General features: G+C 40.0%; 1 protein-coding gene and 1 long non-coding RNA gene across 2 annotated transcripts; both read left to right on the plus strand.

Moving 5' to 3' along the window:
• The first annotated feature begins 8,715 nt into the window (after positions 1–8,715).
• On the plus strand, positions 8,716–20,903 carry LOC123749511 (uncharacterized). The gene is made up of 4 exons (XM_069320338.1): positions 8,716–8,840; positions 9,103–9,196; positions 19,375–19,492; positions 20,798–20,903. Exons 1-4 carry the CDS (start codon positions 8,716–8,718, stop codon positions 20,845–20,847), a joined length of 387 nt encoding a protein of 128 aa, XP_069176439.1. The 3' UTR covers positions 20,848–20,903.
• A 210-nt stretch (positions 20,904–21,113) lies between these two features.
• LOC138360789 (uncharacterized) lies at positions 21,114–22,419 on the plus strand. The gene is made up of 3 exons (XR_011226655.1): positions 21,114–21,236; positions 21,527–21,615; positions 22,323–22,419. It is a non-coding gene; the product is annotated as an uncharacterized lncRNA (long non-coding RNA).
• Positions 22,420–72,089: the final 49,670 nt, after the last annotated feature.

The raw sequence follows: 72,089 nt of genomic DNA on the forward strand, positions 1-72,089 counted from the left end.
TTTCTTAAGGTGGCGTTTGTGGGGCGTATACTCACGACGCACCCCTAGGAGGCCCCGACAAGATCGGCGATAGCTTCTTGTTGGGTGTCCTGCCTCTAATTGTGGCTCCATGGTGGGTGTGGGGGCACATTCGTGAGTGAATTTTTCTTTTCGTCACGATGAAAACCCCTGTTTCGGCTGCTTCTGGCTTCCCTTCTCAGGCTTGTGGGGTGGGCGACCAAGCCCCCGAGTCGGTCCGTATTGGAAGACCGGGCTCTGTAGCCTCCACTGCATTGGGCCCCGACCTTGCTCCTCCTTTGGCCTCTCTGACTCCTTCCCCTGGCTCTCTTCCCTCCTCTGTGGTTGGGTCGAGCCCCAAGCCCCCAGTGGTGACTACCTCGTCCCCTGGCGCGGCACCTTCTCTAGTTGTAACTACTGCGCCTTTTAACCCCTCTCTCTCTGGGGGTTCTCACCGCCGTCCTCGTCACGGCCGCCCTCGCTCGATTCCTTCCAGTTCTGCTACCTATCAAGCCTTGTTTGGTCCCGCTTCGTGGGCCAAATATTTTGATCTCCTCCCTCTTGATTCTGCGCCTCCTGACGATTTCTCCCTTCATCGACATCTCATTGATTCCGTGGATGCCTCCATTACTTTCAACCCCACTCGTCTCGGTACACGTGTCGTTGCTGCTCCTTCTCAGGATGCTGCTTCCCGCTTGGCTGCCTTGTCCTGCCTTGGCGAGACCCCCGTTCGGGTCTCGAAAAACGCTCAGTTGAATGCCAGTGTTGGCACTATTTTGCTCCCGCCCCATGTTGCAACCGGTGTTCGGGACCTGCGCGACTGCCACGACGATATTCGACATATCCTCGCTGCCCAGGGCCATTCTATTCTCCAGGTGGAAACGTTTACTCGTCCCCCTCGTGGTAGTCGCCGTCAACCCCTCCGGGTTGTGAAGATTACCTTTGATGGTAGGACCCTTCCACCCTCTGTCATTCTTGCTGGTGCCAGGTGCTCTGTCCAGGAGTACATTCCTTCTCCTCGGCTCTGCAACAAGTGCTGGAGGTTTGGGCACGGTGCCCTCCGCTGCTCCGGGACTGTCTCTCTCTGTCCTTTGTGTGGTGGCGAAGGTCACTCTAAGTCGGAGTGCACTTCTCCTCAGGCTCGTTGCCTCAACTGCGGTGAGGCCCATCCTACCTTCTCCCGTGCGTGTGTCCATTACAAGCTTGAGGCAGCCGTCCTCAACCTGAAGCACCGGGAGCGTTTATCTTTTCCTGAGGCGAGGCGCCAGGTTCGCCGGCTCCCGCCTTATGCTAATATCTCTTATGCTCGCGTGTTGCGCTCTTCCTCTCCTCGTCCTTCCCGCCTTCCTCAGACTCACAACCGTTTCCGGGCCTTGGACCCTGATGCGCCCACTGCCCCCTCCTCTGTTCCTTCGGGTTCTCTCCCGAAGGATCCTCCTCCTGGTCCTCTGTCTGGGGTTCCCCTTCCTTCTACCCGGTCTGTCGTGTCTTCTGTGTCTTCTTCCTCGTCCCCCTCCGGTCCTCCTTCCCATCTTCTTCCTCCATCTATCAGCTCTCCCCACCGCCTGTTGGTGCGGGCAGATGTCCATCGCTCTCCTACCGGCCGTCGTGTGTGCTCTCGTTCGGCTTCTCCGGTTGAGACACTGGAATCCGTTGCCCGGTACGTAGTTGCTGGGACACCGGTCTCTTTAAGTCAGAAGCGTAAGCCTGGCTCCTCTCCTTCCTCTTCCCCGGCGGGTAAGAAGGCTTCGCTTTCTTCCTCAGCTCCTCCTTCTGGCTCTGTTGCTCCTTCCCCTCCCGTTTCAGTGCTTGCGCCCCCTGTTCCTGCTATGGAGGTTTCTTTGGTCCCTGCTTCCTTTTCGGTTGCTGCTCTTGCTGGGGTGCGCTCCCCTCTTTCTACTCCCCCTCCTCCTGCTGCTGTCCTTGACGGATCCTCTCCGTTGTCTCCTCCTCCTCCTCCTCCTCCGGACCCTGCCCGCCCACCTCTGATCTGTTCTCCCGTTTCCTTCCCTCCGTCTTTGCTCAGTTTACCCATGCCCCCTAACCCTGACTTTGCTGACCCTGATCCCGACCCTGATATTCTTTAACGTGCTCTGTTGGTCTTTCGCCTTTGTTTCTTCCTTGTTCTCTGTTTTTGTCCTTTCTCTTCTCGTCGTTGTCCATTCTTCAATGGAACGTTCGAGGTTATTACGCCAATTTCCTCGAACTCCAACTTCTGGTTTCGCGGTTTTCGCCCCTTTGTGTCTGTCTCCAGGAGCCAATGCTTGGTGCTCGTCCTGGTCGTTTTCGTGGCTATTCCTTTCTCTCCCCCCCCCCCAGCCATTGCTGGGGCTTCTAATTCTTCTGCTCTCTTGATTCGGGCTGATGTTCCCTTTGTTCCTTTACTTTTTCCTTCGCCTCTCCATTGTTCTGCTGCTCGTATCTTTGTGGGGAAATGGTACACAGTTTGTTCCATTTATCTCCCCCCGAGTGTCCCGCTCTCTCTTCCTGATTTGAAACACCTCCTAGACTCCTTGCCGGAGCCTGTGCTCCTGCTGGGTGACTTCAATTGTCGTCATTCTCTTTGGGGTGACGTTCTGACGAATACCCGGGGTCGCCTCCTTGAGCCGTTTCTCCTCTCTTCTTCCCTGTCTCTTCTGAATTCTGGTGAGCCCACTCATTTGGACTCTCGAACTCGCACCCTTTCTTGTCTTGATCTTTCTCTCTGCTCTTCTTCTGTTTACTTAGATTTCACGTGGCAGGTTCTTGATGACCTCCATGGAAGTGATCATTTCCCCATCCTTGTTTCCTTTTTCTCTTTTCGCCCTTCCCTCTCTTTCCCTAGGTGGCAGTTTGTTAAGGCGGACTGGACCCTATTTTCCCTCAGTGCTACTCTCTCTGACCTCTCCCTTCTGCCCCTCTCTCGCGCTCTCCTCCTTTTTCATGACACTGTCTTCGACGGTGCCCTCCGCTCTATTCCTCGCTCTTCCTCTCGGGGTCCACGGAAGTGCGTTCCCTGGTGGAATGCGGACTGTGCTCGGGCTGTCCGCTGTAAGCGTGCAGCCTGGAAGAAGCACCGCCGTAGGCAGACGACCGATTCTTTTCTTTTCTTTCGGAAAGCGAGTGCGGTGGCCCGTAGGGCCATCCGTACGGCTAAACGTGAATGTTGGGCATCTTATGTCTCGACAATTACGTCCGAAACCCCTCTGGCCCAGATCTGGAAGCGTATCCGCAAGATAGCGGGTAAGTTCGTTCCCGATGTTTCACCGGTCCTTCACCTCCATGATACTCTTGTGGCGGACCCGTTGCAGGTCGCTTCAGAACTGGGTTCCCACTTTTCTTCTGTTAGCTCTGGTCTTCATCTTCCCCAATCTTTTCTTCTTCGTAAACCTGTCCTTGAGTCTCGTCCTTTAGATTTCTGCACTCATCTTCAGCTTCCCTATAATGATCCCTTCTCTCTCTCTGAACTTCGTTCTGCCCTGGCCCTCTGCGGTTCTACGGCGGCGGGCTCCGATGGTATTCATTATGAGATGCTTCGCCATCTCCCTCCGAGCACGTCTCAGTATTTACTGAGTCTGTATAATCGGATCTGGGAGTCGTCGTCAGTCCCTGAGGACTGGCTCGATGCCGTTGTCCTCCCTGTTCGCAAACCGGGGTCTCTGGGTACTTCCCCTAAGGACTTTCGCCCTATTGCTCTCACAAGTTGTGTCTGCAAACTCTTTGAACGTATGGTTAACGTTCGTCTGATGTGGTTCCTGGAACACCATCACCTCCTCTCCCCTTCTCAATTTGGTTTCCGCAAGTGCCGCAGCACGACAGATGTCCTGGTGAACTTGGAGGTCTATATTCGTACTGCTTTTGCTGCGAAGACCTCCGTTGTTGCCGTCCTTTTTGACCTAGAAAAGGCTTACGACACCACTTGGCGTTATCATATCCTATCTCAACTTCATTCTTTTGGCCTTCGTGGTCATCTCCCTCTCTTTCTCCGCAGCTTCCTCTCTCGTCGTTCCTTTCGGGTGCGCCTTGGTACCGCTCTCTCTCCCTCTTTTCAGCAATACGAAGGTGTGCCCCAGGGTAGTGTTCTGAGCACTACTCTTTTTCTGGTTGCCCTCAATGGTCTTCTTTCCTCTCTTCCTTCTGGTGTCTACTCCGCTCTCTATGTCGATGATCTTACCCTTTGTTGTCAGGGTGATGATTCGCCTCTCCTTCAACGCCGGCTTCAACTTGCAATTGATGCCGTGTCGTCTTGGGCCACAGGTCATGGGTTCAAGTTCTCTACTTCTAAGACTTGTGCCATGACTTTTACGCGGAAACGGGTTGTTCTTCGTCCCTCTTTGTCACTTTATGGTCATCCCCTTGAATACAAAGATTCCGCGAAGCTTTTGGGGTTATTCCTTGACACTCGTTTGTCTTGGTCTCCCCATATCTCTTACCTCCGTGTTGAGTGCTCTAAGGCCCTTACCCTCCTTCGGGTCTTGTCCCATACTTCTTGGGGGGCAGATAGGCGCACTCTCCTTGCTTTACATTCCTCTCTCGTCCTGTCTAAGCTCGATTATGGTTGCCCTGCTTACTCGTCTGCTTCTCCTTCTACTCTTCGCCGTCTTGATGCTTTGCACCATACTGGGTTGCGCCTCAGTTCTGGTGCCTTTCGTTCGACTCCCGTCCTTAGCTTGTATGTTGACACTGGCTTCCTGTCTCTCCAGGACCGCCGTGATCGCTACTGTCTTCGCTATCTTGCGCGGTCCTTGCAACATCCTTCCTCTCGCCTCTGTCGTGCTTTAACTTTTACCCCTCCTGCGGTTCCTGTTCCTCTTCACCACCTCCCTCTTTCTGTCCGGTTATCTCGCCTACAGGATTCTCTTTCCGTTCGTATTTCTGATGTTTCTCCTCGTGTTGTTCCTTCTTTGCCCCCGTGGAGGGTCCCTCTTCCGCGGTTTTGTACATCCTTGATTCGTATCACTAAAGCTTTTACCCCTCCTACGGTTCTAAAACGCCTTTTCCTCGAGCACTTTTCTTCTCACTCCCGCTCAGTTTCTGTCTTCACCGATGGGTCTAAGTCAGCGGACGGTGTTGGCTACTCTGTTGTTTTTCCTGATCGCACTTATATGTGTCGCTTGCCTCCGGAGACTAGCATCTTTACAGCGGAACTTTATGCTATTCTCTATGCTCTTCGTCTCCTGCTTTCTCGTTGTCAGTCTTCCTTTGTGGTTGTTGTTGACTCTCGTAGTGCCCTCATGGCTCTCGGGTGCTTTAATCCAGTTCATCCAGTAGTTGTCGAGATCCAGCATTGGCTGTTTCTCGTTCACAGTAAATTTAAGTCGGTTGAGTTTTGTTGGGTTCCCGCCCATATTGGCGTGTCTTTAAATGAGCGTGCGGATGCTGCCGCTAAGGAAGCTGTCCGCTCTTGTCCCATCTCTCGTAAAGGCATTCCGTATTCCGACTTTTACCCGGTTATCCATTCCTCAGTCCTTACCCGTTGGCAGGCTTCTTGGTTGTCTGTTACTGGTAACAAGCTACGTACTCTTAAATGTTGTGTTTCCTCGTGGCCGTCCTCCTTCCACCGTAACCGGCGGTGGGAAACGGCTCTGGCGAGGTTGCGTATTGGCCATACTCGCTTAACCCATGGTCACTTGATGGAGCGCCGCCCTGCTCCTTATTGTCCTAGTTGCATTGTCCCTCTTACGGTCGTGCATGTCCTTCTTGAATGTCCTGACTTCCAGGACAAGCGTGTGTCTTGCTTTCCGACCGCCCCTCGCGGTCACCTGTCCCTCGATAGAATTCTTGGTGACTCGGATACTTTTGATATCGTTCGCCTTATGCGTTTTTGTTCTCGTATTGGCATCCTTGGTGATATTTAGCGCCCTCTGATTATTTTGCGTATTTGATGGTGCTACATAGCCTTCCCGGTTTGGTGCCTTCTTTTGATAATTACTTACTTACTTTATAGGTTAGGTTAGGTTAGGTAGCCGAAAAAGTTAGGTTAGGTTAGGTTAGGTAGGTTAGGTAGTCGAAAAACAATTATTTCATGAAAACTTGGCTTATTAGGCAAATCGGGCCTTACATAGTAGGCAAAGAAGGCTAGGTACGACATATATAAATATATATATATATATATATATATATATATATATATATATATATATATATATATATATATATATATATATAATATATATATATATAAATATATATATATATAATATATATATATATATGTATATATATATATATATATATAATATCATATATGGCTATCCTCTCTGAAATTGCAGGGGAAAGGACTTGAGTCCTTGATGTATGTAGGGTGGATCATAGTAGGCTTCAGTTAAATGCCTTATAAAGACCCTTAGGCCATTTTCATAGTCATTCCTGATGCAAATGTCCTGTCAAGGGTGTTTAGATAGATGAATAAATATGGTTGTAGATAAATGGATAAAGGGGTAATATTATAAACACATTTGTAAAAATATTATTATAAATTATAAATACTGTATATATATATAAAATTATTTAAATTTATATATAAAAATATTTTTTGGTCAAAATATTGACTTATAGTTTGAGTAAAATTTAAAATAGCTAAAGAAGATAGTCTAAAAATCAGTGTAAGATTATAATTAAAGTATAATTATTTCAGCCGCTGCCGAACTTGCTGCAGAAATAAAAAAAAATCCAAGAATCGCAAGTGAAGATTTCTCAATGGCAGCAAAGAAGAATGAAGGCTGAAATTTCTTGGGAAGAAAGTCGGTCAGTTCTATTTGAGTGGGATGTGTGTAGGCACGCTGTTCCAGTTGAAGGTACATACACAATACTTATAAGCATATTGTCTATTTACATCAGCATATCAGTTTACATTACAACTTATTATATTTGCATTTTTTTTAGTTATATTTTTTGAATAGAGAGTGGATACTTCGTTTTAAATATACCTGAAGCATTTTATCACTAATGAAAAATGTTTATGTATACTTATAGACCATATTTTTTTCCTAATTCTGCATGATCTGAAACTGAACAAAAGTCTTTTTTGACAAAGATGCGATATTTTTGAACATATGTTTTCAAATATTTTCATTTGACAGACACAAAATGCTTCAAATATATGATTGAAGCCAGCATCAAATGTGAAGATTGTCATCGCCTATTCTACTACCATTGTGATATGAAAAAACTTTTTTTAAACCCATTCCATGATAGGTTTTCCTGGGCCAGTGGATATTATGAAGCATTGCCACCAACTGTGACTGTTGACCTTAATGGGACATTTACTGACTGGCGTATGTAAACCAAAAAATTCTTTACATATGAAAACTTTTCTTTTTACCAAGCCTTTACAATATAAGTACCAAAATATTGAAAGAAAAAAATAAATAAATTTTTTACTCAATAAGCAATTCAATTTTTATGGCATTTGACTTACTGAATATTATTTAAATATGCAATCTTTGCTAAGTTTATTATTATTTTCTTATTCAGAACCTGTTGTGCCAGTTCCTGTGCCAAAAATTTCCTGTAACTGTAAAGACTGTAACCTTAACATAAAGAGTTCTGACATCATGTGTACTTTCATAATGCTCTCAGGTATATTTTATTTAATATTAAGTTTGAACACATAAGTCTATGAGTATTTGCATCACTGAATATAGTAGCATCACTGAAGTTCTAGTGACGATACCCATACCCAAGCATGTGGACTTCAATCTTTGAGACACACAAACATATCCATTCAGTGATGGAGATGAGTTTTACAAAAGATTCAAAATAAGCTGCTTTATTTTAGGAATAAATACTAAAACTAAGCTTTCTAGGCAGGTATGACCTTTATCTGCCCATATTTGAGTGTCAAGAGTGTGGATACAGCCTTCCTGCAGATGCTAAGATGTTGTATGATGGTGGATACTTCTGCTCATCAGCCAGGAAAAGTAACACATTCTTCAGCACCAAACTCCTGAACAACTGGCATTTCCTTAAAAGGAACAGTCCAGGTTTATCAATGAAATCCTTGTTAATAGCGCTCCAAGCGCTTGGCTCTCATAATGGAAGAGTAATTATTTATTAATTTTATATATGTAATGTAAGTACCTGTATACATTAAACTGTATATATAATAATACATAAAAATATAAACCCACTCCACACATTCTCTTGTGCCACTTACATGTACAAAACCTTGTTCCTAAATGCACATCCTGATCTGAAACTCTTCCTTGATAGATATAAAGGATCCCATAATCACCACACCAGAAATCAATCTCTCTCTGATATCCCCCGAGTCAAACTAAATCTGTGCAAACTCTCTATGCAAATAAAGTAATTGGTTATTGCTCCTAATTGGTAAACTCTTTATTGAATTAAAAGCTGTCCAGCTGTTCAAAACATTATTCAAAAGTAAAACTAAAAAGCATTAATTTCATCCTTATAGTTTCCTACATAGTTCTTCAAACTTGCACTGTTACTTGTGCTACCCACTCCCCCAATATATATGGCTAACTCATGCTACTTGCATGGCTTAGCCACATCTGGGCCTAGTGCTGGGAACTAGGTTCCCAGCACTAGGCTGGGAACAAGGTTCCCAGTATTAGGCTGGGAACGTAGTTGTAAAATCTTGCACTATAACTTGTGCTACCCACTCCCCCAATATATGGGGCTAATCCATGCAAATTCTATATTCAGTATATATTTCAGGACGGTTGCATCAACTTTGAAGCTGCTAAAAGAACATTCCAGGAGTGGAGATTTATGCAGTATGAACTTACAAATGTCCAAAGCTACAATAAGACCGTGTGCCCTGCTTGTCATACTAACCCATTTGCCATACATATTGATGGCAACAAAAAGTTATTCCGATATGAAAAAGTTGGAAGGTACAATTCTTAAATAATTTTCCTTTTTTTGTAAGATAAATTTTTATTTTTCAACAATTAATACATTTCTATTAGGGCAACTTATATATCACAATACATTATTCGTTATGTAAATATATCAATATCTGAAAAATTCTTACATGCAATACATAATAGCGTTATTCATGTATTACAACATTAGTTAATATATATTTACACAATCATCAAAATTGAAAACAAATCAATGTAAATTATGTAAATACTGTCATTTTGTTTCTTTCAGAGGATTGAGGGAATCATATTATTCAGAGAGTGTCTTTGCTGCTGACAATGATGTGACTAATCACCTTAACCATATAGAGAGCTTAAAAACAAAGGTAAATATTATGTGTACAGACTTTGAAAACTGTACATAGATTTTATATTTTTATTTATATATACAAGACTTTTTACATTCTTGTACAGCCACTAGCACGCATAGTGTTTCAAGCAAGTCGTTAATCCTATGTTCCCCAGAATATGACCCCACCAAATCCATTAACAACCAGGTACCCATTTTACTGTTGGGTAAACAGGGGGGGGGGGGCCATAGTTAAGGGTTGATGCCCAGTAAATCTTCCAAGGCCAGGATACAAACCCAGGACAAAGCGCTCGCGAAACGCCAGGCGAGTGTCTTAACCCACTACACCATTGGGAAAAGACAGTCATGATGTCTTACAGTTTACAGAGTAAATATATATATTATAACAAGTAGTTAGGTTTTTTTAACCCACAGGCAAGTCAACAAGTAAAACATAGAGTACTCAACGTTTGTCAAGAGCTACATGCACCATATAAATGGTGATTTTTGGGGTCTGAAGCCATATTGAGTAAGATGCTATATTTCTGTTGGTCTATATCACTTTTATATAACCCATCAGGTTAGGTTCTTTTCATTATTTATTATATATTTTACATATACTGTATTTATATAATATATATATATATATATATATATATATATGTCGTACCTAGTAGCCAGAACTCACCTTTTGGCCTACTATTCAAGGCCCGATTTGCCTAATAAGCCAAGTTTTCCTGAATTAATATATTTTTTCTATTTTTTTCTTATGAAATGATAATGCTACCCATTTCATTATGTATGAGGTCAATTTTTTTTTATTGGAGTTAAAATTAACGTAGATATATGACCGAACCTAACCAACCCTACCTAACCTAACCTAACCTATCTTTATAGGTTAGGTTAGGTTAGGTAGCCGAAAAAGTTAGGTTAGGTTAGGTTAGGTAGGTTAGGTAGTCGAAAAACAATTAATTCATGAAAACTTGGCTTATTAGGCAAATCGGGCCTTGCATAGTAGGCTGAGAAGTGCGTTCTGGCTACTAGGTACGACATATATATATATATATATATATATATATATATATATATATATATATATATATATATATGCGAACAAGCCTGAATGGTCCCCAGGACTATATGCGAATGAAAACTCACACCCCAGAAGTGACTCGAACCCATACTCCCAGGAGCAACGCAACTGGTAACTACAGGGCGCCTTAATCCACTTGACCATCACGGCCGTCAAAAGGAAGTGATAGCCAAGGCTATTTGAGCCACTTCCCCGACGGCAACTCGGATGGTAATCTTGGGCATAGCATTTCACCAAATCACCTCATTCTTTGGGGCACACGTGAGGAACACAAATGCGAACAAGCCTGAATGGTCCCCAGGACTATATGTGAATGAAAACTCACACCCCAGAAGTGACTCGAACCCATACTCCCAGGAGCAACGCAACTGGTAACTACAGGGCGCCTTAATCCACTTGACCATCACGGCCGTCAAAAGGAAGTGATAGCCAAGGCTATTTGAGCCACTTCCCCGACGGCAACTCGGATGGTAATCTTGGGCATAGCATTTCACCAAATCACCTCATTCTTTGGGGCACACGTGAGGAACACAAATGCGAACAAGCCTGAATGGTCCCCAGGACTATATGCGAATGAAAACTCACACCCCAGAAGTGACTCGAACCCATACTCCCAGGAGCAACGCAACTGGTAACTACAGGGCGCCTTAATCCACTTGACCATCACGGCCGTCAAAAGGAGGTGATAGCCAAGGCTATTTGAGCCACTTCCCCGACGGCAACTCGGATGGTAATCTTGGGCATAGCATTTCACCAAATCGCCTCATTCTTTGGGGCACACGTGAGGAACACAAATGCGAACAAGCCTGAATGGTCCCCAGGACTATATGCGAATGAAAACTCACACCCCAGAAGTGACTCGAACCCATACTCCTAGGAGCAACGCAACTGGTAACTACAGGGCGCCTTAATCCACTTGACCATCACGGCCGTCAAAAGGAAGTGATAGCCAAGGCTATTTGAGCAACTTCCCCGATGGCAACTCGGATGGTAATCTTGGGCATAGCATTGTTCAGGCTTGTGCGCATTTGTGTTCCTCACGTGTGCCCCAAAGAATGAGGTGATTTGGTGAATGCTATGCCCAAGATTACCATCCGAGTTGCCGTCGGGGAAGTGGCTGAAATAGCCTTGGCTATCACTTCCTTTTGACGGCCGTGATGGTCAAGTGGATTAAGGCGCCCTGTAGTTACCAGTTGCGTTGCTCCTGGGAGTATGGGTTCGAGTCACTTCTGGGGTGTGAGTTTTCATTCGCATATAGTACTGGGGACCATTCAGGCTTGTTTGCATTTGTGTTCCTCACGTGTGCCCCAAAGAATGAGGTGATTTGGTGAAATGCTATGCCCAAGATTACCATCCAAGTTGCCGTCGGGGAAGTGGCTCAAATAGCCTTGGCTATCACTTCCTTTTGACGGCCGTGATGGTCAAGTGGATTAAGGCGCCCTGTAGTTACCAGTTGCGTTGCTCCTGGGAGTATGGGTTCGAGTCACTTCTGGGGTGTGAGTTTTCATTCATATATATATATATGTATATATATATATATATATATATATATATATATATATATATATATATATATATATATATATATATATATATATATATATATATATATATATTGTGACGGTAACGCATTGGTGTTCGGCTGTTTAAGGCTAGGGGTATGGCCTCGTCACATAGTTATAAAAAAAATAGAAAAACTGGAACTTCGTCTGTGGTAAGGTAAGGAGAAGACACACAAAACACATGTAAACTTTAACAATGAAATTTTAATTACGTTAAATAAATCAAAACATGAAAAAATGGACAAACAAATTCTTATAATAAAATCAATCAATCAAAATAATAAGAATAATTAAATGACACAATGAAAAGTTACGTTAAGACAAAATAACAAGAAGTGCAATACAAAAATATATGTAAGGTGCTGGAATATTGGCTTTAAGCTACCACCTCTCTCAGTACACGCTAATGTCTAGCCGGGAGGAGTGGTAACCGTGGAAGCACTGAATATTCTGAGGTCTGAGGTCGTGGCGACCCCAGACATCAAGTAGTATGGGGGGGGGCGAGTGCAGTTGCAGCCAGACCAGCGACCAATCAGCGAGGAGCCGGCAGCGATCAACAGGTAGTTTGGCGGTTTGAGTCTGAACAGGTGTCTCTGGCTGCATACGTTTTGCTCTCTGGCAAACCTTGCTGGTGTTGTTGTCGTTGTTGGACATTTCTTCCATAGTAGTTTTATATAATTTGTTGCGACGTATTTGTAGAGGGAAGAGCAGGCTCAATCTCTTGAAGGAGATTATTGTCACAACTCTCCCCCGAAGCCTGCGGTTCTGGAAGAAGTACGTCGTTATGTGGTGGAGTAATGGATGGAGTCGCTTCTACTTCATAAACTCTGGAGAGGGCATCGGCTATGGTGTTGTCAGAACCCTTGATATAGCGGATCTCCAGGTTGAAGTCTTGTAAATACAGAGCCCATCGTAGAAGACGCTGGTTGGAGAATTGGGCTTGATGTAGGAAGCGGAGAGGGTTGTGGTCTGAGAAGATGGTGGTAGACCTGGCGCCTTGTAGGTACGGAGCGAAGTGTTGGAGGTTCAGGACGATGGATAGTAGCTCCTTTTCAATAGTGCTGTAGTTCCTCTGGTGTAGTTTCAGTTTGTAGCTGACAGGTAGAACCTCCTCGCCTCTTTGTTGCATCAGGACACCACCAATGCCGGTACCACTGGCGTCGACATGAAGGACGAAAGGCTTGGTGATATCTGGAGAGGCGAGAATGGGGTTAGAACAGAGGAGGAATTTGAGTTGTTCGAAAGCAACGGTTTGCTGTATGGTCCAATTATACCGTTGCTTGGGACTGGTTAATAGAATTAGAGGTGTGGCGACTGTACTGAAATTCCTCACAAACCTACGGTAGTAAGAGGCAAGACCAAGGAAGCGCAGGAGCTGCTTCCTGGTGGTAGGCTGTGGATACTGTTGGATGGCTTGAGTGTGTGAGTCTAACGGAGCTATGCTGCCACTCCCAATAACATGACCCAGATAACGCACTTTACCTTTCGCGAAAGTGGACTTGCCCAGGTTGATGGTGAGGCCGGCTGTCAGGAGCTTGGAGAACAGACGTCGCAGCTGGAGCAGATGTTCACTCCAGGTGTTGGAGGCTACGACGATATCGTCCAGGTAGGCGTATGTGTTATCCAAGCCCTGGATGACACGGTTGACAGCTCTTTGAAAGGTGGCCGGGGCATTACATAGTCCGAAAGGAAGGCGTTCATATCTGAAAAGTCCAAAAGGAGTGATGAAGGCAGATATCTCTTTAGCGCGCTCCGTTAGACACACTTGATAGTACCCCTTAAGCAAGTCCACTTGGGACAAGTACTGGGCACTACCAATGGCATCAAGGATGTCATCTATCCTTGGCAAGGGGTAAGCATCCTTGACAGTGACATTGTTCAGTTTACGATAGTCAGTGCATAACCGCACCTTACCTTGGGGTTTGGGCACCAAGATACAAGGTGAGGCCCAGGGGGACTCACAAGGCGTAGCCAGTCCATGGTCCAAGAGGTACTGCACCTCAACACGCATGACTTCCTTCTTGCTCGGGCTGATTCGGTAGAAGGGTTGACGAATCGGCCGGGTGTCGGGGAGCAGTTGGATGTCGTGCTGGGTAACATTACACTCTTGGGGATCATCTCGGAACAACTCTTGATGTCCTCTGAAGATCTTGACAAGAGGTGCACTATGATTATCCTGAAAGTATTTGGGAAGATCATTAAGGATTTCGGAATTAGAAAGCGCTGACTCCTTGTCAGTGCTTTCGGGAGGAGAAGCTGGGAAGGTCTCACTGTGGATGTAGGGTTCTGTGAAGGTAGAATAGTTAGTCAGGACAGTGGGAGGAGTACCATTATATTGCTTCAGGAGGTTGACGTGGCACAGCTGGGTCTTCCGCCGCCTATCTGGAGTCTCTATTACGTAGTTGTTATTATTCCTGCACTCTTTGACGCGGTAGGGTCCTGAAAATCTGTTTTGTAAAGGTGAACCTGGGATAGGGAAATAGGCAAGGACGAAGTCTCCCGGCTTGAATTTTCTTACTTTGCTGGTCTGGTCGTAATGAGTCTTCATTCTCACCTGGGCTTTCAATAGATTATCATGGGCAAAGCGTTGGACTCTCTCTAGAATGTGTTGAAGGTTTTGAAGAAACTGGGGCACATTCTGATGCTCACTGAAGGTGGCATCTCTGAGAGAGTCTTTGAAAGCCTTAAGGGGAGTACGGCACTTACGGCCGTAGAGCATCTCATAAGGAGATACTCCTAGGGACTCATTGGGGAGACTTCTGAAAATACACATTATAAGGTCAATCTGCTTATCCCAATCCTTCGAGGTTTCACTTCAAAACTTTTTCAAGAGTGCTTTGATGGTCTGATGACTACGTTCAAGAGAACCCTGTGAAGCAGGATGATAGGGCTGGACAATACCTGTTTGATGTTGAACTCCTCCAGTGTCCTTTTGAAGAGATCACTGGTGAAGTTGGTACCACAGTCACTTTGAATCTCCCTGGGAAATCCGTATTGAGTGAAGATCTTCAATAGATGTTTTATAACCGTAGCAGCCGTGATGTTCTTCACTGGAACTGCTATGGGAAATCTGGTGGTAGGACACAGGATGGTTAGGATGTAGGCGTTACCTGAACTGGTCCGAGGTAAAGGACCAACACAGTCTATTATGAGTCTGTGGAAAGGTTCCGCAGGCACCTGTATGGGAATCAGTGGCGCTCTGGGAATGGAGATGTTCGGTTTGCCTGCCATCTGACATGTATGACACTGTTTTACGTACTGTTTGACGTTATTTACCATACCTGGCCAGTAGTAGTCTTGACGAATCCCATGGTAAGTCTTGTTGAAGCCGTAGTGGGAGAATGCTCCGTGGGCCAGGTGTAGAATAGTGGGCCGCAGGCTGGTAGGAATCACAAGTTGTTCGATGTTGGCCCAATCGTCCTCCTCCTTCAGTTTACTGGGTCTATATCTGCGGTAGAGCAAGTCGTTCTCTAGGAAGAACCCAGGAATACTGTCGGGTTGAGTCTCAGCCTGGAAAAACAATGGTGCTAAAGTAAGATCTTCCCTCTGCAACTTACGGAACTCCAACTTGGTCAGATGCGGGGGAGTTTCTGAGGGTCTTGAGGGACAGCGGTAGCAGTAGAGTCAGCTGGCTGTGGACGTGCGGCTTGTGCACGGGTGGTCACGAGAACCGGAGGAGAAACTTCATCACTCTCTTGAACCTCTGCTGGAACATACTCTAGAATAGGGTTACTTGGCACAGAGTTACACACCTGGGGTTTGTCCATGACGATCAGGTTGGTCGGTTGCAGGTCTTCTGCCATGTCGTTGCCTAGGAGAAGTTGCACTCCAGGCATGGGAAAAGGCTTTTCCCTGACGGCGACTTGGACTTCCCCGTTCACGTAGGGACAATCCAGGTGGACTCTGGCGAGAGGGTATGGAGTGGTAGCAGTGAGGTCAGTGATGAAGACAGTTTCTCCGGTGTAGGTGATGTTGGGCACAGCCGACTTCAAGATGATCGATTGTAGAGCCGCTGTGTCCCTCAAGATCCTCAATTTGAAACGTCCCTCCGGATTTGAACCGTTGGCAGAGACAGTTCCAGTATACAGGTGGTTACTGAAAAGAGAAAGATCATTAACCTCAACACCAACATTCATCACAGGCTTACCGGACTTAGGAGGAGTGGGTTTGGGTCTTTGTTGGTCAGTGATTCCCTTGTATTGAGACTTACCACACTTGTCTATGGTGTGTCCATAGAGTCTACAATACTTGCAGTACAGTTGTGAACCAGCTTGATCGGGGCTCACCTTCTCGTAACTGTACCACGACTTCTTACTGGAGGATGGTTCGGGTGTCAGCCGGTGGATGAGGCTGTAAGTGTCAGCCGACTTAGCACACTTCAGGTAGTCGGTTTCTTCTTTATCTGCTAAGTAGAGGCGGACAGGAGGCGGCACACGTCTCAAGAATTCTTCAACAAGCATCAGGTTGACGAGTTCTGTAAAAGTAGAGACATGTGCTGCTTCCAGCCATTTCATGAAATACCTCCGTTTCGTGTTAGCAAACTCAAGGAAGGTAGTGGTACTTGCCTTCAGGTGGTCACGGAATTTCCTTCTATAACTTTCGGTGGAAAGTAGGTAGGCGTCCAACACTGCTTGTTTCAGAGTGTGGTAGTCATTCTCAGACGCCAGAGTACTGAGTGTGACTGCAGCTCTACCTGTAAGATGGACTCTGAGAAGTGTGGCCCATTGGTCGACAGGCCAACTGAGTTGATTAGCAAGAGTTTCAAAGGTAGTGAAAAACACATCAACTTCTGCTTCTACAAAGGATGGCATTAACTTACTTGCATGTGATATATTAAAACTGACGGGAAGATTGGCAGTAGCTTGCTGGCGTTGAGTGAAGTGTGAAGTTTCCAAGGCGATTTCACGTTGACGACACTCTAGAGCCAGAGTCGCTTGTTGCTTGTCATGTTCGCGTTGCATCTCCAACTCGCGTTGTTTGGTTTAAAGCTGTTCTCGTTCCCGTTCACGGAGTAATGCAAACTCACGTTCCTTGAGGGCGATTTCACGTTCTTGTTCGTCTCTTCGTATGGCAGCTGCTCGTTCTTGTTGTTCGAGGGCTTCCCTTTGCTGTTCGCGTTCAATCTTGGCCAGCTCTAGTTTGAGTTTCAGCGTTGCCAAGTCAGGTTTATCTGCAATATAGTAAGTTTCATGAGTTTCAGAGTCTATCTTACCTTGCTCTAAATAGTAATCCAGCAACAGGTTGTGTAGGTCATTTTTGTTGGCTTGGTAGGGAACTTCTAGTTGATACTCATGTGCAAGAGTTTGTAATTCAGTCTTCTTGGCACGACTTAAAGTCCCTATTTCACCTGCTGGATTTGTACGGAAAGCTTGGAGACGAAACATGGTGAAATTAGCAAATAAAGGTACACGAATATTCAATAGTGAATGTCAGAAACAGGACAACGTGGCAACTGGTACCTATCCTGTGAGATCTTTAACAATTAAAGTTAAGTAAAAGATGTTAAATGATTAAATTAAATCAAAGGCGCAGGAAATCTTGTACCCGGTACTCATGTAAGAGGATAAGGGCAAGAAAATCCTACTAACAAATGAAACAGAGTTTCGAAAACAAATGAAACAGTAAATTGCTTCAAAAGTAAAATTGGTAGTCCAAGGATGTAGGCATACCTTGCCAAGTCTCTATAGGACATAAAGCAAGTTTTTCATACTGAATTTAATATGATACTTACAGAATTAGCGAACTTTTGTGCTCTGAAAAGTAAGCTAATTCCCTACCGTTGTATGTATCATCATCTCTGACTGACGTGTAGGGGTGCGAGGTGTCAACTGGTGACGAGAACTGCTGCTGAGGTCCCAATTCAGCAACTAAAGTTCGAGCTAGAGGAACTATGGCCCTCTTTGTCCTCCTACAGTCAGATTGCAGAAGATTGGGTACTCTTGACCCGGGGCAGACCACAGTACCAGGGTACCAATATGATGATCTGTCAAAATGAGAAATATTCAAGGGACAAAGATGGTAAACACGAGTAATAACACGGAGGGAGAGATGACCAATTAAGAGTATGACTGAGGCCTACAGTCACCACGTAATCCAAAGTTGTCTCACCTTCACTATATGTTACTCTCGTAATGCACAATACACCGCACCTTATAAAAAATGAAATTGAATATGAAAAATAGTAAAGCTACGTTAACAAAGGTAAATACGCTTACCATAAATTACCACTTGGCACCAGTACCCGAGTGAAGCTCCTAGGACAGGCCCCCATATAACTTGTGACGGTAACGCGTTGGTGTTCGGCTGTTTAAGGCTAGGGGTATGGCCTCGTCACATAGTTATAAAAAAAAATAGAAAAACTGGAACTTCGTCTGTGGTAAGGTAAGGAGAAGACACACAAAACACAAGTAAACTTTAACAATGAAATTTTAATTACGTTAAATAAATCAAAACATGAAAAAATGGACAAACAAATTCTTATAATAAAATCAATCAATCAAAATAATAAGAATAATTAAATGACACAATGAAAAGTTACGTTAAGACAAAATAACAAGAAGTGCAATACAAAAATATATGTAAGGTGCTGGAATATTGGCTTTAAGCTACCACCTCTCTCAGTACACGCTAACGTCTAGCCGGGAGGAGTGGTAACCGTGGAAGCACTGAATATTCTGAGGTCTGAGGTCGTGGCGACCCCAGACATCAAGTAGTATGGGGGGCGAGTGCAGTTGCAGCCAGACCGGCGACCAATCAGCGAGGAGCCGGCAGCGATCAACAGGTAGTTTGGCGGTTTGAGTCTGAACAGGTGTCTCTGGCTGCATACGTTTTGCTCTCTGGCAAACCTTGCTGGTGTTGTTGTCGTTGTTGGACATTTCTTCCATAGTAGTTTTATATAATTTGTTGCGACGTATTTGTAGAGGGAAGAGCAGGCTCAATCTCTTGAAGGAGATTATTGTCACAATATATATATATACATATGATATATTATATAAATATATAATATATATGATATATATATATAATATATATAATATATATCATTTATATTTGATTTTCAGAACAGCCAAAATTGTGGTGTCTCGTTGTGGAAAGTGGCGCGAAACGAACCGTATACACACAAATCCCTGGACTAAACTGGCATAAGCCTTGCATCATGCCGGCATGGTGTAATTCTCAAAATGTGCAATATGACTCGTGGTGAGGTTTTTGGCTATGCACACTATCTCCATATAAATTACTTCAAAAGTGCCAAGTACATCTGCCAGGACATCATATGCAAGTACTGGCCATGGGCCCTGAAAATTCAAGAAAAAACGATAAAATTCACCCTACTGGAGACAAAGCCGTTCCTAGGTGTTTTGCATGCAAAAGCACATGCATGGTATTGCCAGGTAAATAATTATCATTTGTCAAAATAACGGGTATAAATGTAACGTTATTTTAGGGTTAAAAAGCTATTAATCAGAATAAAGTATTTAGTCATAATTAAATTTTTGAGCAATCGACTAATATTCTTTCCTTGTAATTATTTTACAGTGTGTTACATCTTAATTATAGGTCTTGTATGGAGGACGCTGGCAGCACGGAAGTGGTTTGACCACAGGTGAAGAAACCGAGCAAATTTTCAGCTATATGTCGCGGTACAACAGTACCACCAAAAACATGTTGAAAGCCGGTTAGTTTATAGTGCATTGTTACAATGAGGAAGGTATAATATATTAAAACTTGTTAGTGATATTTATTATGTGTAATGAAGATGACTTCAGTAACTAGCAACACCTGGTGTCACCCTACAACTTTGTGTATATGAATTGGATTTGATTAATATAGCAAGTAAATTATAGATAGTATAAAAGTAAATGTTGACCAGACCACACACTAGAAGGTGAAGGGATGACGACGTTTCAGTCCGTCCTGGACCATTCTAAAGTCGATTGTGATGAGGAAGTAGAGGCAGGCAATAAATAGGCTAGAGAGAGTTGAGGAGCAAAGTAAGGTGTATTTTAGGGGATAGTAATAATAATAAGAGCTGCAGATGGCCTATTGGCCCATACGAGGCAGCTGCTATTATAACCACTGAATGAGAAGGAGATAGGAATAAGAACTAACTAACACACCAACAAACTAACACACTTCGTAGCAATCTAGTTCACAGTACTCCTCAAAAAAAAAAAATGCTCCTCCTGCTACTGGTGTCTACTCTATTTCCTGTTCATCTTGTACAATACTTTGGCGAAACTGGCTGTACACTGAATGACAGACTTAAAGAACACAAGAGAAGTGTTAAGTCTGCAGACACTAACAATGCTTCCTTCTGCCATGTGAGGGATTCTAATCATCCCATAGATTGGTCTTCCTCCAAAATAATCTTTCCTGCCTCTACTCTCCACAGACGCCGTCTTGTTGAATCGGCTCTAATACACAATGTACCTAACATGAACTTGAGTCCTGGCTTTGTTGCTGTGGACTCTTCCCTTTGACAGTATATACTCAAATGCTCTAATCTTTCTAACAAACGTGACCTAACATAAGCCTACCCCTTCTATTTATCTATCTTTTCTTTCTCAATCCTTTTCTTTCTCTCTTCTCCCTTTCTTCTGTTCATTGTCTTCTCCTACGCTCCCTTGCTATCGTCTTCTTATTCCTATCTCCTTCTCATTTGGTGGTTATAATAGGAGCTGCCTCGTATGGGCCAATAGGCCCTCTGCAGCTCTTATTATTATTACTATCCCCTAAAATACACCTTACTTTGCTCCTCAGCTCTCTCTAGCCTATTTATTGCCTGTCTCTACTTCCTCATCACAAATGACTTGAGAATGGTCCAGGATGGACCGAAACGTCGTCGTCCCTTCACCTTCTAGTGTGTGGTCTGGTCTACATACTTTAGCCACGTTATTGTGACTCATCGCCTGCATAAAAGTGAATTATTTTCATTTTACATATTCATTGAAGGGAGTTATTTTTTGTCCCTTGTTTTCAGAGCGTGAAGAAGAACTTAGTGAATCTTCATTTTTTTTGGAACCAACGTAAACATGACTCTTTAGCTCGTGTTCTAGCTTCAAGATTTTGTAAGGCAAGTAATTTGCTTTATTCATTGAATATATGCAACAATGATCATGAATCACTAATATAAGTGCACAGGAAAAAAACATTCAAAAATAAAAATAACATTTACTGCCATTAAACAGCCTTCATCAGCAGTTAGGCTCGTAAGGATTGTTTTTTTTTTTTGTAATATCAAATATTAAATACAAATTGCAACATTTATTATAATAACAGGGCAGTTTTTCCTCCTGTTGATAGGCAAAAGAAGCTGCAGAGTTGATAAGAAAGGAGTTAGCTGACTTATCTCTTGATGAAAAACAACTTCTCATCTGGATTGCAGAGTTAACCAACTTAGCCCAGAGTTTAAATAAAAGGTTTGCTTGTAAAATATATAGTAAGAAACACTGTTTTGAAATACTCTTATATATTTTAACAAGGTTATTGTGCTGTAAAATCAATGCAGTACCATAAATCATAAAATTGCCAAAACATTTCTTTATTATTTTAATTGTTTAGTTCTTGTACAGTAATTGTCAGCCATCATAAAATGCCATTGTGACCATTGCCTAAAAATTTAAGTTAAATTTTTGTTTAATTAATCAGGGTCTTTACATGTTTGAATTTAGTAAACATTATAGTAAACAGTATCCTCTATTCTCAACAGATCAGTTTCTCAAAATGATGTTCAAAAGGGGATAGAGTTAGTATGTGACTCAATTAGAACCAAGAAATCCCACGTATCCAGTGTAGCAGGTATGTTAAAGCTTATGTATAAGTTAGGGACTGATAAAACAAACAGAAATCTTTTAGTGTTTGTAAAATACTTCAAGAAAACAATGACTTTTTTTTATCTAAACACATCTAATGTCGTTTATTTCTCAGGTAGATTTGTATGGATACCATCTCACTTAGGTGTTGTCCTATGTAATTATAGGTAATTGTCAAAATTAAGTTGAGATATCAATATCTATGGCAGGTGCCTGAGGTAATGAATCTGCCAATGGAAATCATTCCAGTTGTAAACTATGTGAACAAAAGCTAGGACATACTGTCTATCACTATATCTGTGATTGCCCTGTTATCAATGACTTCAGAACAAATGGTATGATGTACTTTGAGTTTTGTTATTACTTCATACACTCAGGAATATTGGAAGATATTCTTGTGCTGTACCCCGATTTTGTTAGTGGAGGCTAATAGATCAGCCTTACACTTCATATTCTCTCCAGATTCCATGTATGACTGGCTGTCCTGTGAGGTTTTTGATCTACACTGTGGTCTTTCATACATAATAGGATAGCAGCACATTGCTGTGTATACCTAAACTTGTTAAAAAAAAGTGCTTGGCAAATATTTATGTAGTGTTCTGCTACTTTTGTGTAGGTATTCACTACTAAGTATATACAAAACAAATTTATCAACTATAATCATATTTACTAGTAACAAAGTGTTTCTTTCAGTTTCAAGCAAAATGAGATCACGATACCGTGCAAAGATTGAAGCAGATAAGAAAAAGTTGAGGGAACTGATAGCGGTCTACAATGAAGACAATACAGGAAAACTTAGTGTGGACATTGCTGAAGAGGGCAACTTTCCATGGTATAATGACACTCCTCAACCAACTGATAATGGTAAGTATATTTGGTTATTTTTCTGTGCATTTTGGCCTTGTCAATGAGGATAAATATTGTTAGCTACTAACATGTTAATTCAAACTTACTCATTATGGTAATGGACAAATAGAAGTCCATGCCTAATTTATATTTTTAAGATAATAATATTAACAAGATACCATAAAAATGATTACATGATTGCATTGTTGTTGCATAATACATGCATCCTACAATGACAGATTTGTTCATGTTCCTTGTTAAATAATTTACTTTATATTTTATTTTTGAATGTTTTAAGTTACTCTTCAAGAAAAGAGAAATGCTGCAGAAAAGCTGCATATGTACAACAGGACTATGGAAGAACAAAATGTCATTCAACTGGAAGTGAAAAGTTACTTGGATTTCTACAGAAAAAAGCTTGAAGAGATAACACAAAGACTAGATGATGTACAAAACAAAAGTGCTCCACCCTCTTGGATAATTGAAGTTAGTATCAGGTATCAATATTAACTTAATTACTCCACTGAAATAAATGTTATTGCATTATAGCTACTTGGTAATTATTTTAACAGGTAGCTTAATCATTGTTGTTTGTGTCTAAGCTAAGTAAAATTAGTAAAAGCATTTTGTAGACACAAATTGTAATATATTTTCATTGTCACTTTTACTGGTTCAAGTTTAAATGAAACACTTGTTAGGAAAACAAACATTTCATTAAAAAAATGCCTGAAATAATGATGTGTGTTTGTTTTACAGGAACAGGGTAAATACTCAATAAAGAAGTCATCATTCCAGCATATAACCAGTGGACTTACGGCCCTCTTGCTAAATATGAAAAAATGCTATCAACTGAAGCTATTTGAGGCAACTAACCTGTTTTCTGAAGACAGGGAAGTAGAGTACAACAAATTTCAAACAGACAGTCAAGATTCCGAGGATTTTGAGACCGACAGTGACAACAGTGTAGTTAGTATTGAGTCACAGACTGACAACGAAGAAATGGAAGAAACACTCTTCCCTTTGATTTGAGTAGCTTTAAGTAGCAAAGCAAAGAGGAAAATAACAAGTATTCTCTACCCATGGGTTGGGCAAATGTTCTTTGCTCAAATCATCGTCAAGTTAATTTTGCATCCCTATGTTGCTCAAGAAAGATTTGTTTTCAAATTAGTTTTTATTTTTATTAATTACCCTCAAAGTTTTTAGTTTAGAAATGCTTATTAAATAAATTGTAGTTGTAGTTATGTGCAATTTCTTTGCTTTCCTTCAAAAAACACAAAAAAAAACACAAAAAAGGTAAACATGAAAAATGAGTGCCCAAATGAGATACCGAAAACTTTTTTAGTATCAGTAGTTGACAGATGGAATGCATCAGGAAGTGATGTTGTGGAGGCAGACTCCGTACAAAGTTTCAAGTGTAGATATGACGGCCCAGTAGGTTCAGGAAACTACTACATTTGAGAGGATGCTTCCTAGCATTACGTAAGTAATGAAGAAATATGATATATTTACTCACTATAATGTTGGTACTGAATGTAGAACATGGAAATACACATTTTTACTCTGAAATAATCATATTTTATAACGAAATTATACGAAACTTAACTCGCAGTTCAACACAGAAAGTCTACATTGTGAAAGCCTGGTAGCACTCGAAATTATTGACAACACTGAAGTAGACAGCTTAATTATTTCTGACTACCTTTCTTCACTACGAGCAATAAACAGTTTGCAATCAAGTAATAACGTGCTTGTCTTGGAAGCTAGACATAGATATATAAGAATACTTAGCAAGAGGGTAAATATAAAAATGTTGTGGATTCCTTCTCACATTGGCATGCAGGAACATGACAATAAATAAGCCTCTGTATCTCTTTCCACTTCGGCTCACAAGATGGGTATAGGGTGCATAATAAATGCGCTAAAGAGAGAATGTTGTGGCTTTGGGTAATTAGATGATTCCAATTTTGCTATAAAATTATGTTAGTTTAAAGTAAAAATAAGTTTTTTTTTCATGATGTTCTACATTCAGCACCAACAATATAGTGAGTAAATATATCGTAGTGTTTCATTACTTACGTATACTGTACTAAGAAGCTTTGGGTAATTAGACGGACTGCCACACACCAACCAACCTACCTGATTTACATGAGGTTTTGTCATATATACCAATAACATAGATGAAAATATTACAAACCACATCATCAAATTATAATGTAAATTATAATTAAATGCAAGATCTTGTATATGGGCCATAACAATCCACGTCACAAGTACTAAATTAACAGTACTACTTTACATAAAGAATATTAAATGTTTATTCAGGTAAAAGTTCTAATAGCAGATTTGTATGGCATAATTAGGGGACATGAATGATTTTGGGTAGTAGAACCCCAAGCACATGTACAATAATTAAGATAATGGCAAATGGCAAATTGTGAGTGTCTGAACTCGGGGAGCGAGAGCGTGGCGGCTCGATGCGGTCGTAGTCTGCTGTCTGCTCTGTGTCGAAGCTGTAGCGTCTTGGGTCGATTAGAACTGTACACGCCGAGTGCTACATTGTTGAATGTGGAAATTGTACTGTACTCCATTCCTCATATCGCTTGCTTATATGGTGATTACACCTCAGCTCCCTCCAACAAGCTGAGAAGAGTATTACCTGTAATTGGGGAAAGGATTGTAGCTTCTGTAATTAGTGCTAATTAGTTATGCTATTAAGATAATGAGATAATGGAGCGAGTATAAGGATTACTCGCTACAGCATTTTAAGACCAAGCAGAGTTATGCCATGTGCGGGTAGGCGATTCCATGGGTCTACAACCCTATGGGTGAAAGCATCTTTGGTTTTCTGTCCTACATTGTGGTTTCTTGAGCTTGAACCCGTTGCTCTTCGTTCGTGTTACGTCTGACCTTTTGAAAAAACTGTCCGGATTGACATCCTCCAAATTTAGTATTTTATGGGTTTCTATGAGATCCGCCCTGTCATGCCTGGTCTGCAGTGTTGTTACCCTAGTGTCCCTCATCCATTCCTGATACGAGAGATAACTAAGCTCTGGTATGATTTTTTTTAATTACCTCTTCCACTTGTTGAGCAATATTATTGTCCCCTAACTCCCCTTGCCACTTCGGGGGGGGGTATAGGGTGTTTATGTAGCTTCAGGGCACCAATCCCCCCAGCCACAGGGCATGGCGAGAAGGCGAAATGATGCATTCTGACTCAAACGCCCTTTCCTTCATCTATCTGTTGTGAGGTAGTGCTGTCAATTTGGTAGTTCTGAAGTGGATTGTTGTGGCCCACATGTAAGGACTAGCATTTATCGACATTAAAAAGCATTTGTCAGTCATCTGACCATTTTTGAAGTTCATTTAGATCACTTAGTAAGATCTCATTATCACCTTCAACTATTCCATGGTCCAGGGATTTTCTGAAAAGGAGTTTCACTGACAAACATAGTGAATTTGCCAGTTCAGTTCCTTTACGACTTGGGACTGAAATACATTCACACTTTGGGCTTTTGAGTCTTTTAGTTTGTCAATGCTCTTCCTGATTGTGTAGCGTGTAATTGGTATTTCCCTTAATTCATTCTCTTTACCTCCGACAAACATTTGTGTGGGTGATGGGATGTCATTCAAGCTTTCTAGTGTGAACACTAATGTAAAGTATTCGTTCAGTGTGTTTGCTGCCCTTTTATCGTGCAACTTAACATTGTTCAGCCCGCCCTCCAAACAAAGATCCAAAAGTGATTCCATGCACCCGCCAAACCCCCCGTTTATGAATGAAAAGCGGTTTACACACGACTCACAACTGCTGACGTTCGAACATATCCGGAACAAGTGCTTCACTGACGAATTTTGCTCGAATCACAACACTATAAATGCTTCACCCACGTACTACAAATACAAATAAACGCCAACAGAACCTAAACACCTGACCTAACCTATCCTATGCCTATATATACACAATATGCCAATATATTATAATATTAATTTATACTTGAGAAAATTCCCGTTTTGAATGAACAGCATGTTAAAATTTATGAATACGTCTGTGGGGTCGACCGCTGAATGTAATGGACTAGAGTCGAGGACGGGTTGCATTGTTAGTCTCATCTTTTATGGGTCCTACTCTGCTGTAATGGGTTTTTGTTTGGGTTTTACTTCGTATATATTTGGCCGAAACGCTATGCGTATTAGTGGTTTTAGGTATTGTATTTTAAATTTAAAATATTTGCCCCAAGGAGAGAGTTTATTGGGAGTACTTAGCTGTGTCATTAGGCAGATAATTAACTATACAATTTGCTGTGCTCCGTCCTTTAACAAATCCATTGACCCACATCCCCTAACCTTCGTATTTTGTGCAATAGTCGGTTTCGGATGATCCTTTCGAACATGTTGCAAGTGCATGACATGAGACTGATAGGTCTGTAATTGCCAGGGTCATTGGGTTTCGGTATGGGAACAATTATTGCATGTTTCCATTGTGTGGGCAACACACCACTTAGGAATGACTTGTTAAACAGGTGGAGTATTGGGTTCCCAGACACTTCACCAGTGCATTGAGTATGTCGTAGGTGATGCCATCCTCACCAGGTGCTGTAATTTTATCCTTTTCATAGCCCCCTTTACTTCCTGGGCTGTGGTTGGTTCCTCATACTCGTCATCACTAGATTGTGCTCTTGTTATCCTAATCCTTCTGTCATTTTGTCGGAGGAGCTGTTCCCTGTTTACTTATGCAGGGAGGGAGGAGGATGATGCTGCATCACTCCACTTGTGTATTAGTTCTTCAGCCTTACCCTGGGGGTCTTTGTGAGCCGCAGGCCGGGCTCTGTCCCCTTAGCTATCTGAATTTGGCCCACACTTGTCTTGCAGATGTTTCTATTCCAATAGAGCTAGTGAACGCTAGCCCTTGTCTTTCCCTTTGTAACTCATCTGCAATGTATGTACCTTTACCTGAATTGAAAATCTAATCTAAATCTAAATCTAATCTATATGCTTAGAGATATGCAAATGAGAGAGTAATAGAGCGAAACCTTTAAAATACTGAACAATTTGGAGGATATTGATTCATTCAATTTCTTCAAAAGGTCAGATGTAACACGAACAAAGAGCAAAGGTTTCAAGCTCAACAAGCCACAATGTAGGAGTAACAACAGATGCTTTTGAATACATAGGGTTAAGAACCCCATTGAAACCGCCTACCCAACGAAATCGTAAATGCAATTCTTGAGAACGCAATTCTCAAGAACTTTAAAACTCCAGCTTGAAAAAAATTATCTGGACAAATGTAGTTGTCACATATACATACTGTTCTTAAAATATTTCCCCATTTTGCACCCGCAAGATAACGTACAATTTTAAAGGTTGACGAATGTTAATTTTTTTGTTTGCAAAGCTGTTCACTTGAGACAGTTAAGAAAGTCCCAGCTGTGTCTGGGTACAAGTGACAGGATGAACGATGAAGGGTTTGCTTCCTATTGGCAAGCTCCTATGGTGGTGTGTCCACTCACATGATGAGTGGCACTGCCCAATACTGTCACTATATTCATAGTGACAGTATTGGGATGGACAGTATTGGTGTGTCCAGTCACAGGATGAGTGGCGCTGCCCAACAGTGTCACCATGGTGACAGTATTGGGCTCTTAATCTAGAGATCTTGATCAACACTACAATTTTGACCCATTGCTCCACTTTCAGCGCCTTAGTGTGGCGATCCAGATAGGAAATGCTCACTGCATCCATGGCTCCAGCCTGCCATCTGAAGAGCTGGAGGAACTCTAGAACCTGTGATGAGTAGCCTTGTACAAAGCATGTAACCAATGTTGTAACCCTTTTTGTGTAATGAAATATTAAAATAAAGTTACACCCATACTAAAAGAATAGGGTGGTAGACAAGATGAAAGTGTTCAGTGAGGATCCACAAGGTCTTCTCTGAGTACTCTTTATTTTCTTCTCCGTGGCTGTGTCTCTACTCTTGCATAAGAGGTGGTACCCCTTTTAGGTTTAATAAAAAATTATATATATATATATATATATATATATATATATATATATATATATATATAAATATATATATATATATATATATATATATATATATATATATAAATATATATATATATATATATATATATATATATATATATATATATATAAATATATATATATATATATGACAATGTCAGACCACGGAGGAAAAATGAAACAGGAAATTTCCTTAAGTACTTTCGTATATTAAATACATCTTCAGAAGGTTAAATACACCTTCTGAAGATGTATTTAATATACGAAAGTACTTAAGGAAATTTCCTGTTTCATTTTTCCTCCGTGGTCTGACATTGTCACATTCTTAATCACGTGTTTATTTTCGTGATATACACACACATATATATATATATATATATATATATATATATATATATATATATATATATATATATATATATATATATATATATAAATATATATATAAATATATATATAAATATATATATATATATATATATATATATATATATATATATATATATATATATATATATATATATATATATATATATATATATATATATATATGTCGTACCTAGTAGCCAGAACGCACTTCTCAGCCTACTATGCAAGGCCCGTTTTGCCTAAAAAGCCAAGTTTTCCTGAATTAATATATTTTCTCTAATTTTTTTCTTATGAAATGATAAAGCTACTCATTTCATTATGTATGAGGTCAATTTTTTTTATTGGAGGTAAAATTAACATAGATATATGACTGAACCTAACCAACCCTACCTAACCTAACCTAACCTATCTTTATAGGTTAGGTTCGGTTAGGTAGCCGAAAAAGTTAGGTTAGGTTAGGTTAGGTAGGTTAGGTAGTCGAAAAACAATTAATTCATGAAAACTTGGCTTATTAGGCAAATCGGGCCTTGAATAGTAGGCTGAGAAGTGCGTTCTGGCTACTAGGTACGACATATATATATATATATATGCAAACAAGCCTGAATGGTCCCCAGGACTATATACAACTGAAAACTCACACCCCAGAAGTGACTCGAACCCATACTCCCACAACTGGTATGTACAGGGACGCCTTAATCCGCTTGACCATCACGACCGGACATAAGGAAGTGATAGCCGAGGCTATATGAACCACTTCCCCGCCGGCACTCGGATGGTAATCTTGGGCATAGCATTTTATCAAATCACCTCATTCTTTGGGGCACACGTGAGGAACACAAATGCAAACAAGTTTGCATTTGTGTTCCTCACGTGTGCCCCAAAGAATGAGGTGATTTGATAAAATGCTATGCCCAAGATTACCATCCGAGTGCCGGCGGGGAAGTGGTTCATATAGCCTCGGCTATCACTTCCTTATGTCCGGTCGTGATGGTCAAGCGGATTAAGGCGTCCCTGTACATACCAGTTGTGGGAGTATGGGTTCGAGTCACTTCTGGGGTGTGAGTTTTCAGTTACATATATATATATATATATATATATATATATATATATATATATATATATATATATATATATATATATATATATATATATTATTAAATATGACCGAAAAAGTAAGATTAATAATTCTAACACGAATTTTCTCAATCTTTCGTACATTATGCTTCACTGTTGGAGGTAAATCAAAAATCACTTCTCCAAAATTCATTTTTATTTCTAGTCTGACGCGACACGGGCGCGTTTCGTAAAACTTATTACATTTTCAAAGACTTCACAAATACACAACTGATTAGAACTTGCGTTTCCCTGATTTTATATCTACATTTGAGTGAGGTGGGAAGGGTGATGTGGCATTACATTTGAGTGAGGTGGGAAGGATGATGTGGCATTAACACAAGACAGAACACTAGAGGATATTAATAGGGTATTAAAAGTATCAACACAAGACAGAACAGAAACAATGGGTATTGAATAGAAGTGTTTGTAGAAAGCCTATTGGTCCATATTTCTTGATGCTTCTATATTGGAGCGGAGTCTTGAGGTGGGTAGAATATAGTTGTGCAATAATTGGCAATTCCACGACCAAGAGATGGCTTCCTGAACCTTGCAGGAATTAACCTCACTGAGGACCAAGTCACTCTCCTAAATCTGGGCATAAACTGTCATGTTATGTCCAGACCGAGTGAAATGGCCCGGAAAGTGGAGTTGGAAATTCTGTTGGACGACATATTCGACCTCGAGACACAAAAGAAGGTCACTACCAAAGATACCTTACAAGCAGAACTTATTGCAGAAGGAGGAAAGAATCGAGGCAACTACAGAAGCACCATACTGTCCCCCGAGCTTAGAGCGGCAGCTAAAAGCCTTCGTGAGAACAAGGAGATAGTTGTCAGGAGAGGTGACAAGTCGCCAATATATGTCATTCTTAAAAAAGACGAATATCTGGCGAAAATGAACATCATACTCTCTGACCAAACTAAGTTCCAAAGGGTAACGAAGGACACTACAGCCGAATTAAAAGCAAAGGTCAACAAACTGATCGAAACTGTGAACGCCAAGAAATCCGGACTCCACCTGCCAAAGATCATTGGGGAATATAAACCTGGATATGCGTATGGAAATGTCAAGACGCACAAGCCTGGAAACCCACTTCGGCCAATCATTAGCCAGATACCCACACCCACGTACAGATTGGCGAAGCGACTCAACGGCCTGCTGACTCCTTATGTTCCTTGCGCCTTCAGCCTGAAGTCTCCAAAGGAATTTGTGGACTTACTGCGGGGCGCACGGGCCACAGGGATAAGAGCCTCGTTGGACGTAGAATCGCTGTTTACCAACGTACCTGTGGACGAGACAATCGGAATGATAGCCGACAGAGTGTATCGTGATCCAGCCTGTACTCCTCTTGACATGCCAGAAAGTATTCTGAGGAAACTACTCCAAGCTTGTACTAAAGAGGCACCCTTCTTGAGCCCGGATGGGCACATGTATAAGCAAGTAGATGGGGTCGCCATGGGTTCTCCCCTAGGTGTCCTGTTTGCAAATTTCTACATGGGTACCATCGAGCAAAAAGTCTTAGTCGACATGAACTTGAAACCGGCCATATACTGCAGGTATGTTGACGACATTTTTACACAGGTACCTGATGTCAGACATCTGCAGGAGCTGAAGGAGGCATTTGAGCAGAGTTCCGTGCTGCGTTTCACTTACGAGACGGAAAAGGATGGGAAGCTGCCTTTTCTAGATGTAACAGTCATGGAAAAGGGCGGAGGTTTCCACACTGCAGTCTACACAAAGGAAACAAACATAGGAATGTGCCTAAATGCCAACAGCGACTGCCCTGACAGGTACAAGAGGAGTGTTGTTAACGCATACGTCGACCGTGCTCTCAGCCACAGCTCAGAATGGAAGCAAGTCGACGAAGAACTCTGTAGGGTAAGGCAGGTTCTAGTCAATAACGGCTTCTCCAATGGTTTCATCGAAGACATCATAAGAAGGAAAGTGAAAAGCCATGCAACCTCCGAAGAGACAACTAACACAACACCTATACCCCCTATTAGACTATTTTACAGGAACTTCTTTTCCACAGCTCATAAAACAGAGGAAAGGGTCCTGAAAGATATTGTTAATAGAAACGTTATCCCTACAGACAAAAATCAGAGGATACAACTGACGATTTACTATAAAACCAGAAAAACGGCCAGCCTACTCATGAGAAACTCTCCAGACACGAAACAGAACGCTTTAAAAGAGACTAACGTCGTCTATGCCTTCAAATGCCCACTTGGGGACTGTAAGCTCCAAAAAACCCAGTATATAGGCAAGACAACAACATCTCTTTCTAGGCGTTTAACGATGCATAAACAACAGGGCTCCATTAAGGAACATATAATCTCTTCCCATAACCAAACCATCGCCAGAGAAATCCTAGTAAACAACACAGAAATCATCGATAGATACAGCGATAGCAGGCGGCTTGACGTTTGCGAGGCACTACACATCAAGAAGTCAACACCAGCAATCAACAGCCAATTATTGCACAACTATATTCTACCCACCTCAAGACTCCGCTCCAATATAGAAGCATCAAGAAATATGGACCAATAGGCTTTCTACAAACACTTCTATTCAATACCCATTGTTTCTGTTCTGTCTTGTGTTGATACTTTTAATACCCTATTAATATCCTCTAGTGTTCTGTCTTGTGTTAATGCCACATCATCCTTCCCACCTCACTCAAATGTAATGCCACATCACCCTTCCCACCTCACTCAAATGTAGATATAAAATCAGGGAAACGCAAGTTCTAATCAGTTGTGTATTTGTGAAGTCTTTGAAAATGTAATAAGTTTTACGAAACGCGCCCGTGTCGCGTCAGACTAGAAATAAAAATGAATTTTGGAGAAGTGATTTTTGATTTACCTCCAACAGTGAAGCATAATGTACGAAAGATTGAGAAAATTCGTGTTAGAATTATTAATCTTACTTTTTCGGTCATATTTAATAATATATGTCTACAGGAAAGACTGCTACCAAAATATACTAATATATATATATATATATATATATATATATATATATATATATATATATATATATATATATATATATATATATATATATATATTATTAAATATGACCGAAAAAGTAAGATTAATAATTCTAACACGAATTTTCTCAATCTTTCGTACATTACGCTTCACTGTTGGAGGTAAATCAAAAATCACTTCTCCAAAATTCATTTTTATTTCTAGTCTGACGCGACACGGGCGCGTTTCGTAAAACTTATTACATTTTCAAAGACTTCACAAATACACAACTGATTAGAACTTACGTCTCTCTGATATTATATCTACATTTGAGTGAGGTGGGAAGGATGATGTGGCATTAACACAAGACAGAACAGGGGATATTAATAGGGTATTAAAAGTATCAACACAAGACAGAACAGAAACAATGGGTATTGAATAGAAGTGTTTGTAGAAAGCCTATTGGTCCATATTTCTTGATGCTTCTATATTGGAGCGGAGTCTTGAGGTGGGTAGAATATAGTTGTGCAATAATTGGCTGTTGATTGCTGGTGTTGACTTCTTGATGTGTAGTGCCTCGCAAACGTCAAGCCGCCTGCTATCGCTGTATCTATCGATGATTTCTGTGTTGTTTACTAGGATTTCTCTGGCGATGGTTTGGTTATGGGAAGAGATTATATGTTCCTTAATGGAGCCCTGTTGCTTATGCATCGTTAAGCGCCTAGAAAGAGATGTTGTTGTCTTGCCTATATACTGGGTTTTTTGGAGCTTACAGTCCCCAAGTGGGCATTTGAAGGCATAGACGACGTTAGTCTCTTTTAAAGCGTTCTGTTTTGTGTCTGGAGAGTTTCTCATGAGTAGGCTGGCCGTTTTTCTGGTTTTATAGTAAATCGTCAGTTGTATCCTCTGATTTTTGTCTGTAGGGATAACGTTTCTATTAACAATATCTTTCAGGACCCTTTCCTCCGTTTTATGAGCTGTGGAAAAGAAGTTCCTGTAAAATAGTCTAATAGGGGGTATAGGTGTTGTGTTAGTTGTCTCTTCAGAGGTTGCATGGCTTTTCACTTTCCTTCTTATGATGTCTTCGATGAAACCATTGGAGAAGCCGTTATTGACTAGAACCTGCCTTACCCTACAGAGTTCTTCGTCGACTTGCTTCCATTCTGAGCTGTGGCTGAGAGCACGGTCGACGTATGCGTTAACAACACTCCTCTTGTACCTGTCGGGGCAGTCGCTGTTGGCATTTAGGCACATTCCTATGTTTGAAACCGGCCATATACTGCAGGTATGTTGACGACATTTTTACACAGGTACCTGATGTCAGACATCTGCAGGAGCTGAAGGAGGCATTTGAGCAGAGTTCCGTGCTGCGTTTCACTTACGAGACGGAAAAGGATGGGAAGCTGCCTTTTCTAGATGTAACAGTCATGGAAAAGGGCGGAGGTTTCCACACTGCAGTCTACACTAAGGAAACAAACATAGGAATGTGCCTAAATGCCAACAGCGACTGCCCCGACAGGTACAAGAGGAGTGTTGTTAACGCATACGTCGACCGTGCTCTCAGCCACAGCTCAGAATGGAAGCAAGTCGACGAAGAACTCTGTAGGGTAAGGCAGGTTCTAGTCAATAACGGCTTCTCCAATGGTTTCATCGAAGACATCATAAGAAGGAAAGTGAAAAGCCATGCAACCTCTGAAGAGACAACTAACACAACACCTATACCCCCTATTAGACTATTTTACAGGAACTTCTTTTCCACAGCTCATAAAACGGAGGAAAGGGTCCTGAAAGATATTGTTAATAGAAACGTTATCCCTACAGACAAAAATCAGAGGATACAACTGACGATTTACTATAAAACCAGAAAAACGGCCAGCCTACTCATGAGAAACTCTCCAGACACAAAACAGAACGCTTTAAAAGAGACTAACGTCGTCTATGCCTTCAAATGCCCACTTGGGGACTGTAAGCTCCAAAAAACCCAGTATATAGGCAAGACAACAACATCTCTTTCTAGGCGTTTAACGATGCATAAGCAACAGGGCTCCATTAAGGAACATATAATCTCTTCCCATAACCAAACCATCGCCAGAGAAATCCTAGTAAACAACACAGAAATCATCGATAGATACAGCGATAGCAGGCGGCTTGACGTTTGCGAGGCACTACACATCAAGAAGTCAACACCAGCAATCAACAGCCAATTATTGCACAACTATATTCTACCCACCTCAAGACTCCGCTCCAATATAGAAGCATCAAGAAATATGGACCAATAGGCTTTCTACAAACACTTCTATTCAATACCCATTGTTTCTGTTCTGTCTTGTGTTGATACTTTTAATACCCTATTAATATCCCCTGTTCTGTCTTGTGTTAATGCCACATCATCCTTCCCACCTCACTCAAATGTAGATATAATATCAGAGAGACGTAAGTTCTAATCAGTTGTGTATTTGTGAAGTCTTTGAAAATGTAATAAGTTTTACGAAACGCGCCCGTGTCGCGTCAGACTAGAAATAAAAATGAATTTTGAAGAAGTGATTTTTGATTTACCTCCAACAGTGAAGCGTAATGTACGAAAGATTGAGAAAATTCGTGTTAGAATTATTAATCTTACTTTTTCGGTCATATTTAATAATATATGTCTACAGGAAAGACTGCTACCAAAATATACTAATATATATATATATATATATATATATATATATATATATATATATATATATATATATATATATAAATATATATATAAATATATAAATATATATATAAATAAATATATAAATATATATATATATATATATATATATATATATATATAACTGAAAACTCACACCCCAGAAGTGACTCGAACCCATACTCCCAGAAGCAACGCAACTGGTATGTACAAGACGCCTTAATCCACTTGACCATCACGACCGGACAAAATGAGGTGATAGCCGAGGCTATTTGAACCACCCCACCGCCGGCACTCGGATAGTAATCTTGGGCATAGCATTTTACCAAATCACCTCATTCTTTGGGGCACACGTGAGGAACACAAATGCGAACAAGCCTGAATGGTCCTCAGGACAATATGCAACTGAAAACTCACACCCCAGAAGTGACTCGAACCCATACTCCCAGAAGCAACGCAACTGGTATGTACAAGACGCCTTAATCCACTTGACCATCACGACCGGACAAAATGAGGTGATAGCCGAGGCTAAGGCTTGTTCGCATTTGTGTTCCTCACGTGTGCCCCAAAGAATGAGGTGATTTGGTAAAATGCTATGCCCAAGATTACTATCCGAGTGCCGGCGGTGGGGTGGTTCAAATAGCCTCGGCTATCACCTCATTTTGTCCGGTCGTGATGGTCAAGTGGATTAAGGCGTCTTGTACATACCAGTTGCGTTGCTTCTGGGAGTATGGGTTCGAGTCACTTCTGGGGTGTGAGTTTTCAGTTGCATATTGTCCTGGGGACCATTCAGGCTTGTTCGCATATATATATATATATATATATATATATATATATATATATATATATATATATATATATATATAAATATATATATAAATATATATATAAATATATATATGTCGTACCTAGTAGCCAGAACGCACTTCTCAGCCTACTATGCAAGGCCCGATATGCCTAATAAGCCAAGTTTTCCTGAATTAATATATTTTCTCTAATTTTTTTCTTATGAAATGATAAAGCTACCCATTTCATTATGTATGAGGTAAAAAAATTTTATTGGAGTTAAAATTAACGCAGATATATGACCGAACCTAACCAACCCTACCTAACCAAACCTAACCTATCTTTATAGGTTAGGTTAGGTAGCCGAAAATGTTAGGTTAGGTTAGGTAGGTTAGGTTGTCGAAAAACAATTAATTCATGAAAACTTGGTTTATTAGGCAAATCGGGTCTTGCATGGTAGGCTGAGAAGTGAGTTCTGGCTACTAGGTACGACATATATAAATATATATTTAAATATATATAAATATATATATATATATATATATATATATATATATATATATATATATATATATATACATATATTATTAAATATGACCGAAAAAGTAAGATTAATAATTCTAACACGAATTTTCTCGATCTTTCGTACATTTCTTTTCACTGTTGGTGGTAATTCAAAAATCAATTCTCCAAAATTCATTTTTATTTCCAGTCTGACGCGACACTTGAGCGCGTTTCGTAAAACTTATTACATTTTCAAAGACTTTAGTTTACACATACACAACTGAATAGAACTTACACATCTCCGATTTGTTTATATCTACATTTGAGTGAGGTGGATGGCGTGAGATGGCATTAATAGGGTATTAATTTCATCAACACAAGACAGAACATGAAACAATGGGTATTGAATGGAAGTGATTGTAGAAAGCCTATTGGTCCATATTTCTTGATGCTTCAATATTGGAGCGGAGTCTTGAGGTGGGTAGAATATAGTTGTGCATTAATTGGCTGTTGATTGCTGGTGTTGACTTTTTAATGTGTAGTGCCTCGCAAACGTCAAGCCGCCTGCTATCGCTGTATCTATCGATGATTTCTGTGTTGTTTACTAAGATTTCTCTGGCGATGGTTTGGTTGTGGGAAGAGATTATATGTTCCTTAATGGAGCCCTGTTGCTTATGCATCGTTAAACGCCTAGAAAGAGATGATGTTGTCTTGCCTATATACTGGGTTTTTTGGAGCTTACAGTCCCCAAGAGGGCATTTGAGGGCATAGACGACGTTGGTCTCTTTTAAAGCGTTCTGCTTTGTGTCTGGAGAGTTTCTCATGAGTAGGCTGGCCGTTTTTCTGGTTTTATAGTAAATCGTCAGTTGTATCCTCTGATTTTTGTCTGTAGGGATAACGTTTCTATTAACAATATCTTTCAGGACCCTTTCCTCCGTTTTATGAGCTGTGGAAAAGAAGTTCCTGTAAAATAGTCTAATGGGGGGTATAGGTGTTGTGTTAGTTGTCTCTTCAGAGGTTGTTTTCAGAGGAGGAAAAGAGCGGAGGTTTCCACACTGCAGTCTACACTAAGGAAACGAACATAGGAATGTGCCTAAATGCCAACAGCGACTGCCCAGACAGGTACAAGAGGAGTGTTGTTAACGCATATGTCGACTGTGCTCTCAGCCACAGCTCAGAATGGAAGCAAGTCGACGAAGAACTCTGTAGGGTAAGGCAGGTCCTAGTCAACAACGGCTTCTCCAATGGTTTCGTCGAAGACATCATAAGAAGGAAAGTGAAACGCCATGCAACCTCTGAAGAGACAACTAACACAACACCTATACCCCCTATTAGACTATTTTACAGGAACTTCTTTTCCACAGCTCATAAAACGGAGGAAAGGGTCCTGAAAGATATTGTTAATAAAAACGTTATCCCTACAGACAAAAATCAGAGGATACAATTGACGATTTACTATAAAACCAGAAAAACGGCCAGCCTACTCATGAGAAACTCTCCAGACACAAAGCAGAACGCTTTAAAAGAGACCAACGTCGTCTATGCCTTCAAATGCCCTCTTGGGGACTGTAAGCTCCAAAAAAACAGTATATAGGCAAGACAACAACATCTCTTTCTAGGCGTTTAACGATGCATAAGCAACAGGGCTCCATTTAGGAACATATAATCTCTTCCCACAACCAAACCATCCCCAAAGAGCTACGAGGAGAGGTTAGAGGCATTAAATATGCCAAAACTAGAAGACAGAAGAAAAAGAGGTGATATGATCACTACATACAAAATAGTAACAGGAATTGATAAAATCGATAGGGAAGATTTCTTGAGACCTGGAACGTTAAGAACAAGAGGTCATAGATATAAACTAGCTAAACACAGATGCCGAAGAAATATAAGAAAATTCACTTTCGCAAACAGAATGGTAGACGGTTGGAACAAGTTAGGGGAGAAGGTGGTGGAGGCCAAGACCGTCAGTAGTTTCAAAGCGTTATATGACAAAGAGTGCTGGGAAGATGGGACACCACGAGCGTAGCTCTCATCCTGTAACTACACTTAGGTAATTACACTTAGGTAATTACCTCTACTGTAAGATAACTAGTGGGAAAATGCAAGTAATGCTATCTAACAAGTGAACAAAACAAATTAAGAGTGCGACACGTGGTAGCAACACTGCCAGTATGAAAACACCCACTACTCCATCGACCGGGATAATTTTTTAGCAAGAGGAGGAGGAGAAGAATGGCTAAAAATGACCAGACTCTACCACCAACTCGGTCAAATGCTAGAGAGGACGCAAACACAGTGGCCTCCTTACCAGAGCCTCAGATATTATCACGAAGTAAGGCATCCAGCACTTTCACTAACACGATAACATCATTTATATTTGCCAACATCCAGGGTATAAAAACACGCAAATCCAACAAAGTTCACTTTATAGATGGTCTCCTCCATGAGGCAAATGCAGTATTTGCAGCCCTAACAGAAACCCACACAAAGGACTACCATGATGGTGAAATATGGATCTCAGAGTACAATCTTTTCATATGTGATAGGAAACACCGGCTTCAGGGTGGGGTCAGCCTCTACATCAAAGACACACTCATTTGTACTGAGCTGCTAAACACCTCAAATGATATGGTGGAAGTGCTGATAATCAAAATAGAGATCCTAAATGTACTTATTGTCCTTGTATATAAGTCACCGGAGGCAAACCCTCAGCAGTTTAAAGACCAACTAATGAAAATAGAACACTGCTTGGAAAACCTCACAAATCCAGCTCCGAACATCATCCTGCTTGGGGACTTCAACCTACGGCACCTGAAATGGAAGCACCTGGCTAATACAGTAGTATCAGAAAGAATACCAGGAAGTAGCCTAAATGAACAGGTACATGCAAATGACCTGCTACGGATGTGCGACAGATTTGCCTTAAACCAGCAAATAGTAGAACCAACTAGGAAGGAGAACACGCTGGACCTCATTTTCACTAATAATGATGAATTGATCAGGAACATAATGATTACAAATACCTGTTACTCAGATCACAACTTAATTGAAGTTATGACAACCATGGGGAATAGACCTTCAAAACCAGTCCAGATTCCCGGTGGAGGAGATTTTAGCAAATTCAACTTCAATAATATACAGATAAACTGGGAGCAAATAAACAAGGACTTCACAGAAATAAACTGGGAAGAACAGCTAGAAAATGCAAATCTGAACCAGTGCCTGGAAAAAATAAGCTCAGTAGCACTAAAAATATGTTCAAACCACATACCCCTAAGAAAAAAGAGGAAGAGATGCAGATTGGAACGAGAACGTCGTTCCCTATATAGGCAAAGAAAGCGAATCGCGAAACAACTTGAGAGTCGCACCCTATCTCAAGAACGGCGAAGAAGGTTAGGTAGAGAAATAGAAACAATTGAACTCAAGCTACAAGAATCATACGAAACCCAGGAGAGGCAAAGAGAGCAAAAGGCCATCAGTGAAATAGAGAGAAATCCGAAATATTTTTTCTCCTATGCAAAATCAAGATCAAAAACCACATCTAGTATCGGGCCCCTGCGAAAGGGAGATGGAACTTTCACCGATGACAACAAAGAAATGAGCGAGCTACTGAGGAAGCAATACGACTGTTTTCTGCGAGCCATTAAACGCACTAAAGATTTCTAACAAAAATGAGTTTTTCATGGATATGATACCAACATCAAATCATATATCAGACGTCACCCTATCCCCACTGGATTTTGAAGAAGCCATAAACAGTATGCCTATGCACTCTGCACCAGACCCGGATTCTTGGAACTCCATATTCACCAAGAACTGTAAAAAACCACTATCACAGGCCCTTCACATTATGTGGAGACAAAGCCTAGATACTGGCGTTATCCCTGATATACTAAAAACAGCAGAGATAGCACCACTTCATAAAGGAGGAAATAAGGCAGAGGCAAAAAATTAGACCGATAGCACTAACATCGCACATCATAAAAATTTTGAGAGAGTGCTAAGAAGTAAGATCACAAAATACATGGAATCACAGCATCTGCATAACCCCGGACAACATGGTTTCAGAACAGGGCGCTCTTGCCTGTCGCAGTTGCTGGACCACTATGATATGGCATTAGATGCTATGGAAGACAAACAAAATGCTGATGTAATTTACAAAGATTTCGCTAAAGCTTTTGATAAATGTGACCATGGTGTTATTGCACATAAAATGCGTTCAAAAGGAATTACCGGAAAAATAGGCAGATGGATCTACAATTTCCTGACTAACAGAACACAATGTGTAATAGTCAACAAAATAAAATCCAGCCCATCAACCGTGAAGAGCTCAGTCCCCCAGGGTACTGTGTTTGCTCCAGTACTTTTTCTCTTCCTCATATCGGACATAGACAAGAATACAACCTATAGCACTGTATCATCCTTTGCAGATGACACTAGGACCTTCATGAGAGTAGGCAACATAGAGGACACAGCAAACCTCCAATCAGATGTAGATCAGGTCTTTCTATGGGCTACAGAAAATAATATGGTGTTTAACGAAGATTAGTTCCAGCTCATGCGCTATGGACAAAATGAAAATATAAAAACGGCAACCACGTAAAAAACTCGGGCAAATCATAATATAGAACGAAATGGATATGTAAAGGATCTGGGTGTACTCATGTCTGAAGACTTTACCTTTAAAGAACATAATAAAGTAGCCGTCACAACTGCAAGAAAAATGACAGGTTGGATAACAAGAACTTTTCACACTAGAGATCCTATACCGATGATGATAATTTTCAAAACGCTTGTGCTCTCTAGAGTGGAGTACTGCTGCACAATGACAGCCCCTTTCAAAGCTGGAGAAATTGCTGACCTGAAGAGCGTGCAGAGAACCTTTACTGCTAGAATCCACTCAGTACACCATCAGTAAAAATTATTACTCAGTAAAAAAAGTAAAACATCTAAACTATTGGGACCGACTAAAGAGCCTAAATCTGTACTCCCTTGAGCGCAGGCGGGAGAGATACATAATAATTTACACGTGGAAAATATTAGAGGGGCTGGTCCCAAACCTGCACACAGAAATAACATCACATGAGACCAGAAGACATGGCAGGATGTGCAGAATACCCCCATTGAAAAGCAGAAGTGCAACAGGTACTCTGAGAGAGAACTCTATCAACATCAGAGGCCTGAGACTGTTCAACACGCTTCCGCTACACATAAGGGGCATAACTGGCAAACCCCTCAGAGTGTTCAAGAGAACTGGATAAGCACCTCCAAAGGATACCTGATCAACCAGGCTGTGACTCATACATCAGGCTGCAAGCAGCCGCATCCAACAGCCTGGTTGATCAGTCCAGCAACCAGGAGGCCTGGTCGACGACCGAGCCGCGGGGACGCTAAGCCCCGGAAGCACCTCAAGGTACTTGCCCTACCATCTACATGATTTGATGCTCTGCAAATACAGCACACATCAATTCATTGCACACTTATATAATAATTATTTGAGAATATATAACAAGTACTTTATATTTAAAAAAAAAATTATATTTGTAGCTATACAATATTTGTATCCCTGGTTTCCATACAGTATATTCTAAACAAAATATATATTAACAAAACACATCACAACAAATAGTTGACAGCTGGTAGACTGCCAAATAACAAAAAGAGCTTTGAATATATGATCATATATTCTTGATATGGGACAGGAACCAAACACTCGCCAGGTCCAAAAAGCAGACTTGAAGCCTCCCCAAAACCTCCATTCATTCATTCACAAACTTCTCCCAAGACCATCATGAATTAATGAAAGAATGCATGATGGTCTTTCCCCCAAGACCAAATGATCCAAGGTATGATCCAAATATTGAAATATATTCCCCAAAGATCAAAATATCCAAGATATGATCAAAATATTCAATCAAACCTAGTGACATCAAATCAGCTTATAGAGTGGGTATCAAATCAACAGGAGGGTATAAATAACAGGAGAATTTGAGTTAAACTAGATAGCTGCTTCCGCAAGTCAGACCTTTTCAAATCTGCAGTCTCTAGTAAATCAAATGTTTATGTGAATAAATGTCTGACCAGGTTCAGACAAAATCTCTTATTTAAACTGCGGGGTTTCTGGAAAAATTCCCCTGTAATTAAACATTGTTTTGTGGGAGACAATACAATTATAGCTAGGGGGACTGACACTGGAAAAACCTATTTTATTACAATTGAAGCTCACCTCAATTCTCCTGAATGACTGTGGGATAGCTGCTGAACAACCAGAGTTCAAATTATAACCTCATTTAACTGCCAATGTGTACTTTAGCTGTGCCTTTCCTTCCAAAAGAGTTTAACTTTACAAAAAAAAAAATGGGTCTTCTTTATTATTGTCTCTTTTTTTTCTTTTTTTACTTCCTTGTTCCATAGTACACTGGCTTTGCCTGTGTCCTCTAGTATAAATTTTATCATCCAGTGTACCTGAGTGTATCTCAATTTAATCTACCACATTTTGTTTTAGTGTTTTAGTGTAACTTTAATATTAAACTATAGTGTACTTATTATATTATAGTAAGTAAGCTATTCATTTTATAGATTTCATAATTGCTTTTTGACTTTTATTGGTCATCCATTGTTATTAATTATTCTAGTTCATTTTTACTTTAAGTTCCCATAGTTTTCATTACTTAAATTACCATTAAGTTTATATTACTTTACAATTTTTAAATCATTAAAATTTAAATTTATAACTAAAACTGGACAAACTGGAGGAATGGCCCAAGAATATATACACCAGTTGATTGACAGTTGAAACACGGGACCATAGAGCCAATCCTCAACCCCTGTAAACACAACTAGGTGAGTACAAGTTTTGCTTAGAAATCGAAGAATGAGTTTTGATTACCTGTCACAGTTGTATCTTGAGAAAGTCGGTGTTTCTTCATTTTTTCAAGGACTTATCCTCTTGCTCTACATTCTTGTCTTTTTGCTTCCCTGATCTTCCTATTTTGATTTTCCTGAATGTGAACTGAAAATAAGGAAAACCTGAATAAAATATATATCCTCATTAAACAAAAATTGTGTTTCTCTACAGCTGCAGCTACAGATAACGCACAGCCACTCTACTTGAATTAATGCACATGCTATACACACAAACACAATACTTCAAATCTACAAAAGTGACAGCAGAGAAGACCCACTCAATTATAGACCTGTATCATTGACAAGTGTAATAGTCAAAATATTGGAAAAAATAACAAAAACTAAATGGGTAGAACACTGGGAGAGAAATGATATAATATCAGACAGACAGTATGGTTTTTGATCTAGAAGATCCGGTGTATCGAATTTACTCAGTTTCTATGATCGAGCAACAGAGATTTTACAGGAAAGAGATGGTTGGGTTGACTGCATCTATCTGGACCTAAAAAACGCTTTTGATAGAGTTCCACATAAAGAGGTTGTTCCGGAAACTGGAAAATATTGGAGGGGTGACAGGTAAGCTTCTAACATGGATGAAAACTTTTCTGACTTATAGGAAAATGAGGGCAGTAATCAGAGACAAGGTATTAGACTGGAGAAATGTTACAAGTGGAGTACCACAGGGCTCGGATCTTGCACCGAGGATGTTCATTGTCTACATAAACAATCAACCAGATGAAATACAGAATTATATGAACATGTTTGCTGATGATGCTAAGATAATAGGAAGAACAAGAAACTTAGATGATTGGCATGCCCTTCAAGATGACCTGGACAAAATAAGTGTATGGAGCGCCACTTGGCAAATGGAATTTAATGTGAATAAATGTCATGTTATGGAATGTGGAATAGGAGAACATAGACCCCACACAACCTATAAATTATGTGAGAAATCCTTAAAAAATTCTGATAAAAAAAAAAGAGATCTAGGGATGGTTCTAGATAGAAAAGTATCACCTGAGGACCACATAAAGATTGTTGTGCGAGGAGCCTATGCTACACTTTCTAACTTCAGAATGGCTTTTAAATACATGGATGGTAAAGTACTAAAGAAATTGTTCTACATAAATGTACAAAAAAATATTTCTTAATGTTAATCCGGATCTGAAATTCTTCCTGGCCATGTAATAGAACCCAAATAAATCAATATATGAAAATATATTTAAAAATTCTTTGATAAACGGATGAGACTTTGTTGGGTAAAGAAGGCATGAACTTCAGGTTTGATTTTATATCAAACCTGAAGTTCATGCCTGAAGATTTTATATATATATATATATATATATATATATATATATATATATATATATATATATATATATATATATATATATACATATATATATATATATATATATATATATATATATATATATATATATATATATATATATAAATATAAATATATAATAAATATAAATATAAATATAAAATAAAATATATATATATATATATATATATATATATATATATATATATATATATATATATATATATATATATATATATATATATATATATATATATATAAAATCAAACCTGAAGTTCATGCCTTCTTTACCCAACAAAGTCTCATCCGTTTATCAAAGAATTTTTAAATATATTTTCATAAATTGATTTATTTGGGTATATATATATATATATATACATACATACAAAGGCCCGGCACAAAGAGAACCACACTTATCCAGACCTAACGACCCTCAGAAGCGCCATGATGGGGTCACCTTGCTACCTTGGAAGGATGGTAAGCAAGTGGTATGGGACTACACATACGCTGCCACACTGGCCAGTACCTACCTCCACTACAGCACACGTGAAAGCGGTGGTGCTGCTTCTTTCAGGGAATCGCAGAAAATTATTAAATACAGAGGTCTAGCACACTGCTACAGCTTTGTTCCGATCGGCTCGGAGACCCTCGGTTCGTGGGGAAAATGTGCATTGAAGTTCCTGAAGGAATTGGGGGACAAATTGATCAGCGCTACAAAAGACCAGAGAGCAAAAAGTTTCTTGTTCCAGCGCCTCAGTGTTGCGATTCAGAGGGGAAATGCCTGCTGCGTCTTGGGCACTAGTCCAACTTCAGAGGAATTCGAAGAAGTGTTTGACTTGCAACAATGATCGAACCCGTCTGTGACATTCATCAATGTTTCCCATTGTTGTGTTTTTCGAGAGATCCATACCCTTTAAGCACCTTTTTGCATTATTATTTTTGTATCAACCCATGTATATCTTGTAACCATCAAATGCATAATAAAGCACAAAAAATAAAAAAGGAAGGGGGTGGTAGGAGAAAAGCACACAGAAACTGTATTGGAGGGGATCTAAACATTCCCTCTAATGCGTTATGCGTGGTTTCCTCCGAGGCTATGGGTCCCCCTTCTTCCAGCTAGAGGTGGTACTCTTTATTTGTTAAAAAATATATAATATATATAATATATATAATATATATATATATATATATATATATATATATATAATATATATATATATATATATATATATATATATATATATATAATATATATATAATATTATATATAAATATATATAATATATATATATATACCCCCACTTTCTTATATACGTGAGCAGGCTTGCTTCCATTTATATAATATAAAATCAAAACAAAAAACAGGATAAATGTAGAAATTGAACCACGCTTAAAGCTGCCTGGCACAAGCAGCTTTGAACCACAAGTTCGGGAACGGTAACAACAAATTATTCAACCATCTTATTAAAGATTTTGATCACCTCCATTTATTGAATTGCATTCTCGGGTTGCATATAAGAGATGAAACTAGAAAACCAATTTGTTAATAAAAATCATCTTATATATATATATATATATATATATATATATATATATATATATATATATATATATATATATATATATATATATATATATATATATATCCATATATATATATATATATATATATATATATATATATATGTATATATATATATATATATATATATATATATATATATATATATCCACCCGCCGTCCACCTTCCCGCCCAGCGCCCGCCCAGCGCCCGCCCATGCCGCAGCTCTCAACAGATAGCCAGGCTTCTCCAAGCCAAGATGAGCCATCAAGCAGGGGTAGACAAGGTAGATGTCAGACGTGTGACCGGGTATGCTATATCCGGTTGAGTGACGATAATGTGCGCCTTCATTACCACAACAGAGCCAGGTGTTTGGGCTCTGGGCGCCCTCCCAGGGAGAACACCAATCAACAGCCCACACCGCCCGTAAGGCAAAACACCTCCCAGACCTTCTTTCCCACAGAAAATTAATTAGAAGCTATCAAAACAACATCGGCTAGAACCTTGCAACACATCCCTAAAGCAGCCCGCCCCCATGCAGCAGCCAAATTATCTGCCCTCCTGAGAAAGGTCAACGACTCTCCTGGAACGACCCAAGCATGGCACAACCTCCTAATGTTTGGCAACATATGTCTAGCCACCCGTGCAAGGAGAGACAAAACCTTAGCTGCCTCAGTCATCAAAGCTATAAATCATTTTCCCAGGGAGGACAACCAGGTGCGCCTTCCCACTCGCGCGAGAAACACCCACGGCAGGAAGAGCAACAGTGGCATATCCGAGACATCAAAAATCAGAACATCAGTCACCAAGAAAATAGAAGAAGGAAACACTATTGGCGCAATACGAGTCATCACCAGTCAGGACTCAATTGCCGACAGAGATGCCGCAACAGCTCAAGCCCTAAGGGAGAAACACCCACCCAGGGCTCCGCGTGAGGACGACATTGTACAAGTGGGGGTTACCGGAGCAGAACCTCTCTGGGTGGCTGAATCTGTGGTCCATAAAGCAGCCATGTCCTTCCCTACAGGATCAGCAGGTGGGTTCACAGGACTAAAACCCAACCACCTCAAGCAAATGCTCAACCCTGCACTGGGTGACATTGCAAAGAACCTCTTGGTGGAACTAACCAGATTCACCAACACATGTCTAGCTGGCAACATACCAGCGTCCATAAGACCTATCTTTTTTGGAGCATCTCTCTGTGCTCTAAAGAAAAAGGATGGAGGGATCAGGCCAATAGCTGTGGGCAATTCTCTCCGGCGTCTCGTCGCAAAGGCAGCTGCAAGAACAGTTAGTGATGCAGCGGCCAACATGCTGAAGCCAAAACAGCTCGGGTTTGGCATTCCACAAGGGTGTGAGGCGGCAGCCCATGCAGCTCGAGCCTTCATCGCCAACATCACAGACGAAAAGGCCCTTATCAAGCTAGATTTCAAAAATGCCTTCAATTTGGTGCGGAGGGATGCTGTACTTCGTGCGGTTCATAGTCATTTCCCTTCCCTCTACCCTTTTGTACATTCATGCTACAGTATGGATCTTAAGCTACTTTTTGGCGAACACGAAATTGACTCGCGAGAAGGCGTCCAACAGGGTGACCCCCTTGCTCCTCTCCTTTTCTGCTTAGTCATCAAACAAGTCACAGAGGTCCTGTCCATCGAGCTTAACATCTAGTTCTTGGATGATGGTACCCTAGCTGCTTCCCAAGACTCCCTCCTGGAAGACATCAGAAAAATCCAGGAGCAAGGTGCAGTTTTAGGCCTCACCCTGAACCCTTCTAAATGTGAAATATTATGTTCCAACCAGGGCATCGTAGAGAGAATAGAGGGTCTTCTGCCAAATATCCATAAAACTAAACCTGAAGACAGCACACTCCTCGGAGCTCCCCTGGGGTTGAAAGCCATCGATGAGGTCCTTGATAAGAAAATCGCCGACCTTAAGAGGATGGATGGGAGGATTGAGGATATTGATGCTCATGATGCACTCTACCTCATCACCAGATGTCTGTCCCTCCCCAGGTTAACCTACTTTCTGAGGTGTTCACCATCTTACAGTAGCCAAAAACTAAGTGAGTATGACCGGTTACTGAAATCAATGCTAGAAAAAGCCCTTAACCTCTCTCTCGATGACCTACAGTGGACACAAGCCTCTCTTCCCGTAAGACTTGGGGGCCTCGGAGTTCGAACAGCAACGCAAATCGCTGTTTCAGCCTTCCTGTCCTCCTTATCAGCATCCGACGATCTCGTGAAGGAAATTCTACCTACCCACTTACATCAGCTGGCAGGTGTACATGATCCCAATTTTACACGCTGTGCCACAGAGTGGGCCATTCGTGCAGGCCAATCACCTCAACCACCATCCCCAAAAGCCCACAAGCAATCCAGCTGGGATGGTCCCATTGTAGACCAAGTTGCTGCAGAGTGCCTGGGTGCTGCAACAACACAACACGACATTGCTCGCCTCACAGCAGTAGCAGCAGCACATGCAGGGGATTTCCTGTTAGCAACCCCAATGTCGGCAACTGGCACGCGTCTCACACCACACGCCCTCCGAATTGCTGTGGCCCTCCGCCTTGCTGCCCCAATCCACACCAGATATAGGTGTATTTGCGGCGAGGTGGTGGCTGACAGGTACGGCCACAATGGCCTACTCTGCCAAAGCACAGGGGGATGGCACTCGAGGCACAGTGAAGTTAACGACATCATCAAGAGGAGCCTCACCACAGCTGGATGCCCAGCTGAAAGAGAGCCCCGTTACCTAACGCCCCGTAACTCTGATGCTCTTATTGGTCGCCCGGATGGTATCACAGTGAACCCCTGGAAGAATGGCAAGCAGTTGGTATGGGACTACACGTGCGTATCAACCCTGGCTAACACCTACATTAACCTCAGTGTTGCACAACCAGGTGGCGCTGCCACCCACAGGGAAGCAGCCAAATCCCGTAAGTATAGAGAACTGGATCACCACTACAATTTTGTCCCCATTGCTTCTGAGACACTCGGCGCCTGGGGTAAAAGTGCTACCAGTTTTTTTAAGGAACTGGGTTCTAGACTCATTGAAACAACAAGGGACCCGAGAGCTGCAAGCTTTCTTTTCCAGCGCCTCAGTGTGGTGATACAGAGGGGAAATGCGCACTGCATCCAGGGTTCCTGCCCGCCATCTGAGGAGCTGGAGGAACTCGACAACCTATGATAACCATCTTTGTAACCCATATGTAACTCCTTTTTTGTAACAAAGTTCAAATAAAGTAAATATATATGTGTACATACAAAAGAATGGGGGTGGTAGGAGAAGATAATATTAGTGTTCAGTGAGAAACCACAAGGTCTCCTCTGAATACTTTTTATTTTCTTCTCCGAGGCTATGGGTCCCCACATTGGCACCAGAGGTGGTACCCTCACAAACTTTTATATATATATATATATATATATATATATATATATATATATATATATATATATATATATATGTATATATATATATATATATATATGTCGTACCTAGTAGCCAGAACTCACTTCTCAGCCTACTATGCAAGGCCCGATTTGCCTAATAAGCCAAGTTTTCATGAATTAATGTTTTTTCGTCTACCTAACCTACCTAACCTAACCTAACCTAGCTTTTTTTGGCTACCTAACCTAACCTTACCAATAAATATAGGTTAGGTTAGGTTAGGTAGGGTTGGTTAGGTTCGGTCATATATCTACGTTAATTTTAACTCCAATAAAAAAAAATTGACCTCATACATAGAGAAAAGGGTTGCTTTATCATTTCATAAGAAGAAAATTATAGTAAATATATTAATTCAGGAAAACTTGGCTTATTAGGCAAATCGGGCCTTGAATAGTAGGCTGAGAAGTGAGTTCTGGCTACTAGGTACGACATATATATATATATATATATATATATATATATATATATGTCGTACCTAGTAGCCAGAACGCACTTCTCAGCCTACTATGCAAGGCCCGATTTGCCTAATAAGCCAAGTTTTCATGAAATAATTGTTTTTCGGCAACCTAACCTACCTAACCTAACCTAACCTAACCTTTTAGGCTACCTAACCTAACCTAACCAATAAAGATAGGTTAGGTTAGGTTAGGTAGGGTTGGTTAGGTTCGGTCATATATCTACGTTAATTTTAAATCAAATAAAAAAAATTGACCTCATACATAATGAAATGGGTAGCTTTATCATTTCATAAGAAAAAAATTTGAGAAAATATATTAATTCATGAAAACTTGGCTTATTAGGCAAATCGGGCCTTGCATAGTAGGACGAAAAGTGCGTTCTGGCTACTAGGTACGACATATATATATATATATTGTTGGGGTTTCACCTCTCTATTATTCTCTACCCTTACTCTGGGGTGAGCAATAGTTATGCTCAAGGTAACTCACCGTAGCCCTGCGGGTCTTCCCTCGATCCTCACGGCGCCACTGCACGCCAGGAGAGTCTCCCAGTCAATCTTAACGGCCTCTTATTAAGAAAGAGTGAGAACACGACTCGTTCACATCGACTGTCGTGTGCCCTCCCCAACAATAGGGCTCTACGGTTATCCACAAGATCGCCAACTGGTGTTTAAGGTGGCCAGTAACACCATCAGTGGACTGGTGTATTCAGTGGTAGCCTTGGCAAGGTCACACTCAAAGATCAGGAATCAGGCAGGTACTTATTGTTATCACTCTATATTTACCAGTATAATATAGCCACAAGATCAATGGAGGGGATGATAAAAACACAAAGAGAGTTTTGTATTTTACTTAAAATGTATGAAAGATGTCACAAGGCCACACAATAATCGATAAATCAACTGATCCTGATTTCGGCTGGTAATTCCCACGGATATTATGCGACCGCTAGAGGGCAACACTCTCCCCTCCTCATCAAGTGTCAAGAACAGCTGATCGCAATGGTCTCTCCGCGCGAAATTTGCTTGTTTTCTAGATTCACGCGCGCTGTTTCATTAAATTCTCCAATATTAATAGAAACTCGCACACTCGATATTGGCTAAATAAACCGTATTACTCAGTTACACTGTACTCAGGCTCAAACAGTCTTTTCTACAATCAATGCTATAATGATTCACTGTAATGGCTTCACATTGTTCTTCACTCAACAATATATTATGAACTATTAACACTGGAGTTTTCAGTACTTTCTCTCGTTGGCGATAACGCAATGATTCACTGTACTCACAAATGATTATTCACTGAATGAACATAGACATATATATGGTATATAAATCAATCATCAATACATGGAAAACAAATAGTTTCTGGGCACATAGCCTAACCTCCAAATACTGGCATAATATTATATATAATTTACCACTATATGTTCATATCAAAAATCTATAGAAAGATATACACAACACAGTAAATTTATCACTGGTTCCTGGTGCCTGTACACACCAATAATCAACATGAATATTACAAGTACTCTTGATAGTACTGTCTAGCACACTGGTGCTTTATCGTGCCATGGGTGAGACTTGCTCACGACATATAAAATCCTCAGGCTAGAAAATATAGCCAAATAACATAGCTAACTAAAGGGGAATGGGGAGGGAACTAGAACCACCTACTTCACCCTATCCTCCGATGAGAGTCGAGATGTAGCTCCTGGTCCTCGTGTCGGGAACGCCCCCACACTACACGTCGTCGTGTCCCACCGTTTAGCGCGTCGTCTCCGTGCCTCCTCACTGCAGGTCCGTCCTCCTTCTTAACTTCTTGAAGGTTGGAGTCGGTCTCCTGGCCGTCGTCTTCTCCCAGCAACGGCTGTCGCCTACGTCTCAGCTACAGTCGTCCGGTTTCCCCAAATAGTCCTCTCTTCCTCAGCTACCCAGTGGCTCTGTCTGCCACTACGCTGTCACGAACTGGTGAATTGCCACAGACGCCACATACGTCACTGCACGGCTTCACTGCTACTGGCACAGTACCTGACTGGAGCACTTGTTGCTCAAATAACCGTCAATTCCCTCTTCTGGTTCAACACATGAACTAGGGAAGACTTCTCAGAGTACTGGCGGACTTCAGGTGACGCGTAAATCCACGGGAGCGGGAACAACTGTCCTACTGACAGGACCATCCGTCGCACGTCCGACCTCTATGACGTGTCGTGTCTGACTGCTGGCGCCAGCCCGGCGCGCTGGCCGGACCCCCTTCCTTCGTGACGTCACTTTTACTACGGGAGGTTTTCATTGGCTCCCGGTGCCACATTGCTGTCGGTGACCAATCCGGTGCCACTGACGTCACACGGTTTTGGCGGGAGATCAGGGAAGCAAGCGCCATCTTGGCTTCCTAAAGGGCCTATACCACAGGCCAAAATATTACTATTTCACAAATTTCTCGGCTCTCCGAGAACACTTCACTCTCTCCCATATATCGAATTGTAGCCTGCAACGTAGAGAATGCTCGGGAAAAGTAGACATGACTCTTACTGCAGGCGTGGGAGAATTATAAGGGGGGGAACTCCGTCACATTATATATATATATATATATATATATATATATATATATATATATATATATATATATATATATATATATATATATATATATATATAAACGGACCCAGTCCATGGAACTCACTCCCTATTGAATTTAAAAGCTGTCCAACTTTTGCGTCATTCATAAACAATACAAAAAAGTACCTAATTTCATCTTCATAGTTTTTTACCTTTTGCTTTAAAATTGCACTGTATCTATTGCTACCCAATCTCCAAATTTTTATGTACCCGATCCAAACATCTTTACCATTGTTATCATTGCTGTCTTCTTATATGTGCTGTCAATCTGCTGTATGGTGTCTATTAATCTTGTTTAAATTACCAATCAAGCTGTCAGTGTAATCAATCAGAGCTTTAATATACCAATGTGCTTTAATATACATACTAATCTCTCTCATCTCATTTTTTTTCTTGCAATGTATTTGTTATTTTTTTTAATTCTGCTAGAATTTACCTAATTAAAATTATCTATTAGATAAAGGACCTGCGTGAAACGCTGTGCATACTAGTGGCTTTACAAAATTGTAAATACTATGCTATGTATTCTCACAAACCCAATGTACCTTCTTGTATATAAATAAATAAATAAATAAAAAAAATAAATAAATGAAATATATAAATATATATATATATATATATATATATATATATATATATATATATATATATATATATATATATATATATATATATATATATATATATATATATATATATATATATATATATATATATATATGTATATATATGTTGTACCTAGTAGCCAGAACGTCATACTCGGCCTACTATGCAAGGCCCGATTTGCCTAATAAGCCAAGTTTTCCTGAATTTATGTATTTTTCTCATTTTTTTCTTATGAAACGATAAATCATTCCATTTCATTATTTATAAGTTAATTTGTTGAAATTTGAGTTAAAACTAACGTAGATATATGACCGAACCTAACCAACCTTACCTAACCTATCTAAATGTAACCTATACTCACACAACTAAGTCAATAATTTATGTTCCTAATATAATATAATAATAATAATTCAAATAAACTAATTGGAAATAATTTATTGAAAATAAAGTAAATCACTCGGCCTATTAGGCAAATCGGGGATTGCATAGTAGGGCAAGAAGTGAGTTCTGGCTACTAGGTACGACATATATATATGTGTATGTATATATATATATATATATATATATATATATATATATATATATATATATATATATATATATATATATATATATATATATAAAAGATTTCTTACATTCTTGAACAGACACTAGCATGCATAGCTTTTTGGGCAAGTCCTTAATCCTAATTTTAACACTCACATTCCCAGTAAGCAGCCCATATCAGCTGTCTAACTCCCAAATACCTATTTACTGTTAGGTGAATAGGTGCATCAGGGCAAAAGAAACTGCCCATTTGTTTCAGCATCTAATAGGGATAGAACCTTGACCCTTAGGATTACAAACCCAGAGCACTGTCCACTGAGCCGTCAGGCTCTGATGTTAATTTTAATATTACTGTGAACTGGAATACATGAAATAAACTATATCAGCAGTCAAGTATAATACAACTAACAATTGAATTAATAGTGGTCCAGAACGGACCGAAACGTCTTTGTATTTTCATCTTTTTGTGTGTGGTTAGGACAACATTCTTCAGCAACATTATTGTGACTCATCAGCTGTATAAAATACAACTACTTTATACAACAAATCAGTAATGTAATTGTGGAACCTAAAAACTTGTCTAAAATATATACAAGTTTTGCTTTGAATTTAACAAACGAAGAATGAGTTTTGATTACCTTTAATAGTTGAATCTTCAGACAGTCTTCGTTTTTTCTTCATTTTCTTTAACTTAAGCTCTTGCTCCCCATTCTTTTCTTTTGCCTCACTGATGTTGATATCTTCTTGGGCATCTATATTATTTGTTGGTATCTTGTTGACACTTGATCCATTGTCCTGCATGTATGCTGAAAATAAAGAAACATGCGTAAAATTAATATGGTATCATCATTACAAAATATGTGCTCCAAAAACTTTAATTGAAAGAAACACTGTAATGTGAAATTTGGCAGCAATGAGGAACTATGTCATTATGGGAATTTTGGTACCCATATGTAAAGGAAGTCTCATTATCTGCTGATATAGACCTGATGCAAAGTAAAGTGTGTCAAAATTATTTGCACACCCTCCTCCACTATGTGATGGAGTGAAAAAAGATATGTGAATTCGGATAATTCTATAACAAATGTTCAAGATATGAGTAAATATTTCATTCAAAATTATCTACTGCCAGAAATCTTGGTCAAATATCACCAGTTTGCTAACTGTATGTAGTAACTAAGTGATTGTAACCTATCCACCGCTGTCCACTTGTTGGAGGCAGTGTGCAAGATAAACATATCAATTGTGACACTAGCTCTCCACACATGTCAGTTGCTTAATTTAAAATCTGTACTCATGGTCGGTCTCGAGCCCCTTGTCAATGTGGTGATGTGCATGGAATTATGTAATTAGGTCATCAAGATTGAAACTTGCTTAGCTAAAATGAATTGCTTGGTTCAGTCCCGGAGCCAATTAATTATGTGCCTCTGCAACCATTTCCACTACCGCTAACAACATGGATATGGGATGCATAATATATGAACTAAACTACTGTACTATGTAAATGCTTTTCATTATTGCCAACACAAAGGAACATGCAGGTGTTTATGATTTTCATTGTTAGCTTATGCAAAATAATAATAATAATAATTACCAAGATAAAACAATTCGGAGAGATTATTAACATTTTTGCTTGACAGACCACTTCCTGGTAGCATGCCCTTTGTGGTATTTCTATTGCCGACCTTAAAATAGATGACAGCAACTTGATAACCACCACCTTGTAGCTTAGAGACCTGCAATACAACCAAATATTTACAAATATAACAAATATTTTTAGTGTTAATTTGAACACAGTGTTCAAGAGATATGGCTTCAATTATAAAAAAAAAGATATTAACTTTATGATTACAGAATATAAGATGGGATAACCATAAGCTTCTGAAACAGACAGCATCCCTCCCTCATACAGCATTGGGTACATCTGCAAAAGTGCAGAAGTACCGAAGTAGCTTAAGATGTACTTTTCTTACCTAGTTTAAGAGACCTACTGATAGTTATATCATTAAAGTATAATTACATAACTAATGGAAATTAAAAAAATATAAAATAACACAAAAATACTTATATAATGCACATTACTTTATTATTAACATCAATAAGTACAGTATTCACCAAAATTGAAAATGTTAATACTAATTAATTATCAAATGGCTTAAAATCTGTTTATTTGTGGGACAATTTAAAACCTAACAGAATGGATATTAGTACAATATGATACAATTCTAATTGAAGAAATAACAGAATGCATGAAATACTTACAGATTTTTTCATGGCTTTAAATGATCTGCAAAGGTTTTGATGCTTAGCAGCTCTTCGACCCATTTCCTTATATGTCTCCTCCCGCTCTACATCACCCTTACGCTTTTCATCTATAAAGCTGTGTCCACAGTTGCAGAAATGTCAACGAACACTAATGACATTACTGCAGATGGGACAACACCACTGGAAAGGTTTCTTCTGGCCTGTAAATAAAGATAATCTGGGCAATCATAAAAAGAGTAAAATGTAATACAGTGGTACAAAAAACACAGTAGCAGCAGAATGAAAGAGCACAAAGCAGTACAGTGCTACAGAAGACTGAGCGGAGAATTGTGATTGTATTATTGAGAACCTGTACAGCACCAGATTTTATTAATTACACAAGTAAACCAAATTTAATATGTTTAAATAAGAGAAGAATAATCTGGAATTTTCAATGTAAATCAAAATTGCAATTTGTGAACTGCAAATAATTGAATTGTGACTCAAATACTTATTTGACTAAATTTTTTGATCTTCCAATAATATTAAATTAATATTCAACTTAACTAACATTTTGTGGTATTAATAAAGTTTGAAATAGATATGCAATTTTAACAGACAAAATTGACAAAACAAAATTAAGATTTTATGCTCTATATCTAATGATAATGTGAACTTACACCCAAATAAAATTAATAACCTACAATAAAATTTAAAGTATATATTATATACAAATCACAATTATAATGTAACTTACTTGAATTACTGGAAGCCATTGCTGTAATGTTCTCTCAGATAGAATTGTTGACAATGTTGTAATGTTGCAATTGTTAATGTTGTCTGATTTAAATTTTACCTAAAAAAAAACAAAAATATTTTAATAACAGATATACAATAGCATCAGTTTAGATTAATTATAAAAAAACAAAAATGCATATTTTTCATATATATTTTTTCATGCATATTTTTCTACCTTGCATATAAATGCAAGGTAGAATGCATATATGCACCACTAAGATGGTGGTGCATGCATTTTATAACACATTTGAACAAAGAAACTTTACAGATGATACAGAAGACACAAGAAAACTGGCACTGTAGGAGACATTGAAAAAACAGAAATAACATGATGTTTAACAGTGATAAGTTACAGGTGCTGAAGTATGGTAGAAACAAGGAAATTAAATGTAACAAGGAACACAGTACACAATCAGACCTACTCTAAGAAGGAAAAAACATGCAAGAGATCTGAGAATTACGACGTCTGACGACCTCACTCTTTGTGAACATAACCGAGCAAATATAGTGGCGGCCAGAAAAATAATGGGAAGGTTTATGAGAATGTTAAAATTCAAAGACCCCACCCACAGTAATGCTAATACTATTCAAATAACTGGTGCTGTCCCATCTTGAGTATTGCTCGGTACTGACTCCCCCTTTCTGAACAGGAGAAATCTCTGAATTAGAGGAAATAAAGAGACCATAAACAGCAAACATATAAATGATAAAACATCTAAATAATTGAGACCGTCTCAAAGCTCTCAAAATGTACTCTCTGGACAGGAGACAAGAATGGTATCAAATAATACATATATGTAAGATACTAGAGGGCCAGGTCCCAAATTTGCACAGCATAATATAACAACATACTGGAGCTAAAGATACAGAAGGAAATTAATAATAGGTGTCATAGGTACAATCAGAGAGCAGAGTCTTAACAGTAGGGGGTTCAAGGGCTGTTTGCTAGGCTAGGCAAGGGTAGACTAGGCTTGGCTAGTGTTGGCTAGGTTATGCTAGGAAGAAGTAGGCTAGGCTGATTTACTCCACCAGTAATTGACGGTCTGTCTAATTACAAGCTACCACAAGCTACACAAGCTTCACATAGCTTCCTGGCAATACGTTAGTAATGAATAAATAAGATATATTTACTCATTATAATGTTTGTACTGAATGTACAACACGAAAAAACATAATTTTAATCTAAAAAAGTATCTTTTTATAAAGAAATTAGACGAAAATAAAGAACTGGTGACACCAAATCAAATCGACGATCCAAGCGTCGGTTAGGTTAGGTTAGGTTAGGTTAGGTTAGGTTAGGTTTGGTTTGGTTTTTTTAAGTTAGGTTAGGTTAGGTTAGCTTTGGTTAGGTTTGATTTGGTTAGGTTTGATTAGGTTAGGTTAGGTCAGCCTAACATATCATATTTATTCATTACTAACGTATTGCCAGGAAGCTTTCTGAAGCTTGTGTAGCTTGTGGTAGCTTGTGGTAATTTGACAGACCTGTAATTGGGGGGAAAGAGGGGAGGGGGGAACCTCAATATAAGCCTAATTTGTAGCTTCCTGTTCTCCGACACAATGATTTATTTTACGTCAGGCTTTCAGCACAGCCGCATAAAAAACCCTGGTTATTTATTTATTTTTATACGAGAAGGTACACTGGGGGGTTAAGAGAGAAAGAATAATGATGATTTTACAATCTTGCCCGAAACGCTATGCGTACTAGTGGCTTTAGGTATTGTATGTACTACCTCTATCTATAAATCAAACAGAATGTTTGTACTGTAACTCTGCATCTATGTATATATTTTTCCTAAATAAATGATTATTATTATTGTAAAGCCACTAGCACGCATAGCGTTTCGGGCAAAGATCCCGTACCCAGAAGCTGGGTATCTTTTGTTGCCCTGTGACTACACTTATGATATTCCCTAACTCTTATGACATTCCCTAACTCTTATGACATTCTCTAACAGTATTGTTAAACTAATAACAATGAACAGTAGTTCAATATTACCGGAATAATCCAACTGATGTGGCCATGTTTTTGTTGTGAAGCCCGGTCGTTCAGTTCATATACAGCATACGAAGGTTAATCTAACCTAAAATCAGAGTCTTAATTAAAAATGTCTTACCCTTGCTAAGAAATCCTAAGATATAAATATTTACAATAATACACTGGTTGTTTTTGTTGATTTAGGGGCGATGACATGAGTAAACTGGTTATGTTGTGTTGATTTAGGGGCAACGAACTGTGGTTATTAGACTATGTTTTGTACATAAGCAAAAAACAAGGTGTAATTCTTTTAATTATAACAATAATAACGACAAAAAGTTAATAATTAATGTACTTGTTAAGCAAAATTCGCAATATCTTAGTTTTCTTTAGGAAAAAAAAAAGACATCTGGAAAAAGTTCTGCAGACTATGTCTTACATTTTATTCCGTTATTTACACTAAAAGAACAATTAAACGTACACTATCACCCGTGCCTGGTGCACGAGCACCAGGCACGGGCACCGGGAGCATCCCAGACACTGCCTTAATCGACTGAGATTAAGGCAGTGTCATTTTCATTCCTTTAGAACAAGGAAATCCCATTCTTAAACTGTATAATATGAGCTGCGCAATAATTTTTTGCTGATCTTCAATAAAGAAATTCTGGAGGGCTTGTGCAAGGATTAGGATGAGTTAGCCTAGGCATTTTTATATCCGTTTCTGGTTACTCAAGGGTTGAAATTGAATTGAAATTGAAATAAGTTTATTGAGGTAAAATACACACAAAGGGATGAGGTAGCTCAAGCTATTCTCACCCCATTCAGTACAACGTGTTAATACATACATAGACACACATCACAAATAAACATATTACCAAACATTCTGAAAGATAAACACATATAAAGTTCCTCCTTCACAAGTAGTATGTTATCAGACGTACACACAAATACTTTTATGACCTAGGTATACTGTATAGACAATTTCCAAGAGACATGCAGATAATTCAACAAAATATTACAATCTTGGTGCAAAATTCTTATATCTCTCAAGAATATCATCAACCTTTCCGTTGTGACACATCCAGGCTATTTGTTCAGGAACAGTCCTTATCTCAGTGTTTCTATATACATTAATCAACGGACAATCAAGAACATAATGGGCAAGGGTGTGAGACCTTAACATACCACATAGTTTACACTTCGTGTCATTATCATGAACATCTATCCCATATTCCCAGTAATATTTGTACCTAAGCCTGAGCCGCATGTACACAGAGTCACTCCAAGCATTTCTCCTTTTACCATAAGTGAAATGGGTGTTTTGACTCACATACATGTAGTGTTGCATGGTTTAACTTCTCTCATACATTATCTCTCTCCTCTCCACTCCCGCCTGTGCCTGAATATTTCTGATTTTGCTTCTTATTTGTCTCATTGTGAATTCACATTCAATGTCAACTTGTGGTTTTGATGTGGCACGTTTGGCCAAGTCATCCGCCACCTCGTTGAGCACTATTCCAACATGAGATGGAATCCACATGAATTTCACACTATAACCTTTCATCTGTATCTCAGTTATTCTTCTCTTACAGTCCTCAACTATAGACATGAAGACTGGGTTTCGACTGTTTAAGGACTCCAGTGCTCCTCGGCTATCGACAAATACAAAAACATTTTTGTCGTCATGACGTACTTCCTCCAAACACGCCAGAATGGCCTGCAGTTCAGCTTGTGTGGATGATATATAATTACTAAGCCGGAGTTCAATTATCCTGTCCACAGTCCCAAACTCCGTATATTCCCTTATTAGGACACCACACCCTGCCCTGCCATCCTCCGCCACCGACCCGTCGCAATATAAATGTAAACTGTTGCCTCTTGGTAACCGAGATATCATGCTTCCATACAAACACCGTAATTGTCCCAGTTCATGATGAATCTTTTTAACCTCGAGGGGTACAATTTCGACGTCTATTTTCTGTACTTTCCAGGGAGCAGACATATTACACTGTCGAGAGGGTTTACAGCAGTCAAGTACGTCGTATTCCCTGAGGTCATGAGCTAATCCCCTCGTGTAGCGTGTCTCCCTCAGTTTCCTGGAAGTGTGTACGTCACTCAGGCAGGTCTGAACGCTCTCAAACAGCTTATCCCCTCCTTTTCTCCGCATAAAACGAATAGATACTCTAGTGTTAATGTCACGGACTCTATCACACACACTCTGTAGATTTAATTCCATTCTCATTATTTCAATCATTGCATTTCTTTGACATCCAAGAATAATCCTCATAGCCTCGTTCTGTATCAGCTCTATTTTTTTAATTCTGCCTTGGCCTGTGTAAGACAATACGGGTGCTGCGTAGTCTATCAGGGACCGAACAGTACTTATGTATAACATCCGCAAGATACCTTCCCCAACACCTTTACCAGAAAAAGCCAGTGCTTTCAGAGGATGCAGACGGGCTTTACATAAGGTGCTGATATGATTTATTTCAGCATTTTTACTCTCACATGTGTATCCAACATACATGCCCAGATACTTGTACTTCTGAACACGGCTCAGTTCCACACCATTTAGAGTAAGTGTTATATTTCTTCGTTTCCTATACTCGTATTTGGTTTTATCTGCATTTATAACTAAGCCTAACTTGTGACAGGTTGTACCAAGTATGTTAAGAGCAGTTTGAATTTTGTTCCCAGAAGTGCCTTGTATAAGAATGTCATCAGCATATATGATCGTCGTGACCCCTGGAGGATACATCTCTGATGCTAATCTGTTCATTAATACATTGAATAAGGTGGGACTTAATACTCCCCCTTGTGGGGTACCTAACTGAAACCTCCGTTCCTCAGACATGTATCCCTGGTAATACACCTGACCTTTTCTGCCTTGTAGATAATCCCTTATCCAGTGTAGCAATCTCCCTGTTATTCCCAGATTGGCTAATTCGTATAAGATTACTTCCCCATTGGCTTTATCAAATGTTCCTTGTAGATCAACAAAAACTCTACAATTGTCATCCACATTAGACAAACACTTTAAGAGACAATCCGCAGTACTTTTGCCTTCGATAAAACCAAAGAGATACTCAAGGGTGACACTGGCGGGCAACACGAGAATAAATATTTGTATAAATTCCAATTTCGATCCGATCTACTTGGGGATAGTTTACAAATGTTCGCCATGAAATTTACGTTTTCTCTAATAGCCGAAGAGCTTATTTGAGAAAACAGTATGGCATTAAATCATCGTGGTAAAACAATTGTATTATTGACACGACGAGTATAATCGACGTAGTTTTTATATATGTTGCCGGTCGAACACATCCTTATGTGACGTTTTATACTTATGTTCTTCTAGAACATTCTATTGCGAACACATTGGTACAAAAATGAAATACGTATATCGAAAACTAATGTCAGAACAGTGACAGGAGTATACACTTTTAAATATGGCCGCTCGATCGCCGATACACTAATTTCATTTGGGGAAATTTATTTTTTCATACGAAGTTTCGCGACAATTATTTATATCTGATATAAATGTTGCAAAAGAAGTTTCGGATTAAGTAACATTACACATTAAAAAACATGAATACATTAATACCTAAACAGTTTGTAAATACAGTGATAAATTGTGCCAAACATTACACAATATTATTTACTAAGAAGCGTATGACAACTCAAAACGGCATGATTTCAACAGGATTTTTTATAGTTGTCAAAAAAATCTGATTTTAATTATCAAGTATTTGTCACAATGAATTTTATATAATAATGAGGCAGTGGAACGACCAAATTGTTCTGTATTATAAATGCATAATGCTAAATTTCTATATACATAACAGTAAAATAATGACCACCTACATTTAAGGATAACTAGGAAATAGTAACTGGAAACGTTATTTGAACGAAAATTCAATACCAAATTTCTTAGATGTTTTTCTTAATATAAAGATCAACAGTAACGAATCATATTCATTATGGACAAATTAACAAAAAAAAAACATAATTTTCATTGAGGACCATGTATTAGAGCATACTTAGTCACTTATATATTAAAAGTATTGTGTTTTTTGAAACATTGGGGTTGTAAACAAACGGAACGGCCTACCCGAAAAGTCGTAACATAAGAAGTTGTACATGTTTGCTAATTTATTATTTGATAAATGATTATTACTAATTTACGACGACTATAAAGGTTTCCCATTAGTTAAATTACTGTAGTGTGACTAAATGCTACTACAAAACATATATAAATCCTGGGAAAGTCACAATTACCAGCGACATTAAAGCATAAAAGACTAAATAGTAACAGGAAACTGTCGGCGAACGAAAAATTCATTTCCAAATTTATTAGATGTTTTCCTAAATATAAAGATCGATAGGCTGGAATTTTCTGGATTATGGCCTAATTAAGGCAAAAATATATGTATTTTTACTTGAAGAACATATATCAGAGCATAGTCAGTGAGTTATATAAGAGTGTGGTATTTCATTGTATAACAAGAGATAGTCCATGGAAGCGAAAATAGACGTAGTTTAAGACAGAATAACGTCCAAAAACAGCCGTAGAGTCAAACGGCAACTGTTGACGTTCTTTTTAAGAGGACAGGTTGGGTAGTGATGATGATAGTGAGTAGTGAGGTAGTGATGATGATGGTGAGTAGTGTGGTAGTGATGATGATGGTCAGTAGTGTGGTAGTGATGATAGTGAGTAGTGAGGTAGTGATGATGATGGTGAGAAGTGATGATAGTGAGTAGTGTGGTAGTGATGATGATGGTGAGTAGTAAGGTAGTGATGATGATAGTGAATAGTGTGGTAGTGATGATGATGGTGAGTAGTGTGGTAGTGATGATGATAGTGAGAAGTGAGGTAGTGATGATGATGGTGAGAAGTGATGATAGTGAGTAGTGTGGTAGTGATGATGATAGTGAGTAGTGATGATGATGGTGAGTAGTGAGGTAGTGATGATGATGGTGAGTAGTGAGGTAGTGATGATGGTGGTGAGTAGTGAAGTAGTGATGATGGTGAGTAGTGTGGTAGTGATGATGATAGTGAATAGTGTGGTAGTGATGATGATGGTGAGTTGTGTGGTAGTGATGATGATAGTGAGTAGTGAGGTAGTGATGATGATAGTAAGTAGTGATGATGGTGGTGAGTAGTGAGGTAGTGATGATGGTGAGTAGTGTGGTAGTGATGATGATAGTGAATAGTGTGGTAGTGATGATGATGGTGAGTATTGTGGTAGTGATGATGATGGTGAGTAGTGAGGTAGTGATGATCATGGTGAGGTAATGATGATGATGGTGAGGTAGTGATGATGATGGTGAGCAGTGAGGTAGTGATGATGGTTAAGAGTAGTGAGGTGGTGATGATGATAGTGAATAGTGTGGTAGTGATGATGATGGTGAGTAGTGTGGTAGTGATTATGATAGTGAGGAAGTAATGATGATGGTGAGTAGTGAGGTAATGATGATGATAGTGAATAGTGTGATAGTGATGCTGATGGTTAGTAGTGTGTTAGTGACGTAGTGATGATGATGGTGAGGTAGTGATGATGATGGTGAGTAGTGTGGTAGTGATAGTGAATAGTGTGGTAGTGATGATGATAGTGAGTAGTGTGGTAGTGATGATGATAGTGAGTAGTGATGATGATGGTGAGTAGTGTGGTAGTGATTATGATAGTGAGGTAGTGATGATGATGGTGAGTAGTGAGGTAGTGATGATGATGGTGAGTAGTGAGGTAGTGATGATGATGGTGAGTAGTGAGGTAATGATGATAGTGAATAGTGTGGTAGTGATGGTGAGTAGTGTGGTAGTGATGATGATAGTGAGTAGTGAGGTAGTGATGATGATGGTGAGTAGTGAGGTAGTGATGATGATAGTGAGTAGTGTGGTAATGATGATGATAGTGAATAGTGTGGTAGTGATGATGATGGTGAGTAGTGTGGTAATGATGATGATGGTGAGTAGTGTGGTAGTGGTGATAATGGTGAGTAGTGAGGTAGTGATGGTGTTGCTAAGTAGTGTGGTAGTGATGTTGATGGTGAGTATTGTTGTAGTGATGATGATGGTGAGTTTTGTGGTAGTGATGATGATAGTGAGTAGTGATGATAATGGTGGGTAGTGATGATGGTGAGTAGTGTGGTAGTGATTATGATAGTGAGTAGTGTGGTAGTGATGATGTTTATGAGTAGTGTGGTAGTGATGATGGTGGGTAGTGATGATGGTGAGTAATGATGATGATGGTGAGTAGTGAGGAAGTGATGATGTTAGTGAGTAGTGAGGAAATGATGATGGTGGTGAGTAGAGAAGTAGTGATGATGATGATGAGTAGTGAGGTAGTGATGATGGTGAGTAGTGTGGTAGTGATGGTGAGTAGTGAGGTAATGATGATGATGGTGAGTAGAGAGGTAGTGATGATAATGGTGAGGTAGTGATGATGATGGTGAGTAGTGAGGTAACGATGATGATGGTGAGGTAGTGATGATGATAGTGAATAGTGTGGTAGTGATGATGATAGTAAATAGTGTGGTAGTGATGATGATAGTGAATAGTGTGGTACTGATGATAGTGAATAGTGTGGTAGTGATGATGATGGTGAGTAGTGTGGTAGTGATGATGATAATGAGTAGTGAGGTAGTGATGATGATTTGTGAAGTGAAGATAGTGAGTAGTGTGGTAGTGATGATGGTGAGTAGTGAGGTTGTGATGATGATAGTGAAGTGTGGTAGTGATGATGATGGTGAGTAGTGTGGTAGTGATGATGATGGTGAGTAGTGAGGTAGTGATGATGATGGTGAGTAGTGAGGTAGTGATGATGATGGTGAGTAGTGTGGTAGTGATGATGATAGTGAATAGTGTGGTAGTGATGATGATGGCGAGTAGTGAGGTAGTGATGATGATGTTGAGAAGTGATAATAGTGAGTAGTGTGGTAGTGATGATGATAGTGAGTAGTGAGGTAGTGATGATAGTGAATAGTGTGATAGTGATGCTGATGGTGAGTAGTGTGGTAGTGATGATGATGGTTAGTGTGGTAGTGATGATAGTGAATAGTGTGGTAGTGATGAAAGTGAATAGTGTGGTAGTGATGATGATGGTGAGTAGTGTGGTAGTGATGATGATAGTGAGTAGTGATGATGATGGTGAGAAGTGGTAGAAGTGATGATAGTGAGTAGTGTGGTAGTGATGATGATGGTGAGTAGTGAGGTAGTGATGATAATAGTGAATAGTGTGGTAGGGATGATGATGGTGAGTAGTGTGGTAGTGATTATGATAGTGAGGTAGTGATGATGATGGTGGGTAGTGAGGTAGTGATGATGATGGTGAGTAGTGTGGTAGTGATGATGATAGTGAGTAGTGAGGTAGTGATGATGATGGTGAGTAGTGTGGTAGTGATGATGAAGGTCAGTAGTGTGGTAGTGATGATAGTGAGTAGTGAGGTAGTGATGATGATGGTGAGAAGTGATGATAGTGAGTAGTGTGGTAGTGATGATGATGGTGAGTAGTAAGGTAGTGATGATGATAGTGAATAGTGTGGTAGTGATGATGATGGTGAGTAGTGTGGTAGTGATGATGATAGTGAGAAGTGAGGTAGTGATGATGATGGTGAGAAGTGATGATAGTGAGTAGTGTGGTAGTGATGATGATAGTGAGTAGTGAGGTAGTGATGATGATGGTGAGTAGTGAGGTAGTGATGATGATGGTGAGTAGTGAGGTAGTGATGATGGTGGTGAGTAGTGAAGTAGTGATGATGGTGAGTAGTGTGGTAGTGATGATGATAGTGAATAGTGTGGTAGTGATGATGATGGTGAGTTGTGTGGTAGTGATGATGATAGTGAGTAGTGAGGTAGTGATGATGATAGTAAGTAGTGAGGTAGTGATGATGGTGGTGAGTAGTGAGGTAGTGATGATGGTGAGTAGTGTGGTAGTGATGATGATAGTGAATAGTGTGGTAGTGATGATGATGGTGAGTATTGTGGTAGTGATGATGATGGTGAGTAGTGAGGTAGTGATGATCATGGTGAGGTAATGATGATGATGGTGAGGTAGTGATGATGATGGTGAGCAGTGAGGTAGTGATGATGGTTAAGAGTAGTGAGGTGGTGATGATGATAGTGAATAGTGTGGTAGTGATGATGATGGTGAGTAGTGTGGTAGTGATTATGATAGTGAGGAAGTAATGATGATGGTGAGTAGTGAGGTAATGATGATGATAGTGAATAGTGTGATAGTGATGCTGATGGTTAGTAGTGTGTTAGTGACGTAGTGATGATGATGGTGAGGTAGTGATGATGATGGTGAGTAGTGTGGTAGTGATAGTGAATAGTGTGGTAGTGATGATGATAGTGAGTAGTGTGGTAGTGATGATGATAGTGAGTAGTGATGATGATGGTGAGTAGTGTGGTAGTGATTATGATAGTGAGGTAGTGATGATGATGGTGAGTAGTGAGGTAGTGATGATGATGGTGAGTAGTGAGGTAGTGATGATGATGGTGAGTAGTGAGGTAATGATGATAGTGAATAGTGTGGTAGTGATGGTGAGTAGTGTGGTAGTGATGATGATAGTGAGTAGTGAGGTAGTGATGATGATGGTGAGTAGTGAGGTAGTGATGATGATAGTGAGTAGTGTGGTAATGATGATGATAGTGAATAGTGTGGTAGTGATGATGATGGTGAGTAGTGTGGTAATGATGATGATGGTGAGTAGTGTGGTAGTGGTGATAATGGTGAGTAGTGAGGTAGTGATGGTGTTGCTAAGTAGTGTGGTAGTGATGTTGATGGTGAGTATTGTTGTAGTGATGATGATGGTGAGTTTTGTGGTAGTGATGATGATAGTGAGTAGTGATGATAATGGTGGGTAGTGATGATGGTGAGTAGTGTGGTAGTGATTATGATAGTGAGTAGTGTGGTAGTGATGATGTTTATGAGTAGTGTGGTAGTGATGATGGTGGGTAGTGATGATGGTGGGTAGTGATGATGGTGAGTAATGATGATGATGGTGAGTAGTGAGGAAGTGATGATGTTAGTGAGTAGTGAGGAAATGATGATGGTGGTGAGTAGAGAAGTAGTGATGATGATGATGAGTAGTGAGGTAGTGATGATGGTGAGTAGTGTGGTAGTGATGGTGAGTAGTGAGGTAATGATGATGATGGTGAGTAGAGAGGTAGTGATGATAATGGTGAGGTAGTGATGATGATGGTGAGTAGTGAGGTAACGATGATGATGGTGAGGTAGTGATGATGATAGTGAATAGTGTGGTAGTGATGATGATAGTAAATAGTGTGGTAGTGATGATGATAGTGAATAGTGTGGTAGTGATGATAGTGAATAGTGTGGTAGTGATGATGATGGTGAGTAGTGTGGTAGTGATGATGATAGTGAGTAGTGAGGTAGTGATGATGATTTGTGAAGTGAAGATAGTGAGTAGTGTGGTAGTGATGATGGTGAGTAGTGAGGTTGTGATGATGATAGTGAAGTGTGGTAGTGATGATGATGGTGAGTAGTGAGGTAGTGATGATGATGGTGAGTAGTGAGGTAGTGATGATGATGGTGAGTAGTGTGGTAGTGATGATGATAGTGAATAGTGTGGTAGTGATGATGATGGCGAGTAGTGAGGTAGTGATGATGATGTTGAGAAGTGATAATAGTGAGTAGTGTGGTAGTGATGATGATAGTGAGTAGTGAGGTAGTGATGATAGTGAATAGTGTGATAGTGATGCTGATGGTGAGTAGTGTGGTAGTGATGATGATGGTTAGTGTGGTAGTGATGATAGTGAATAGTGTGGTAGTGATGAAAGTGAATAGTGTGGTAGTGATGATGATGGTGAGTAGTGTGGTAGTGATGATGATAGTGAGTAGTGATGATGATGGTGAGAAGTGGTAGAAGTGATGATAGTGAGTAGTGTGGTAGTGATGATGATGGTGAGTAGTGAGGTAGTGATGATAATAGTGAATAGTGTGGTAGGGATGATGATGGTGAGTAGTGTGGTAGTGATTATGATAGTGAGGTAGTGATGATGATGGTGGGTAGTGAGGTAGTGATGATGATGGTGAGTAGTGTGGTAGTGATGATGATAGTGAGTAGTGAGGTAGTGATGATGATGGTGAGTAGTGTGGTAGTGATGATGAAGGTCAGTAGTGTGGTAGTGATGATAGTGAGTAGTGAGGTAGTGATGATGATGGTGAGAAGTGATGATAGTGAGTAGTGTGGTAGTGATGATGATGGTGAGTAGTAAGGTAGTGATGATGATAGTGAATAGTGTGGTAGTGATGATGATGGTGAGTAGTGTGGTAGTGATGATGATAGTGAGAAGTGAGGTAGTGATGATGATGGTGAGAAGTGATGATAGTGAGTAGTGTGGTAGTGATGATGATAGTGAGTAGTGAGGTAGTGATGATGATGGTGAGTAGTGATGATGATGGTGAGTAGTGAGGTAGTGATGATGGTGGTGAGTAGTGATGATGGTGAGTAGTGTGGTAGTGATGATGATAGTGAGTAGTGTGGTAGTGATGATGATAGTGAGTTGTGTGGTAGTGATGATGATAGTGAGTAGTGAGGTAGTGATGATGATAGTAAGTAGTGAGGTAGTGATGATGGTGGTGAGTAGTGAGGTAGTGATGATGGTGGTGAGTAGTGAGGTAGTGATGATGGTGAGTAGTGTGGTAGTGATGATGATAGTGAATAGTGTGGTAGTGATGATGATGGTGAGTATTGTGGTAGTGATGATGATGGTGAGTAGTGAGGTAGTGATGATCATGGTGAGGTAATGATGATGATGGTGAGGTAGTGATGATGATGGTGAGCAGTGAGGTAGTGATGATGGTTAAGAGTAGTGAGGTGGTGATGATGATAGTGAATAGTGTGGTAGTGATGATGATGGTGAGTTGTGTGGTAGTGATTATGATAGTGAGGAAGTAATGATGATGGTGAGTAGTGAGGTAATGATGATGATAGTGAATAGTGTGATAGTGATGCTGATGGTTAGTAGTGTGTTAGTGACGTAGTGATGATGATGGTGAGGTAGTGATGATGATGGTGAGTAGTGTAGTAGTGATAGTGAATAGTGTGGTAGTGATGATGATAGTGAGTAGTGTGGTAGTGATGATGATAGTGAGTAGTGACGATGATGGTGAGTAGTGTGGTAGTGATTATGATAGTGAGGTAGTGATGATGATGGTGAGTTGTGAGGTAGTGATGATGATGGTGAGTAGTGAGGTAGTGATGATGATGGTGAGTAGTGTACTAGTGATAATGATAGTGAATAGTATGGTAGTGATGATGATGGTGAGTAGTGTGGTAGTGATAATGATAGTGAATAGTGTGATAGTGATGATGGTGAGTAGTGAGGTAGTGATGATGATGGTGAACAGTGTGGTAGTGATGATGATGGTGAGTAGTGAGGTAGTGATGATAATAGTGAATAGTGTGGTAGTGATGATGGTGAGTAGTGTAGTAGTGATGATGATGGTGAACAGTGTGGTAGTGATGATGATGGTGAGTAGTGTAGTAGTGATGATGATGGTGAACAGTGTGGTAGTGATGATGATGGTGAGTAGTGAGGTAGTGATGATGATGGTGAGTAGTGAGGTAGTAATGATGATGGTGAGTAGTGAGGTAGTGATGATGATAGTGAGGTAGTGATGATGATGGTAAGTAGTGAGGTAGTGATGATGATGGTGAGTAGTGAGGTAATGATGATAGTGAATAGTGTGGTAGTGATGGTGAGTAGTATGGTAGTGATGATGATAGTGAGTAGTGAGGTAGTGATGATGATGGTGAGTAGTGAGGTAGTGATGATGATAGTGAGTAGTGTGGTAATGATGATGATAGTGAATAGTGTGGTAGTGATGATGATGGTGAGTAGTGTGGTAATGATGATGATGGTGAGTAGTGTGGTAGTGGTGATAATGGTGAGTAGTGAGGTAGTGATGGTGTTGCTAAGTAGTGTGGTAGTGATGTTGATGGTGAGTATTGTTGTAGTGATGATGATGGTGAGTTTTGTGGTAGTGATGATGATAGTGAGTAGTGATGATAATGGTGGGTAGTGATGATGGTGAGTAGTGTGGTAGTGATTATGATAGTAAGTAGTGTTGTAGTGATGATGTTTATGAGTAGTGTGGTAGTGATGATGGTGGGTAGTGATGATGGTGGGTAGTGACGATGGTGAGTAATGATGATGATGGTGAGTAGTGAGGAAGTGATGATGTTAGTGAGTAGTGAGGAAATGATGATGGTGGTGAGTAGAGAAGTAGTGATGATGATGGTGAGTAGTGAGGTAGTGATGATGGTGAGTAGTGTGGTAGTGATGGTGAGTAGTGAGGTAATGATGATGATGGTGAGTAGAGAGGTAGTGATGATAATGGTGAGGTAGTGATGAGGATGGTGAGTAGTGAGGTAACGATGATGATGGTGAGGTAGTGGTGATGGTGAGTAGTGTGGTAGTGATGATGATAGTGAATAGTGTGGTAGTGATGATGATAGTAAATAGTGTGGTAGTGATGATGATAGTGAATAGTGTGGTAGTGATGATAGTGAATAGTGTGGTAGTGATGATGATGGTGAGTAGTGTGGTAGTGATGATGATAGTGAGTAGTGAGGTAGTGATGATGATTTGTGAAGTGAAGATAGTGAGTACTGTGGTAGTGATGATGGTGAGTAGTGAGGTTGTGATG

This window comes from Procambarus clarkii, unplaced genomic scaffold (genome assembly GCF_040958095.1).
Source record: "Procambarus clarkii isolate CNS0578487 unplaced genomic scaffold, FALCON_Pclarkii_2.0 HiC_scaffold_117, whole genome shotgun sequence".
Classification (NCBI taxonomy): Eukaryota; Metazoa; Arthropoda; class Malacostraca; order Decapoda; family Cambaridae; genus Procambarus; species Procambarus clarkii.

What these genes read in the sequence shown, in the direction of transcription:
- LOC123749511 (XM_069320338.1), top strand. Translation starts at nt 8,716, where the DNA reads ATGCAGTATGAACTTACAAATGTCCAAAGCTACAATAAGACCGTGTGC. An exon ending in CGATATGAAAAAGTTGGAAG is followed by an intron (nt 8,841 to 9,102) that starts GTACAATTCTTA and finishes TGTTTCTTTCAG; the next exon opens with AGGATTGAGGGAATCATATT. An exon ending in TAGAGAGCTTAAAAACAAAG is followed by an intron (nt 9,197 to 19,374) that starts GTAAATATTATG and finishes TCTTAATTATAG; the next exon opens with GTCTTGTATGGAGGACGCTG.